This window comes from Globicephala melas, chromosome 20 (genome assembly GCF_963455315.2).
Source record: "Globicephala melas chromosome 20, mGloMel1.2, whole genome shotgun sequence".
Lineage (NCBI taxonomy): Eukaryota > Metazoa > Chordata > Mammalia > Artiodactyla > Delphinidae > Globicephala > Globicephala melas.
Genome location: NC_083333.1, coordinates 53,474,229 through 53,546,317, shown reverse-complemented (window position 1 = coordinate 53,546,317; position 72,089 = coordinate 53,474,229). Strand labels below are relative to the sequence as shown.

At 40.9% G+C, this 72,089-nt stretch overlaps 1 pseudogene; it reads left to right on the top strand.

The window, feature by feature from the left end:
* Positions 1–20,623: 20,623 nt before the first annotated feature.
* Positions 20,624–51,412, top strand: LOC115866307 (phosphatidylcholine transfer protein-like; annotated as a pseudogene).
* Positions 51,413–72,089: the final 20,677 nt, after the last annotated feature.

The following is a 72,089-nucleotide window of genomic DNA, read 5'->3' as shown; positions in this document are numbered from 1 at the left end:
TTCTCTGTTTCCAAACGAGAAACTGCAATTTGATACCAAAAAAAAGATTTAGGGTTTTTGTCTTATAGTCCTCAAAATAGTGGTCGCCCTTTTCATTTTCTCTTCTCCTATAAAAGAGTCATCTTTTTCCTTAAAACAAGCAAAAACTCTTTGTAAGTTGAGACTGAGTTCAGTCTCATTTTTCTTTTGTTTTGAAAGGTTCTCTAGGCATTATGTTACATCTGTTATCTGTTGGCACTATGGCACCCCTTAGGGTAAGCAGGGCTAGTTTCACCATCTTTATTATATAGATGGGGAAGGAAGCTTGGAAAACTTTGTGACACACCCTGATGTCTCAGGTCGTAAGTTGTGGGACCAGGACTAGAGCCTCCAAGTTCTGACTCTGCTTTCCAAGATCAGAGACCCGCAGAACGTTTCTATATAAACCTTTGCTGTTATTGTTCTTGCTGTGTTGTCTGTGTGTGCTGTGTATGTGTATGTGTCCTCCATACATACCAAGTATAGAGATCCACTATGCTGAGTCATAAAAAAAGTGAAACCCCAAACAATGAAACTGCTATTACCTAGAAATTTACCTTCTGGTTGGCCTGTAAGTGACACTACCCTGAACAGAGAGCAAAGTCATTGTAACAAAGTGCTGGGAAGACTGAGCAAACCAGTGTTAGAAGCTGCATGAGAGTCATCAGAGAAGATTTCTGGGAATAGATCAGGATCCACCTTTCTGTGAAATCCAGGGCCTTGGTTTTCCCAGCTGCTGACACAACCAGGGGTGGGGAGACTGTCCCCCTGAGTGGCCTGTGCTTTTAGGAAGTTCCCTTATTGAGTGCGACTCTGAGGGGCTTTTATGACCTGCCACTGCCTTGATCACAGGAGTGAACTAGATCTATTCATTGTCCTTAAAACATGGCAGGCCAGGACTGCTTACCCCTGTCCTACTCATGAGACTTGTAGGGGCTCCCTGTGGATGTAATATTTGAAAAGGGTTTCTAGGGACCTGGATCAAACTTCTCAGATTCCCCAGGAGTCAATTAGAGGAAACCGTAGTATAGAGAGAAACTGGTATCAAAAACCTAAAGACTGAATCATGTGTTGATCTTATGGGGCAAGACTAGGATAAAATAATAGCTAGGCCATGTGAGCTGGTGTCAGAGACAGGAGAATGAAAACAAGGATTGATGCATGCAGCAGCGGAAACCAGGTGGTTTAAGCAAACACTAAAACCTTAGATTTGTGTGTGTGTGTGCGTGCGTGCATGCGTGCGTGTGTATGTAGTTACAACAAGGCTGCCAGAGTTCAATCAGGGCAGGCTGGACAGTTTTTACCAAGTTTTTCACCTTTCTTTCCCTGCTATTCTTTACTACAGTTCCTAAATTTCCTGCAAGGCTTAGCTCTAATTATTTTCTCCTGCAAAGAATTATTCTGAGCCACCCAGATTATAGGGATCTTGCTCAGTTGTCATGTATTCCAAACAGCTCTGTATCTTCATTTTATTTGTTATATACAAAGTATTTTCTCCTAAAAGAATATAAGCTTATTAGAGTAGAGGTGTGAATGTGATGCCTTTTGAAAATCCCAAAGTCCTTAGTACCATAATCATTTTCATTATAGCAAACACACATTTGGGTCTTACATGTGCCATGGCCTCCTCTGAGCGCTTTTCACACATCTCATTTAGTCCTGATAACAACAACCTATGCAGTACTTCCTATCATTAACGTTTTATGCAAGCGGAAACTGAGTCCTAGAGAGTTTTAAGTGATATGCCCAAGGTCTCCTTGCTTAAACCAATGAGATGTTAGCTTCTGAGTTCTCCCCAGGTCCTGAACAATTTCTCCCAGGTGTTTTTGCCTCGCTCAGGTGCCAAGGAAGTAGCTGTAATGTGCAATCTGAATACAGCACCTGGATGGTGAGGGTTGCTTGTCTGATGATTCACACTTTTAAATAAAATAATAAAGCCCTTCTTCCCTGGTGGCGCAGTGGTTGAGAGTCCGCCTGCCGATGCAGGGGATGCGGGTTCATGCCCCGGTCCGGGAAGATTCCACATGCCGCGGAGCGGCTGGGCCCGTGAGCCATGGCCACTGGGCCTGCGCGTCCGGAGCCTGTGCTCCGCAACGGGAGAGACCACAGCAGTGAAAGGCCCATGTACCACAAAATAAAAAAAATAAATAAATAAAGCCCTTGCCTGGACAACTTCACTGCCCCAGTCAATCTGGGATGTGGCCACTGCAGTTCTACACTACACTTGGGTGAAACTCCAAGTTGAATAACATAATTTGCACATTCTTTGGGAAGTTCTGCATGGTAGCCTTGTGATCACAGTCCTTGTTCCGCACCTGCCAAAAGCTGGCTCCTGCTTTTGCTCCCTGTCCTGCTGCTCTTTGCTGGAAGCAGCATAGGGGAGGGTGGGATGCCTTCTCCTTTAGTTACAAATCTAAGCTAAAAAGAGACAAACTGGGTGGGTGGCCCAAACTGAAGGTTTGATTCAACCATTATTTACTGAGCACTTAGTATATATCAAACACTTCCCTGTATCTTATTACAGTGGATCATCCCAGGGGCCCTGTAGGGTGAGTGTCGTGATCCATGCTTTACAGATGGGTCAGTAGATTCAGATGTGCTAAGTACTTGTCAAAGTCATTCAGCTACTAGAATGGAAGGGATCCAATTCCAAGTTCCCTGCTCTTGCTGCTACATCAGGGTGCTTCTAGCTCACTTTTCAGTGAATGAAGTGACTTTTCAGTGAATAAAGTGAAGAGTGGAGGGGAAATATAACCAACATGATGATCATAATAACAAACATCACTGCTAACATTTATTGAGTTCTCACCATGTTCTGGGCACCATGGGAACACTTTACAAGCATCATTTCATTTCATCCTCACAACCATGTGAAGTAGGCTCCAGTACTTCCCTCATGTTACAAAGAAGGAAAACGATGCTCAGGGATGTTGTCATTAGACCAAGATAACAAACGATAGTGCCAAGATTTGAGTCCAGGCATTTTGTCACTATAGCTTGTTGTAACAGCTATACATAAACATACAATATGTGGATTCTGAATTGGATTCTTCCCCTGCCCTGGATCTTGAGGGTGAGCATCAAGAAAGGGGTGAGACAAGTAATTTCAGAAAATAGGTCAGACTGCCAACATTGCCAACAGAACCCATTCAACCAAAGTCACAATTCTCAACCCTTACCTCCATGTTCTAAGGCTGAGTTAGGAAAATTGCAGACAGACTCTGGAGCAGATGGTGGAGATATTGAGATGCAGCGTCACCTGGCCTGGAGGTCAGGATGCCCAGGCCAGTTACCTGTGTCAGGAAGTCCTTCTTATCCCATTTGATTGGGAGGCAACTGGGGAGGAAATGTGGGTACATGCCTCAGCCTTTGAAAATTCACATCCCTGTTATTGAGATATGAGAAGGACCCTTAGGTTAGTAGCGTTTTGACACCCCTTCTGGAAATGAACCAGTGGTGTGCCCTCTGCAGCCATGGGGATTGTCATTCTTCCCCAAGAGAGCAGTGAATTCTCCTTGCATAATGATTGACAATAGAGTCATGCCTAACAAGAGAAAAAGGGAAGAAAGAGGAATGGCAGATTGAGGATTAGTTTTATATTAGTTTTGTGTGAGTATATTATTTGTTACACATTTTCCTTTCCCTCCTCAATAAAAAAAAGGCATCATTTATACAATATTATAACATGATTAGAGGTTTAACAAAGAAACTACTCACATTCTACTTTCGTTCTTTATGTTCTTTGCTAGAATTTGCTCATATATTGTCCATTTTTATGTGTCTGTAGTCATAGACTAGAATGGGTGTTTTTCCATGCTGTCCCATATTCTTAAAGATATTTATTAGAAAATAACTCAATGTGTGGATTACCCAGACCTATTACTTCTGTCTTCTCTTCATTGATATCTTTTTTTCTTTTTTTTTTTTGGCGGTACGCGGGCCTCTCACTGTTGTGGCCTCTCCCGTTGCAGAGCACAGGCTCTGGACGCGCAGGCTCAGCGTCCATGGCTCACGGGCCCAGCCGCTCCGCAGCATGTGGGATCTTCCCGGACCGGGGCACGAACCCGTGTCCCCTGCATCAGCAGGCGGATTTTCAACCACTGCGCCACCAGGGAAGCCCTTCATTGACATCTTTGATGTCTGTGTCTCCATTCTAGAATGAGAGCTTATTCATATCCACTCCAGAGGCTGCAAAAAGCCTTAAAGTCAGGGGAAAAATGAATTTTTGTACTCTGTCATATAGTCATGACTCCCATTAAAAATAAGACAGCTGTTAGAAAGGAGAAGGGAGAAGTAAAAAAAAAAAAAAAAAAAGGTCAAAAGAGCTTTTCCTTTTTTTTTTAGGAGGGGGAGTATATATATTTTTTAAATTTTAAAAAGTTTTTTTTAATTTTATTTATTTTTTTATACAGCAGGTTCTTATTTGTCATCAATTTTATACACATCAGTGAATACATGTCAATCCCAATCGCCCAATTCATCACCCCCCCACCCCCACCCCCTGCCGCTTTACCCCCTTGGTGTCCATACGTTTGTTCTCTACATCTGTGTCTCAATTTCTGCCCTGCAATCCGGTTCATCTGTGCCATTTTTCTAGGTTCCACATATATGCGTTAATATACGATATTTGTTTTTCTCTTTCTGACTTACCTCACTCTGTATGACAGTCTCTAGATACAACCACGTCTCAACAAATGACCCAATTTCTTTCCCTTTTATGGCTGAGTAATATTCCATTGTATATATGTACCACATCTTCTGTATCCATTCGTCTTGTCAATGGGCATTTAGGTTGCTTCCATGACCTGTCTATTGTAAATAGTGCTGCAATGAACATTGGGGTGCATGTGCCTTTCTGAATTATGGTTTTCTCTGGGTATATGCCCCGTAGTGGGATTGCTGGATCATATGGTAATTCTATTTTTATTTTTTAGTTTTTTAAGGAACCTCCATACTATTCTCAATAATGGCTGTATCAATTTACATTCCCACCAACAGTGCAAGAGGGTTCCCTTTTCTCCACACCCTCTCGAGCATTTGTTGTTTGTAGATTTTCTGATAATGCCCATTCTAACTGGTGTGAGGTGATACCTCATTGTAGTTTTGATTTGCATTTCTCTAATAATTAGTGATGTGGAGCAGCTTTTCATGTGCTTCTTGGCCATCTGTATGTCTTCTTTGGAGAAGTGTCTATTTAAGTCTTCTGCCCATTTTTGTTTTTGTTTTTTTTGCGATACGCAAGCCTCTCACTGTTGTGGCCTCTCCCGTTGTGGAGCACAGGCTCCGGACGCACAGGCTCAGTGGCCATGGCTCATGGGCCCAGCCGCTCTGCAGCATGCGGGATCTTCCTGGACCGGGGCACAAATCCGTGTCCCCTGCATCGGCAGGTGGACTCTCAACCACTGCGCCACCAGGGAAGCCCTGCCCATTTTTGGATTGGTTTGTTTGTTTTTTTAATATTGAGCTGCATGAGCTGTTTATATATTTTGGAAATTAATTCTTTGTCCATAGATTCGTTCACAAATATTTTCTCCCATTCTGAGGGTGGTCTTTTTGTCTTCTTTATGGTTTCCTTTGCTGTGCAAAAGCTTTGACGTTTCATTAGGTCTCATTTGTTTATTTTTGTTTTTATTTCCATTACTCTGGGAGGTGGATCAAAGAGGATCTTGCTGTGATTTATGTCAAAGGGTTTTCTTCCTATGTTTTCCTCTAAGTGTTTTCTAGTGTCTGGTCTCACATTTAGGTCTCAAATCCATTTTGAGTTTATTTTTGTGTATGGTGTTGGGGAGTGTTCCAATTTCATTCTTTTACAAGAATTTTTCCATTTCTTCCAGGTTGTGCATTTTATTGGCGTAGAGTTGCCTGTAGTAGTCTCTCAGGATGCTTTGTATTTCTGTGGTGTCTGTTGTAACTGCTCCTTTTTCATTTCTAATTTTATTGATTTGTGTCTTCTCCCTCTTTTTCTTGATGAGTCTGGCTAATGGTTTATCAATTTTTTGTATCTTCTCAAAGAACCACCTTTTAGTTTTATTGATCTTTGCTATTGTGTTCTTTGTTTCTATTTCATTTATTTCTGTTCTGATCTTTATGATTTCTTTCCTTCTCCTAACTTTGGATTTTGTTTTTTTCTACTCTGTCATATAGTCATGACTTCCATTAAAAATAAGACAGCTGTTAGAAAGGAGAAGGGAGAAGTAAAACAATAAGGTAAAAAGAGCTTTTTAAGATGAACTTTCATTCAAGATATGAAAACCAAAGATGAAGAAACTCACCAACAATCTGAGGAGCAGCTCTGCACTCTGCAGCCTTGGAGTGGCCCAGCAGCTACTCCCAGGGGAGGGCACCTCTGCCTGTACCAGCAGCCTTGCCAAGGCTGGCCAAGGGGGAGGGAAAGAAATGCCTCACATTCCTTTGTCTGTGTTTAGTCACTGACTCGGGAAGTAGGTCTGTGTCACTCAGCTAGTAACATCATTACCTTTGTCTGGGAGTCCAAGAGTTCAGGTCCCATCCCAGAATCTTGGCAGTTTCCCGGAGGCAATACTTGCCTTGTCATGGAAGGTGGATGGAGGCATGCACTGGAAAAGGAAGCTTTTTCTCCTTGGTTCTTCCAGGGAAACAGGGATCAGTGGAGCAGGAGTGACACCACGTCACTCAGTTTAGTTTGACCCACGAACTCCAAAGAACTCCAGTATGAAACCTGCACAACTATAACCCAGTTGCAGGCACTTCCAAGAGGAGAGGAATGATTGGGTTCCCTGCCCCACCATCTCCTTAACTCAGCACTCAGCTCAGCCTTTCTTCCCACCACAAGAATGTAAGGACAAGAATAGCACAAAACGGTAGAGGGTCCTCATTGCAAGAGTGAAGAAGCAGAGGTCCACAGGTACAGAGTATACCAAACCTGGAACTCACGGTCACATTCGTGAAGTATAATCTCTTGATGAACTTTTTCTTTCAAATGCTTATACACAGCACTGCTTGACAGTTTAATATTACCCACAAAAGCAATTTATCACTTATAATATTTATAGTTAGTGTAAAAGTTTAAAAAGTGTTATCACATTTGAAATTACTTGGAATTGTTTATATCAAATACAGCTGTTAATTTTGCTTTTGACTAAATATTGGAAATTGGAGAACAAACAAAACTGGTGGCGAGAGGGTATATGTAGAAGGTGAAGATGGTGATGGATCTTTTTAAATAAAATAAGCCCACCCCAATAAAAAATAAATCCCTTAAGCATGCAATACAATTTCTTCTTCTTCCTAAAGAATTTCTATGACAGCCTACATGGCCCGAAATATAGGTTTTGGTTGTTTGTGTGGGGGGCAATATTTAGACATATAAGTTGCTTCAGCGCTAGTTCTTATTGATTTATTTTGTGGGCAGACCTGATTTCAGAGCCCTTTGCCCCAGGAGCATGGGAACCTGAGTGGGGGTGGGAATGGTGCTTTTCTGGAGAACTTGTCTTTAGGATGGATAGGCTAAGGTAACAGGAGACACCTCTCAGCTGAAGGAATTACCCTCCCTCCTTTAAAGAAGACACTGTACTTGCGACCAGCTGTCCAGGGGGTAGGACCTGCATTAGGAGCCCACCGACCCCGCCGAGAGTCTCAGGTCTGGTATTTCTGTACCCATGACATCCTTCACCATCTCCTCATGGGTTTCATCTCTAGTCAGTTATTAGAAGCTGTCTTCCTGCTCCTATAAGTCCCTCTTTCCCACCCTCCCAGACCTAAACATGTGCCGAGAGAGAGTGACAGCTCCAGATGAAAGGACAGCCCAAGCCGGAAGGACTCTGTGCTGTGTGGCTCTCCCTCAGCCCCTGTGGTACCTGACTTTAGTTCTTCCTGCTTCCAATTGTTAACATGTTTTCTCTCTTTGTGAGGGCCAGGTTTTATGTTTTCTTTAACAGCTTTATTGAGGTGTAATTCACATACCATGCAATTTGTCCATTTGAAGTGTACAGTTCAAGGGCTTCTAGTGCATCCACAGGGTTGTGTGACCCTCACCACAATCAGGTTTAAAACATTTTATTACCCCCCAGAGAAACCCCACATCCTTTAAACCAGCACTCCCCAGTTCCCCCATCCTCCCAGCTCTAGGAAACCACTGATCTAAGTTTTGCCTCTATGGATTTGCCTGTTCTGAACATTTCATAGAAATGGAATCAATGCTCATTTAAAACTCCCACTTTTCTTCCAGAGAACCTGGCAAAAGGCTTTGAACCCAGTAGATGTTTGATTAAGGTTAAATTAGTTACTTGTATTAGGTATATTAGATTACCTGGTTTTAGGATTACTATAACCCATGGTATGGGAACCTAGATAGTCTTAGTTAAAAAGCCTCAAATGCTGTACTCAGAGTGGGCTAATGGTCTGTATATCATTACAATGTAAGGACAGCCTAAGATTCATAGCTTCCCCTAGGTCAGCTCCCACAGACATGGCCTTCTGTGCTCCCAGCCTGTTCAGCTTTACAACAGAGACGCCATAAGCTCAGCAATTCAGAAATCGATTCCTTAGGAAACTGACGTTCTCTCATGAGCTGGCACACCGCTTTGCCTGTTAACAGGCAATAACACGAAAATGCACTAAAGACCATGTAATTTATTCCCAACATGTTGTTATTCTTTCCAAAACTTTAGCTTTGGAGCAGAATGTTTGCTAAATGTTGTCTGTGTTTCCAAAGCTTGGGGTAAAGATCATATGCAACCAATGACTGAGAAATAATTGGCCACTTTACAGTTTCCACCTCAGGTGAAGTCCCCCGTCTGAGTAAATTCCTCAGTTTACAGAATGTGAAAGCTTTAAGAAAGATGGAGCTTACAGACCACAGTATGGTCTGTTAGATAAATGACCAGGAGTAATCTTTCTTAAAACCACATCTTATAGACAGAGTTATCAGAAATACCAGAAAAGAAAAAAATACCCAGGGGTTCAGCATTCATGCTTAAATGATGATAGCATGTGTGCATTCAGCCCAAGATGTGCCCGGGCTTGGAGGGAAATTGGCGAGGACTAATACCAAGAGCCTTTTGGGGCTGTTAGGCATTGTCTTCCTGGGTTTGACCTCACAGCCTTCTCTTTGAAGAGAAAGCAAAAGGTGACTGCATTAAGGCTTTGCTCTCAGAGTTGTGATTAAAGAGTCCAGAAATCTCTTCACTTGCAGCTGGCTTCTTTTCACTGAGTTAGCATTGAGTCGGAAGCAAAATGATCATTTTGCTTAATAGCTGAAGACATGAACGTCTTGTGCTTTTTAACCTAAAGACGGTCTCTGGCACTGACTCTAGATCCCTGGATGTTGAGAAGTATCTAAGAACGTTAGGGTGTTCTTACCCTGAGTTTAATGTTAGACCCATGCTTTCTTCCTTTGGATCATCATCTTTCCTGAGATCTGCCTCATGGTGACCTGATGACATTGACTTGTGTTTTTCAGAGTGGATAGGTGATTTTACTGTTTTAAGTTCAGATTTCACAGACTTGAGCCCCATAGTTTAGGATTCAGATTCTGCACAGTGGAAGGAAACATGAAATGGTCCCAGCCCCTCATCTACCTGAATAGAGAGGTGGTTGAAATCACCTACCAGAAAGGGCATCTCTCAATAGGAGCTCATTTAAGATTAAATTAGGAATTCAAGAAACATCGGGCCTGGAACTATCCTGAGTCCTGGGAGATAGGGGAGAACTAACCATGGCTACTGCCTTCAAGGTGCTTATGATTTATTGGTGATTGATTGTGGGGGAGAAGGAGGAGAACATGAATGTGGAGAACATTATGACATAGGTGGTATGGGATATGATGGAGCACAGCCTGGGGTGAGTCAAAAACTTCCCAGGGGAAGTGATTCCTCTATTGGGTCTTGAAGTAGGAGTAGGAGTTGGACAGACATCTAGAAGTTCTCAGTTGAGTAGAAGAGACAGGCAGAGATACAAGCCTATGAAAAAGCACAGCAATAGAGATAGCCTGACATGATTCATTGTGTCTTGGGTGGATGGGGGTGTGTTTTTTGGAAGATGGGTTGGACAAGTTGGCAAAGATCAGAAAATAGAAGCCTTGTATTTGAAATGATACATAGTACTTTTCCTAGCTTCCTGGCTCCTCCAACATGGCAACTGTTGTCCTGAGTTCTATATTAGAAATTTTGACTCTACGCATGTCTCTCTCTTTTTCCCTAAACAGACAGATCTGTAATCAATGTGTGGCTGTGCCAACTACTATGTATGTAATCTTAGACAAATTAGCCACACAGAGCCTCTGTTTTCCTCTTCTGAAAAATGGGACCAGACTAGGAACAATATCATGGGACTATTGTATTATCAGACTCAAAAAACACAAATTCTGGCATTAAAAAGCTCACATAAATTATTTGTGGAATCAAAATGGGCATATGAGTTAAAAGGAAACTCTACTGCCTGGAAAACAGCCTTTAGCTTTCCAAACACCAGTAGCTGCCAAAGCAGCCTAGGACACCTGGAAAGAGATAGAAAGAGGATCTGAACACTGAAGAAGAGTGACAGGAAGCCAGGGATCCAGAAACAGGAGACAGTAGGCCAGAAAAACAGATCAAAGTGGGAGGGATGCAGCTTGCCAGAACAACAGGGCATCATTAGGTCAGGAGTGCAGACAGGAGGGAGGGGGTGGCAGGTACTTGCTCATAGGGCACTTCAGGGAATGGATGCACAGCAGCCCGTGGCTTCCTCTTTCCTGATGTCATCCTGATGTCCTACCAGGTTCTGGAAAGAAACCAAAAAAAGGGGAAAAAAGGGAAAAAGAAAACAGGGGCAAAACAGAACACCTGCATTTTTGTATTATATAATAACAATAAAATTCTTTCATGATAAATACACTCAACGAACTAGGAATGGAACTTCCTCAACCCTATAAAGACCATCCATGAACAGAAAACAGCTAACCTCATTCTTAATAATGGTAGATCCTTTTCCCCTAAGATCAAGAACCAGACAAGATTGTCTGCTATTGTCATTTCTGTTCAAAAATTGCACTGGGGGCTTCCCTGGTGGCGCAGTGGTTGAGAGTCCGCCTGCCAATGCAGGGGACACGGGTTCGTGCCCCAGTCTGGGAAGATCCCACATGCCGCGGAGCGGCTGGGCCCGTGAGCCATGGCCGCTGAGCCTGCGCGTCCGGAGCCTGTGCTCCGCAACGGGAGAGGCCACAACAGTGAGAGGCCCGCGTACGGCAAAAAAAAAAAAAAAAAAAAAAAATTGCACTGGAGTTTCTGACCAATTAGGCAAGAAAAAGAAAGAAAAGCCATCCAGATGGAAAAGAAGAAGTAAAACTATCTCTTTTTGCAGATGACATGACCTTCTATATAGAAAAACAATCTTGAAAAGAAGAAAAATTTTAGAAGACTCACAGCTTCCGATATCAAAACTTACTACAAATCAACATTGATCAGGACAGTGAGCTATTGGCATGAGGATAATCATAGATCAACGGATCAGAATTGAGTGTCAGAAATAAACCTTTTCAGTTAAAATCAGTTGATTTTCCAAATGTCCATAGAGACAAAGAGTAAACTAGTGGTTGCCTAGGACTGGGAGGTAATGCGGAGTGACTGTAGTGGGTATTCAGTTTCTTTTGGGGGTGATAAAATGCCCTTAAATTGATTGTTGTAATGATTGCACAACTCCTTGAACATACCAAAACCCACTGAAGTGTACATTTTAAATGTATAGGTTGTATGGTATGTAAATTATAGCTCAATAAAGCTGTCATAAAAAATAACAACAATACTCACAGCTGTCACTAACTGAGTACTTTCCAAATGCCATATGCCAGGAAGGTTTTTATTATATTTATTTACAATGAAAACACATACGTTCCAAAATGTTAAGGAACTTGCCCAAGGTCATAAAACCAGTAAGTACCATAATAGTTAGGAGTTAGGACTCTGACCCATTTTTGTCTCACTTTGAGTGTCAGGAGCTTATTAAAAGGTCTTAGGTGGATCGTGTGAGCCTTTCTGTGCTCCAAGTCCAGTGTTTACAATATGACCAACCACCAAAGAGCAGGAGTTAGTGAAACCTCTGCTTCCCAACTTTCCCACCAGGGAACAGTGGTGAGGTGTTGGGTCCCAGTTGCTGCTGGATACGGGGTGGAGAGGACTCTGTGCTCAGTTAGCTGTGTTCTCTGGTTTTCTTAGGACACATTTGTTGTAGAGACTCCCTTAACTCCCCCTCAGATGTGTTACAGCTGTAATTCTGGAAGTGAGACTCTCGACCCCCAGCATCTGATTTTACAGATTATGTCTGGTGTTTGAAACTGAGTCCTGTTCCTATTGGATCTGTCTGCTTCCACGTTCCAAGATATAAAACATGAGAAGGAAGGTGTTAGGCTCATGAAGACAAAGGCTTCAAATAGTTCTGACCAAGGAAAATTTGGATGAGTTTTGGGAAAATGACTCTGAAGCAGATGGATTACATTTTGTGTTTGTGCTCAGCAATTAAGGGGAAAAGGGGGACCTGAGCCAAATGTGCTTGGGATCTTGTCAAATTCCCAATGTTGGAAAACATTTCAGGATGTTTGACTGAGCTTGGCAAAATCAGTACCTTGACCTTGCCTCTTCCTTCTTAGATAAAGGTGACCGAACAACTTACAATGATCCAAGTCCAAGCAAAGCCACAGGCATGATAACCCTTTTGTGGGAAGTGGCACAATGGCACCTCCTGTCAATGGAAATTGCAATGGGGGTATTAACTATGAACACAGTTATGATAACAGGGTTTTTGAGAAAGAGAGTGAAAATCAACTGAAGTAACAGAATTTAAGTCCTAAAGGGAAGCAATGTATCCTTCCATTCCACTCTTTGTGATCAAGAGCAGAGGCTGGAAGGGGAATTGTCTTTCCATGACTGTCCCCAATCTCTTACTCTGTGGATTCTGGAGTATTCTCAGGAATTTTTATGGCTTCATCTCATCCTTTGATTTTCCCACTGGATTCTTTAGAATCAGAGCAGAACAAAATGGGATGCTCACGATCAGAGAGCCATCCTCTAGTTTTCAGTAAACCCAAACTCTCCATGATAGGTTGAATGGAAGGAAGGGGAAGGCAAGGATGATGTCATGGGAACAGCTGAGCCCTTGTTGAAACACTGAAATGGCTGTGAGGCTGTCCATTTGCAGATATGCTTTCAAGTTGGTTTCTCTCATTTATTCACAGTATTTACTGAGTGTTCACTACATTCTATGCATTAGAAAGACAGCAGTAAATAAAATAGACAAAATCCCCTGTCCTCCTGGACTTCACATTCCAATGGATAAAATAACATGTCATGGGCTTCCCTGGTGGCGCAGTGGTTGAGAGTCCACCTGCCGATGCAGGGGACACGGGTTCGTGCCCCAGTCTGGGAGGATCCCACATGCTGCGGAGCGGCTGGGCCTGTGAGCCATGGCCGCTGAGCCTGCGCATCCGGAGGCTGTGCTCCGCAACGGGAGAGGCCACAACAGTGAGAGGCCCGTGTACCACAAAAAAAAAAAAAAAAAAAAAAATGTCATTTGGGACATATAATATTAAATTACTAAAGTTTTTAAAATTCAGCTGCTGAGTTGGTCAAAGAGAGTTAGAACTTATTTTATTTCTCCTATAAGCAGCTCTAATACCCTGTTAGACTTTTTACCCTAGTACTACAAATATTTATTCTACTTCAGTGATAAATTTTAACTTTGACCCCCACTGTTACCTCAGATGGAACATGTTGTCTTTACCATTAACATAACATCTTATGCCCAAATTTAAACTTTTGAGAAAGAGAAGCAGCTAGATGCATCTCTTAAATTTTTTCCCAAATGACTAAAAAATGGAGATAGGGAAGTGGTTACAACAATTTGGAGCTAAAGCTTCCTCCGTGGATATGTCTTTCCTTGTCCTTGTCTTCTCATCATCAGATATTCTTTATTCACTGAGAAAGCAAAATTTGAAAGTAAATATATAAAAGAGAATCTTATGAAAGAAGTACCCAGGAGCCTTGTATTTTTGCTTCAACATGAAAGGATGGTTCCCAGTCTCCCCTTCCTTTCATTTCTGCATATCAATGCCATATATGAGTTCTTTTTGGTAGGGAAACTCATTTTTAGTGGATTTTGGTCCAGGCAGTTATTAAGAGAGCTCCTGTATGGTTACCGCTGTGGACACGTTAAAGTGTCCAACTTTTTCAATGCTAGATTAGCACCAGCTTTGCTTTCACTGCTTCTGAGTCCCCAGCTGCTCACAACTTCTTCTGCTGATGCTCCCCAGCTAGAGTCTCAATCCCTTCACCTACTCCAGATGGAGATGAATAATGCAGCAGGACTCCCATTCCAGGTTGATATTATATTATCCCAGACCCAAGATTCATGACCCCGGATGACTGAGGGGCTCCCACACTGCTTGCCACTACTTAGATCTGAGATCTTCTAGCAGGACTGGTTACCAGGAGGGATGGGTAAGACTTGGTTTGCAGCTCACTTCTACCTTCTTCCCCTACATTCACCCAGTCCACAGACTAGGGCTGCAATCTTGATGCCCTCTCCTTTGTCCAATTAGTTTATACTTCTAGTTCTCTAGTCCAGATTCTATTGTAGTGACCCAGTTACTAACTTGGATATTTTCGTTTTGCACAAGACTTTGGAGAGTGTGTCCACCTGGTCTGTTAGACTGGTCAGTGTCCACCAGTCTAATTCTAGCTCCACTGACTGGATGCAAGTTGTTGGTACCGACATTTCCAAAATGATGATGGAGACAGGTACAGCCCGAGCAGCACTGGGCATGACCTGAGTTCTAGTTCTCTGGAGCTGTCCCTTGTCTCCCAACTTAGTGTGCATGTTTCAAGCTAACTCCCTCTCCATCCCCCAGCTCACCTAACAATACTGTAGGAAGCAGGAGTATCCTGGAAGTTCTCTGGGACTAATCCAAGGCCCCATTAAACTCCCTCTTGGAACATCCTGGGATCCACAGTTCCAGATTCCTTGGTGTTCCCAGAGCATGGCATGGATTTCAGTCATCACCAACCCCTTTTAATGTTTCTACATTTTTCTTTCATCCCTACCCCAGTGAGTCCTTGAAAAATCCTGACTTTGGTTGTACAAATGAATTTGGGAGTGGGATGGAGGAATTTGGAAGAGAAAGTGCAGTTAAGAAGAAGCTTGTTTAGATAACCAGATGGCTCTTACCTTGGGAAAGTTGGCTACATTCACAACTATTCCAACTACCTTCCAACTACATTCCCAAATATTCCCAAGATATTTTTTAAAGTATCCTTTTTTCTTGCTTAAGAAAAATAACAATTTGGACAAGTATATGACTTGTTGTCAAGTACAGACGCTACTAGATGCTTATCTTTTCATCCAAGTCCAAACAGGGTTTAAGTCTGCTAATACAAACTCTGAGAGCCCGTTCCTTATAGCTTGAGGAATGGATATTCCCTTCTTTTAAAAATTCTGTGATTCTCCAAGTCAAGTGCAAAATAAGGATGAGACAAGCTCAAGGCTGCTTCTATTTTATGTTGAATAAATGCTTGTGTGACATAGAGAAGCAAAAGGAAAAAAACAAAGGTGAAATGGTTTGATGAGTTCCTAGAAAATTAATTGTTGGATGTTACTGTCATCTAGTGATGATTTAACACCTGGTTTCCAGGGGAAGGTGAAGAGTCATCTTTTGGCTACAAAGACAGTGGCATCGCCTTACAGTCTGTCAAAGCTTCACAGGCTCTGGAATGGAAGTGACATCTGGGCAAGCTACTAAAACCAGAGGAAGGTAGTTGGTGAAAAAGTCTACTCTTTACAACTCTGAGAGCACTGCATGGCCTTATATTAAATCTTAAACCTCTGTCTATTATATTTCTGCTTTTGTTTTTAAACCATCATTGGAAAAAACCCGGCTTCTTTAAATACGACTCCACCTTCCCTAACACATTTCTCGTGTCACCAGAGATCAAGTTCTATAGCACCCCTCCCTTTGTCTTTCCACAGCCTTGGCTCTTCCCAGAAGCATCATTAAATCTCTAATTCCAGGCACATTCCTCCTCTCTCTGTTGTACTCACATGGTACCTGGGTTGGGGGCAAAGAGGGAAGAAGGGAAATACTATGATTGTTTGCCTACCTTGTACGAGGTGCTTAACTGTCATGGTGACTTTCACTTTAACCTCATAAGGTGAGGTCATCTCATTGTGAAAGATAAGGAAATTGAGGTTCAAAAAGTTTAGGCAACTGGCCAGAAGTCACACAGTTAACTGCAGGGGCAGAGGTGGTGTCTGAACCCAGCATGTCTGGTCTCATATTCTGGGGAGCTTTTTGTGGCTTGGTAAGCACAGCGAAACAATACTGGGAAGGACCACTGCTAATTCACTAGGTGGTATCAGCCAAGCAGCCATCTCTCTGGGCATCAGTTTCCTTCCTCATCAATGAGAAAGTTGAACTGGGTCAGAATTTCCAAAAGCATGTTCCCTGGAACATTTTCTTTCAAGATACTTCTTACGAAAAATGGTTCTGTGGCCTTAAATAACTCAGAAAATGCTGTGTACCAAGCCTGCCTGTGGTGCATGTAATGGATTGTCTTATTCAATGTCTTCCCCAACAGTTGTCTAGTTTACTACCTAAATACTTGTATTTCCCAAATGGCTTTGCACTAGAGTCCAGACAGGATTTGGGCTGCCAATAAGATGCATTTGTGTATCAGGACCTGAGGTAAGTGGCCAGGGAGACATTCATTTAACAGGCATGGTATATGGTCATGGTGGCAACTTCCTGATTGTAGCTGGGTTCCCTTAGCAAGCCAGTTCTCTGCCGTGGTTCTGAAAGTTGAAGGAATAGAACAGAAAATATTGCTACCCTTACTTAGATTTATCAGTTGTTTACATTTTGTCACTTTTGCTTCTCTAAAATGTACACAATTTTTAGCTGAACGATTTGAGTGTAAATTGCAGGTATCATGCTACTTCACCTCTAAATTGAATGATTTATGCTATATTGCATGCATTACACATATATGTACATATATATATATGACTCATGCATATGCACACACACTTATATACACACATTTTAAACATTTAAAACTTTATTGCTGAGCAGTACTTCATGGATGGATATATCACAATTTGCTTTATCAGTTCATTCATTGAAGGATATTAAGTTGTTTCCAGTTTTTGGCTATTACAAAGTAAGATGCTATAAACATTTGTGCATACATGGACAGTGCTTTTTTTTTTTTTTTTTCAGTACGCGGGCCTCTCACTGTTGTGGCCTCTCCCGTTGCGGAGCACAGGCCCCGGACGCGCAGGCTCAGTGGCCATGGCTCACAGGCCCAGCCGCTCTGCAGCATGTGCGTTGCTCCCGGACCGGGGCACGAACCCATGTCCCCCGCATCGGCAGGCGGACCCTCAACCACTGCGCCACCAGGGAAGCCCGACATTGCTATTTTTTTGTCTCTTGGGTAAATACCTAGGAATGGAATGGCTAGATTGTATTGTAGGTGTATGTTTAACCTTTTAAGAAATCGTCAAAGTTTCCCAAAGTATTTCTACCACTTGCATTCCGACCAGCAGTGCATGAGAGTTCTATTTCCTCCACATCCTTGCCAAGACTTACTTTGGTCAATCAATTTAATTTTTACTAATTTCAGAGCATATCATATCCCACTGTGATTTTAATTTATGTTACCTTAATGGGTAAAGATACTGAGTATCTTTCATGTTTTTATTTACCACCAGTATATATTCTTTGGTGAAATTTCTGTTTAAATCTTTTGTGCATTTTTATTGGTTTGTTTGTTTTATTACTGCATTTTGAGAATTCATTCCATTAAATTTTAACATGCACAAGAGACTAAATTAATCAATATATCTTAACTACCTTCTACACAAAACTGTAACTTTGCCCTCCGCTGTTTTTGTTTTTTGCTGTTTAGAATTTTAGTTCCACTTTGTTTCCATATGTGCATTTGTCTATTCCCTCCTACCCATCCACCTTGCCTCCTAACCTCTCTGTTCTCTTCTTTGGAACTCCAGTCAGAAATGTTTTACCTTTTCAGTGTATCCTTCATGTCTCTTAATTAGTCCTTCACGTTTTCCATTTCTTTATACCTCTGAAGAATTTCCTCATAGCCACCTTCTTATTTCCTTCTTGAACTGTGGCAGGACAACTCTTTTACCTCCTCTTTCAACTTTCTAATTTTAGTGACTTACAGTTTTCACTTGTACAAGGTGGTTTTGTTCTTTTGGTTCTTTTTCAAATTCATTTATCTTTTTCTTGGTTTTCTCTTTTCTAGACCTTCTTTTACCTCTTATATTATCACAAATACATGTTGAATAATTACTCTCATATTGGTCTGTTATCTGTAATTCTTTGGTTCTGATGGTCCTGTTTGCACATCTGCTAACTCTCTGACATGGAGAGTTGTTCCCTCAGGTCTCTGTAACTCACTTTTTTGTACATGCACCTACTTGTGGGTCTTGTTTTCTCTTGGATAATTGCACGTGTCCTAGTTGTGAAAGTGTCACTGGTTTTGATTCTGGCAGGGTCCCAGGCGTTTCAATGGTCCTTTGTGTTAATTTATCTCCTTATGTCTCCCATTCAGTTGCAGGTAATGTAAATTTAAATTCCATCTCTGGCATAGGCTTGGGGTGTGGTTTCTTCCAGTTGCCTTTTTGTTTCTTTCTACCTAAGGCTTCGGGAAAAGCATGAGTTTCCTTGAGGGCTCCATGGTCTACAAGCTGGGGATTTTCTGGTTTCATTGGAATGGAAGGGGCAGCTTTTAGGGGATCCAGGCTCCTTGAAGAAGTCCCTGGTCCAGCTTCCCACCAGCTATGGCCCAGCACCAAATCTTTAGTCCATGTTTGAGTATTAGAACTCCAACCCAAGCCCATAGAACTTTTGTCTATTGGAATTTTAGGAAGCTCCAAATATATTATTCCTCTATTCACCACTTGCCATATTCTGCAAGTTCCTCTAGAGAGTTTTTCACAAAGGAAATAGGCTGGCCTATTATAATAGACAAGTCCTGAAGAACAGGTCTTTCTAGACCCCTTTCAAGCCCTTTTCCAGACTTTTGCCACAAAATAAAAATTATTTCCTAATATGATTCTTTCCTTCATTAGCTGTAATAAAATAATCATGGTTGTGAATCTCAACATACCTAAATATATACACATTTACCTTCTGAGTTTAGCATACTTTTAAACACGTGTAATAAATACAATATAAACTTCCTGCCTTATATCATATCTTTCATAATGCCATTTATACTCTCATGCTTGTCTTCATTAATCAACTGCTATAAGTGATAAAGGTGCAGCTTTATCAAAGCTCACCTTTAAAATGGGATTCCTTTACAATATTTGAAAATACTTCATAGCCGATGGTTTTTGATCAAATTGTTTTTTTAAGCAATTGAATTTTAAATACATTTTTATAAATAAGAGAGAAGCTAAAAGGCATTATAAAACTGTAGTCTCTAATCCCTGGTGCATTTAGTGTAGTGAACTACCCCATCCGTCCTCCCATCCTCATAAAACAGAACAGAACCAGCCTTGAATTGAATACAGCAGTAACTTATCTATGCTGCCAAGTCTGATCATTTTCTCTTCTTGGAAACTGGCGTAAATGCAGAGTTTGCCATCAACTTCAAGGCTTTCTTTCAAGTACAGAAGGAGAAACATTTCAGTATAGAAATGTAAAACAAGTGGACATTTTAATGAGCATTTACTTTGATAGGCACTGTGCAAACACTTTCTATGTTTATTTTCTGTAGTCACCTCCTCAGTTTTAAAGTTCTGCACAATTCTTATACCATTTTACGTGTTTGAAAACATGGGTTGCCAGAGTTTACTGGCACCATGTGATGTTACACTGATTAATGTTTAAACTGTCTATTTTACTCAAACCTAAGTACAATCTGTTGGTAAGAAATATAGTAACAGCCAAGGGACTTGAAGGAAAGAAAAATGTTTGAGGTGCAAAAGATCTAAATTATGCAAGCTGCAGATGGATACCATGATACCTTCTTAGATCATCTTTCACCCTCCAGGTGGCAAGTTACAATTATAGATTAGATTTCTTAATCCTTTTTGTACCACGGACCCCTTTGGCCTTCTGGGGAATCCCACGGACCTCTTCTCAGAATAGCGTTTTAAAGTGCATAATAGAAAGAACGGAATACTGTTTTAGCATCTGACCCTTGAGATTTTCAAGCATCTCGCCTCCCACTTCTTCCAAACCACTCAGAGACCTTCCCTAACCTTCCTCAGAGAAGGTAAAGGAGAGACATGCAAGCAGGTTTGGAGAGAATGGTGTTGGGGAAAAGATGCTTTTGAGATGACATTGGTGTCTTCCTTTTCCCTTCTTTCTAGAAGCCTCCCCATTTCTAGCACCTCCATCTTTCCCCAGATCAAGCCCCGTGTTCCTCTGGTTTTACTTCTTTTCCGTCCTCACTCATCTCTTGCTCAGCCCAGTCCACTTCTCTAGACCCACCCCTCGCTGCCTCCTCACACTAGCTCCTTCTCCCCGCTAAGTCCCGCCTTCTACCCTGTCTCTCTTTGTGTTTCTGCCAATCACGCCGGATCACCCTCTCGCCCACATCTCTAACACACACCAAGCCTGCCCCCGGACTCCCCTGCAGGCACAGTTGCTGTGGCAAATGAAGGATGGCCTCTGCTGCCTGCTGCTTCTCCGAGGAGCAGTTCAGGAATCTCTGCGCGGAGCTCCAGTCGCCCGGGGTAGGCGGGGCCCGCTGGGAGCTGCTGGTGAGGAGCAGGGGCGTCAGCATCTATTGGCAGCTGAACCAAGTAGTGGTTGGTGGGCTAAAACCGCGTGAGGCAGCAGCGTGCGGGAGGGGAAGGGGCCCTGCCCGCGGGGAGGGTAGGGCTGCAGCCCGGTCCGGATCCCGCGGGTCTTCTGGAGCTCGGAGGAGTGAGAGCTGGAGGTGCCTCCAGCTGGCTTTACCCTTTTCGGGTCTCAGGGAGTGGAGAGGTCATCAGAATTTAGGCTCAGGTCTGAGGCCCGACAGGGCAAGTCGTTTGTTACAACTTACTGATAGAGTTAAAAGGTGGGTCTGCTGATTCTTAGCTCCATGCACTTGCCGGCAAGGGACGTGGAGCCCCGCTCCCGGGTGGATGCCAGTGGTGTCTGTGTGGTGGGAAGTATTTTAGGATTGAATACAGGTAGAAAAAAGACTGGACTTTTCAGAGAGTGGATGTGCAGGGTGATACGTGTGGGGACAGGAGTGTTGCTGAGAAGGGACCTACTGTCATCTCTAGTCATTTTACTGACTTGCTCCGTTTGGATGCTCCCCACTTCCTTGTAAATTGGACTTATTAACTTGTCTGAAGCCTCCCGAGAGAAAGATTAAAAGGGTAGGAGGAATGGAGTTGGGGGCCTGCCTGGAGGCTTTTGGAGCCAGGTGGAATGATGGCCAGTCATCAGTTGCTCTGTGTGCGGGTAGCTGCATGGCAAGTAGCTTAAAAGTCACCTTTAGACAAGGTAAGTGAAGTTGAGGTTTCCTGGCAGATGATCAGAGTGTTAGAGAAGGGAGAAGCTCTGAATGTCTGTGAGTACCAGGGTCATTGGGTACAGCAGGATGAACACGAAACTCAGTAAAGAACAGGCAGAATTAATTTCCAACTGTCCACCAGCAGCTACCCTGGTGCAGAAAGAGACATATTTTCTGACCATTATCTTCTGACCATTCGTTTTCCGCATCAGCCATGCCCAGGCATTTGCCAAGTGTCATTTTATGCTCAGATGTATCTGATGTCTGACCTGTTTACCTTCCTTTTTTTTCCCTTTCCCTTTGCCACGTTGGGTGGCACCTCTCGCCTAGAATTACTGTGACTTCTTAACTAGCTTCTTGGCCTTCCACCTCTCTGATCCCTTCCATCCTATATGTTTACAGCCCAGTCAAGAACCTGAAAGAAAGGTTGTGATCTTATCACACCCCTTCCAGTGGCACTGTTGATTGCAGAATTAATAATAATAATAGCTACTGTAATAGCTAACATGCATTGCATGCTTTCTTAGGCTCCGGGCACGGTCTAAGTGCTTTGCACACACTGAGTTACTCAATCCTCACATCAGCCCTATATTGTAAGGTACTATGTATCATGTTGTAAGGTCCTGTGTGTGCATATGTAAGGTACTATGATTATCACCTTTTTACCATTTTGGAAATGGGTATGTAGAAAGGTTAAGTTGATTGCTGAAGACTCAAACTGGGATTGGAACTCAGCTGTCTAGGTCCAGACCTGTGCCACAAATACGTTCCTGCATTGACTCTTTGAAAGAGAGCAAGTGCTGGCCTGTGGGCTATGCATGCGGAACTAGGCTGGTCCAGCTTTACCTCCCATGACTCATCCATACCCCTCCTGTCCTCCAGTCACACCAATTGCTCCCCCCACTTCCCCCCCACAGGCTTTTTGCTCTTTTGCTTTTGTGCCTTTTATCCACAACGTCCACTGCCTGAGCTGAGACCAAGTGACTGGCTTTGTTTTGTATATTGTTTCCATTGTGTATTGTTATGTAGCAGGGCCCACCTTCCTCCTTTGGGGAGGATGTGAGTGGTATTCAGAATAGTTCATATTGCTACCAACCTTATTATAAGATATGTCTTATTTCCACCTGTTCTGGGCATGAGGGCAGTCATGGTACTTTGATATAAGCTACAAGTCTTCAGAGAGAACGTCCGTAAGTTGGAGGCCAGACGATTACCATAGGTGTTGACCTTGAGCCTCAGTAGCTAGGACGAGCTAGGACTGCCCACTTTGATCTCCATCTGTATTAAATGTCAAGAGGCCCTGCTGGGTCAGGGTACAAGCCCTTTCCTGGAACCTTTACTGGATTCTAGCATATTGAGCATTATTTGCTGCCAGACTCATTTTGCTAGAGCCTCATCTTCTTTCCAGGTTGACTCCCATCCTTTTTCTCCTTGAAGAAAATTTCCTCTCATCTCTAGTTAATAAATCTTGTCATCTGAATACCACTCTGCATCAAAAGTGAATTCAGCTTGTCCCACACTGCCTAGACCTGCACTTATCTCCCTTAAAGCCCTCTGCCCTTTTCTATCTTATGGGCCAGTATGATTTCATCCACCATGTATGTTGTTGCCATTATGCACCTCTTCTTTCTCTTCCACCCACTTCCCTGCTCATTTTACCTACGCATGTGCATGTGGCCTTGGGTCTCCAGGTCCCTGACTGGAGGTCAGACCAGAAAAGCCTGGCCCTTCTGGCAATCTCCAGGTCAGGTTTTTCATTGCAATCTTTTCCTTACTATCACATGTTTTGAAAAGACTGAAATAAGTGTAGAGGCACTTGAAAGAGTTTGCAATGTAACAAATAAATTCTATTTTACAATAAAAAAGATTGTGGCTTCATTTTAGTAGAACCAAATATTTCTGAATCTTGTTCTTGGACAAATGGCTACTTTTGATATACACATTTTGATACTTTTTCCCTTTCTCTTTTTCTATTAGATCACAGAATTTTATTATTTTTAATTAACTTTTATTGGAGTATAGTTGCTTTACAATGTTGTGTTAGTTTCTACTGTACAGCAAAGTGAATCAGCTATACGTATACATATGTCCCCTATTCTTGGATTTCCTTCCCATTTAGGTCACCACAGAACATCGAGTAGAGCTCCCTGTTATACAGTAGGTTCTTGTTAGTTATCTCTTTTATACATAGTATCAAGAGTATATATATGTCAATCCCAATCTCCCAATTCCTTCCACCCACCCCCTTCCCCACTGGTATCCATACATTTGTTCTCTACATCTGTGTCTCTACTTCTGCTTTGCAGATAAGATCATCTATACAGTTTTTCTAGATTTCACATATATGTGTTAATATATGATATTTCTTTTTCTCTTTCTGACTTACTTCACTCTGTGTGACACTCTCTAGGTCCATCCACGTCTCTACAAATGACCAATTTCTTTCCTTTTTATGGCTGAGTACTATTTCATTCTATATATGACCACATCTTCTTTATCCATTCATCGGCTGATGGACTGTTAGGATGCTTCCATGCCCTAGATTGTAAGTAGTGTTGCAATGAACATTGGGGTGCATGTGTCTTTCTGAACTGTAGTGTTCTCTGGGTATATGCCCAGTAATGGGATTGCTGGGTCATATGGTAGTTCTATTTTTAGTTTTCTAAGGAACCTCCATACTGTTCTCCATAGTAGCTATATCAATTTACATTCCCAGCAACAGTGCATGAGGGTTCCCTTTTATCCACACCCCCTCTAGCATTTATTGTTTGTAGATTTTTTTGATGATGGCCATTCTGACCCGTGTGAGGTGATACCTCACTGTAGTTTTGATTTACATTTCTCTAATAATTAGTGATGTTGAGCATCTTTTCATGTGTTTGTTGGCCATCTGTATGTCTTCTTTGGAGAAATGTCTATTTAGGTCTTCTGCCCATTTTTTAACTGGGTTGCTTTGTTTTTGTTGTTATGAGCTGCATGAGCTGTTTGTATATTTTGGAGATTAATCCTTTGTCAGTTGCTTCATTTGCAAATATAGTCTCCAATTCTGAAGGTTGTGTTTTTGTCTTGTTTATGGTTTCCTTTGCTCTGCAAAAGCTTATAAGTTTAATTAGGTCCCATTTGTTTAATTTTGTTTTTATTTTCATTACTCTAGGAGGTGGGTCAAAAAGGATCTTGCTGTGATTTATGTCAAAGAGTGTTCTGCCTGGGCTTCTCTGGTGGCACAGTGGTTGAGAATCTGCCTGCCAATGCAGGGGACAAGGGTCTGGGAAGATCCCACATGCCCCGGTCTGGGAAGATCCCACATGCCGCGGAGCAGCTGGGCCCATGCGCCATGGCTGCTGAGCTTGCGCATCCGGAGCCTGTGCTCCACAATGGGAGAGGCCACAACAGCAGTGAGAGGCCCACATACTGAGAAAAAAAACAATAAACAAAAAACATAGAGTGTTCTGCCTATGTTTTCCTCTAAGAGTTTTATAGTGCCTGGCTTTACATTTAGGTATTTAATCCATTTTGAGTTTATTTTTGTGTATGGTGTTAAAGAATGTTCTAATTTCATTCTTTTATATGTAGTTGTCCAGTTTTCCCAGCACCACTTATTGAAGAGGCTGTCTTTTCTCCATTGTATATTCTTGCCCCCTTTGTCATAGACTAGGTGTCCATAGGTGCATGGGTTTATCTGTAGGCTTTCTATCCTGTTCCATTGATTTATATTTCTGTTTTTGTGCCAGTACCATACTCTCTTGATTACTGTAGCTTTGTAATATAGTCTGAAGTCAAGGAGCCTGATTCCCCCAGCTCCATTTTTCTTTCTCAAGATTGCTTTGGCTATTCAGGGTCTTTTGTGATTCCATACAAATTGTAAAAATTTTTTGTCTAGTTCTTTGAAAAATGCCATTGGTAATTTGATAGGGGTTGCATTGAATTTGTAGATTGCTTGGGGTAGTATAGTCATTTTCACAATATTGATTCTTCCAATCCAAGAACATGGTATATCTCTCCATCTGTTGGTATCATCTTTAATTTCTTTCATCAGTGTCTTATAGTTTTCTGCATACAGGTCTTTTTTCTCCCTAGGTAGGTTTATTCCTAGGTATTTTATTCTTTTTGTTGCAATGGTAAATTGGAGTGTTTCCTTAATTTCTCTTTCAGATTTTTCATCATTAGTGTATAGTAATGCAAGAGATTTCTGTGTATTAAATTTCTATCCTGAAACTTTACCAAATTCATTGATTAGCTCTAGTAGTTTTCTGGTGGCATCTTTAGGATTCTCTATGTATAGTATCATGTCATTTGCAAACAGTGACAGTTTTACTTCTTCTTTTCCGATTTGTATTCCTTTTATTTCTTTTTCTTCTCTGATTGCCGTGGCTAGGACTTCCAAAACTATGTTGAATAATAGTAGTGAGAGTGGACATCCTTGTCTTGTTCCTGATCTTAGAGGAAATGCTTTCAGTTTTTCACCATTGAGAATGATGTTTGCTGTGGGTTTGTCATATATGGCCTTTATTATGTTGAGGTAGGATTGCTCTATGCCCACTTTCTGGAGAGTTTTTATCATAAATGGGTGCTGCATTTTGTCAAAAGCTTTTTCTGCATCTATTGAGATGATCATATGGTTTTTATTCAATTTTTTAATATAGTGTATCACATTGATTGATTTGCATATATTGAAGAATCCTTACATCCCTGGGATAAATACCACTTCGTCATGTTGTATGACCCTTTTAATATGTTGTTGGATTCTGTTGGCTAGTATTTTGTTAAGGATTTTTGCATGTATATTCATCAGTGATATTGGTCTGTAATTTTATTTTTTTGTAATATCGTTTTCTGGCTTTGGTATCAGAGTGATGGTGGCCTCATAGAATGAGTTTGAGAGTGTTTCTTCCTCTGCAATTTTTTGGAAGAGTTTGAGAAGGATGGATGTTAGCCCTTCTCTAAATGTTTGATAGAATTCACCTGTGAATCCATCTGGTCCTGGAATTTTGTTTGTTGGAAGATTTTTAGTCAGAGTTTCAATTTCATTACTTGTGATTGGTCTGTTCATATTTTCTATTTCTTCCTGGTTCAGTCTTGGAAGGTTATAACTTTCTAAGAATTTGTCCATTTCTTCCAGGTTGTCCATTTTATTGGCATAGAGTTGCTTGTAGTAGTCTCTTAGGATGCTTTGTATTTCTGTGGTGTCAGTTGTAACTTCTCCTTTTTCATTTCTAATTTTATTGATTTGAGTCTTCTCCCTCTTTTTCTTGATGAGTCTGGCTAATGGTTTATCAATTTCGTGTATCTTCTCAAAGAACCAGCTTTTAGTTTTATTGATCTTTACTATTGTTTTCTTTGTTTCTTTTTCATTTATTTCTGCTCTGATCTTCATGATTTCTTTCCTTCTGCTAACTTTGGGCTTTGTTTGTTCTTTCTCAAGATCCTTTAGGTGTAAGGTTAGATTGTTTATTAGATTTTTGTTGTTTCTAGAGGTAGGTTTGTATAGCTATAAACTTCCCTCTTAGAACTGCTTTTGCTGCATCCCATAGTTTTTGGATTGTTGTGTTATCATTGTTATTTGTCTCTAGGTATCTTTTGATTTCCTCTTTGATTTCTCCAATGATCTATTGGTTATTTAGTAACATATTGTTTAGCCTCCATATGTTTGTGTTTTTTATGTTTTTTTCCCCTGTAATTGATTTCTCATCTCATAGTGTTGCTGTCAGAAAAGATGCTTGATATGATTTCAACATTCTTAAATTTACTGAGGCTTTACTTTTGACCCAAGATGTTATCTATCCTAGAGAATGTTCTGTGCACACTTGAGAAGAAAGTGTAATCTGCTGATTTTTGATGGATTGTCCTATAAATATCAATTAAATCTATCTGGTCTATTGTGTCATTTAAAGCTTCTGTTTCCTTATTTATTTTCATTTTGGATGATCTGTCCATTGGTGTAAGTGAGCTGTTAAAGTCCCCCACTATTACTGTGTTACTGTCAATTTCCTCCTTTATAGCTGTTAGCAGTTGCCTTATGCATTGAGGTGCTCCTATGTTGGGTGCATATATATTTATAATTGTTATATCTTCTTCTTGGATTGAGGCCTTGATCATTATGTACTCTCCTTCCTTGTCTCTTGTAACATTCTTTATTTAAAGCCTATTTTATCTGATATGAGAATTGCTACTCCAGCTTTCTTTCGATTTCCATTTGCATGGAATATCTTTTTCTATCCCCTCACTATGTGTCCCTAGGTCTGAAGTGGGTCTCTTGTAGACAGCATATAGATGGGTCTTGTTTTTGTATCCATTCAGCAAGCCTGTGTCTTTTGGTTGGAGCATTTTATCCATTCACGTTTAAGGTAAGTATCAATATGTATGTTCCTATGACCATTTTCTTAATTGTTTTGGGTTATTTGTTTGTTTGTTTTAAAGAAGATGTTGGGGTTAGGAGTTTTATTAATTAATTAATTAATTTTTGCTATGTTGGGTCTTTGTTTCTGTGCAAGGGCTTTCTCTCGTTGTGACAAGGAGGGGCCACTCTTCATCGCTGTGCATGGGCCTCTCACTATTGTGGCCTCTCTTGTTGTGGAGCACAGGCTCCAGACGTGCAGGCTCAGTAATTGTGGCTCACGGGCCTAGTTGCTCTGCAGCATGTGGGATCCTCCCAGACCAGGGCTCATACCCATGTCCCCAGCATTAGCAGGCAGATTTTCAACCACTGTGCCACCAGGGAAGCCCCTGGGTTTGTTTTTGTAGGTCCTTTTCTTCTCTTGTGTTTCCCACTTAGAGAAGTTCCTTTAGCCTTTGTTGTAGACCTTTGTTCTCTTAGTTTTTGCTTGTCTGTAAAGCTTTTGATTTCTCCATCGAATCTGCATGAGATCCTTGCCAGGTAGAGTAGTCTTGGTTGTAGGCTCTTCCCTTTCATCACTTTAAGTATATTATGCCACTCCCTTCTGGCTTGTAGAGTTTCTGCTGAGAAATCAGCTGTTAACCTTATGGGAGTTCCCTTGTATGCTATTTGTCATTTTTCCCTTGCTGCTTTCAATAATTTTTCTTTGTCTTTAATTTTTGCCAATTTGATTACTATGTGTCTCAGCATGTTTCTCCTTGGGTTTATCCTGTATGGGACTCGCTGCACTTCCTGGACTTGGGTGTCTATTTCCTTTCACATGTTAGGGAAGTTTTCGACTATAATCTCTTCAAATATTTTCTCAGGTCCTTTCTCTCTCTCTTCTCCTTCTGGGACCCATATAATGTGAATGTTGTTGTGTAATGTTGTCCCAGAGTTCTCTTAGGCTGTCTTCATTTCTCTTCATTCTTTTTTCTTTATTCTATTCTGCAGCAGTGAATTCCACCATTCTGTCTTCCAGGTCACTTATCCATTTTTCTGCCTCAGTTATTCTGCTATTGATTCCTTCTAGTGTAGTTTTCATTTCAGTTATTGTATTGTTCATCTTTGTTTGTTTGTTCTTTAATTCTTCTAGGTCTTTGTTAAACATTTCTTTCATCTTCTCGATCTTTGCCTCCATTCTTTTTCTGAGGTCCTGGATCATCTTCACTATCATTATTCTGAATTATTTTTCTGGAAGGTTGCCTATCTCCACTTCATTTAGTTGTTTTTCTGGGGTTTTATCTTGTTCCTTCATCTGGTACATAGCCCTCTGCCTTTTCGTCTTGTCTAACTTTCTGTGAATGTGGTTTTTGTTCCACAGGCTGCAGGATTGTAGTTCTCCTTGCTTCTGCTCTCTGCCCTCTGGCGGATGAGGCTCTATATTTTAGTTTGAATCATATGTGGTTTACCATTTTAGCCCAGACCACCCTTCAAAGTAAATCTGCCAATCTTGAGCGTGTATAGAAGATAAATACCAAAAAAATCTTAAATAAATCAAACTCAGAAAACCAAAGAGAAAAAGAAAATCTTGAAAGAAGCTGCAGCAGGAAGGATGGGGGAGTGCTTTAACCACAGAGGAATACAGATGAGAATTACAGCAGACATCGCATCAGAAACCACCCTGCAAAAATAGGGTGGAGTGAAATACAAAATGTTTTGAAAGGATAAACCACTGACCTAGAATTCTATATCCAAAGATGTCTTCTTCAAAAGTGAAGAAGAAATAAAAACTTTTTCAAACAAATAAAAACTGAGGGAATTCATCAGCAGCAGACCTGTTCTGGAAGAAATGTTAAAAGAAGCTTTTCAGGGAGGAAAAAAATGGTATAGGTCAGGAACTCAGATCTTCATAGCATAAAAATTGCCTATTTTATTGTCTTAAAGCTTATGGAAGGCATGAACTTTGTCTTATTCTTCAGGCACCACCAGGGCTTACCAAAACACATGCACACAATAGGTCCTGAAAGTCTGCTTGAATGGGTACATGAATGAATATTCTGGAGTTTTATTCTTACTAGGGTATATTCAGAAAATCCAAAGGTACCTATGGAATGGTATGTTTCCTAAACTAAAAGGAAAGATAAGGTAGCTATCTATATCTGTAAAATTTTTTGTGTCTTAAAAACACATTAAAAGGGACGGAGTTTCAAGATGGCAGAAGAGTAAGACATGGAGATCACCTTTCTCCCCACAATACATCAGAAATACATCTACATGTGGAATAACTCCTACAGAACACCTACTGAATGCTGGCAGAAAACCGGAGACCCCCCAAAAGGCAAGAAAATCCCCACGTACCTGGGTAGGGCAAAAGAAAAAAGAAAAAACAGAGACAAAAGAATAGGGATGGGACGTGCACCAGTGGGAGGGAGCTGTGAAGGAGGAAAGCTTTCCACACAGTAGGAAGGTCCTTCACGGGCAGAGACTGTGGGGGGGCAGAGGGGGGAAACTTCGGAGCCATGGAGGAGACTTCAGCAACAGGGGTGCGGAGGGCAAAGCGAAGATTCCCACACAGAGGATCAGTGCCGGCCAGCACTCATCAGCCCACGAGGCTTGTCTGCTCACCCACCTGGGGCTGGCGGGGGCTGGGGGCTGAGGATCCGGCTTCGGAGATCCCAGGGCTAGGACTGGGGTTGTCTGCGTGAACACAGCCTGAAGGAGCTAGTGTGCCACAACTAGCAGGGAGGGAGTCCAGGAAAAAGTCTGGAGCTGCCGAAGAGGCAAGAGACTTTTTCTTGCCTCTTTGTTTCCTGATGCACAAGGAGAAGGGATTAAGAGCACTGCTTAAATGAGCTCCAGAGATGGGCACGAGCCGCGGCTATCAGTGTGGACCCCTGATATTGGCATGAGACGCAAAGGCTGCTGCTGCAGCCACCAAGAAGCTTGTGTGCAAGCATAGGTCACTATCCACACCTCCCCTCCCATGAGCCTGTGCAGCCCGCCACTGCCTGGGTCCCATGATCCAGGGACAACTTCCTCGGGAGAACACACGGCACACCTCAGGCTGGTGCAACGTCATGCTGGCCTCTGTCACCACAGGCTTGCTCCACACCCTGTACCCCTCCCTCCCCCTGGCCTGAGTGAGCCAGAGCCCCCGAATCAGCTGCTTCTATAACCCCATCCTGTCTGAGGGAAGAATAGACACCCTCAGGCAACCTATACACAGAGGCAAATCCAAATCCAAAGCTGAACCGCAGGAGCTGTGCAAACACAGAAGAGAAAGGGAAATTTCTCCCATGAGCCTCAAGAGCAGCGAATTAAATCTCCACATTCAACCTGATGTACCCTGCATCTGTGGAATACCTGAATAGACAACAAATCATCCCAAACTGACGAGGTGAACATTGGGTACAATGATACATATATATTTTTTTTTTCCCCCTTTTTCTCTTTTTGTGAGTGTGTATGTGTATTCTTCTGTGTGTGATGTTGTCTGTAGAGCTTTGCTTTTACCATTTGTCCTAGGGTTCTGTCTGTCCGTTTTTGTTTTTTTCTCTTTTTGTATAGTTTTTAGCACTTGTTATCATTGGTGGATTTGTTTTTTGGTTTGGCTGCTCTCTTCTTTATTTTTTTTAATTACTTAAAAAAATTAATAATTTTTTTATTTTAATAACTTTATTTTATCATCTTCTTTCTTTCTTTCTTTTCTCCCTTTTATTCTGAGCTGTGTAGATGACAGGCTCTTGGGGCTCCAGCCAGGCATCAGGGCTGTGCCTCTGAGGTGGAGAGCCAAGTTCAGAACACTAGCTCAGCTCCATATAATATCAAATGGCGAAAATCTCCCAGAGATCTCCATCTCAACACCAAGACCCAGCTCCACTCAGTGACCAGCAAGCTACAGTGCTGGACACCCTATACCAAACAACTAGCAAGACAAGAACACAACCCCATCTGTTACCAGAGAGGGTGCCTAAAATCATAATAAGGCCACAGACACCTCAAAACACACCACCAGACATGAACCAGCCCACCAGAAAGACAAGATCCAGGCTCATCCACCAGAGCACAGGCACTAGTCCCCTCAACCAGGAAACCTACACAACCCACTGAACTAACCTTAGCCACTGGGGACAGACACGAAAAACAACGGGCACTACGAACACACAGCTTCTGAAAAGGAGACCCCAAACACAGTAAGTCAAGCAAAATGAGAAGACAGAGAAACACACAACAGATGAAAGAACAAGGCAAAAACCAACCAGACCTGACAAATGAAGGGAAAATAGGTGGTCTATGTGAAAAAGAATTCAGAAAAATGATACTAAAGATGGTCCAAAATCTTGGAAATAGAATGAAGAAAATACAAGAAACGTTTAACAGGGAACTGGAAGAACTAAAGAGCAAACAAACAATGATGAACAACACAATAAATGATATTAAAATTTCTCTAGAAGGGATCAATAGCAGAATAACTGAGGGAGAAAAATGGATAAGTGACCTGCAAGATAAAATAGTGGAAATAACTACTGCAGAGCAGAATACAGAAAAACGAATGCAAAGAATTGAGGACAGTATCAGAGACTTTTGGGACAATATTAAATGCACCAGCATTCGAATTATAGGGGTCCCAGAAGAAGAAGAGAAAAAGAAAGTGACTGAGAACATATTTGAAGAGATTATAATTGAAAACTTCCCTAAGATGGGAAAGGAAATAGTTAATCAAGTCCAGGAAGCACAGAGAGGCCCATACAGGATGAATCTAAGGAGAAACACGCCAAGACACATATTAATCAAACTATCAAAAATTAAATACATAGAAAAAATATTAAAAGCAGCAAGGGAAAAAATACAAATAACTCACAAGAGAATCCCCATAAGGTTAACAGCTGATCTTAAAGCAGAAACTGTGCAACCCAGAAGGGAGTGGCAGGAAATACATAAAGTGATGAAGGAGAAAAACCTACAACCAAGATTACTCTATCCAGCAAGGATTTCATTCAGATTTGACAGAGAAATTAAAACCTTTACAGACAAGCAAAAGCTAAGAGAATTCAGAACCACCAAACCAGCTTTACAACAAATGCTAAAGGAACTTCTCTAGGCAAGAAACACAAGAGAAGGAAAAGACCTACAATAACAAACCCCAAACAATTAAGAAAATGGGAATAGGAACATACATATCGATAATTACCTTAAATGTAAATGGATTAAATGCTCCCAGCAAAAGACACAGACTGGCTGAATGGATACAAAAACAAGACCTGTGTATATGCTGTCTACAAGAGACCCACTTCAGACCTAGGGACACATACAGACTGAAAGTGAGGGGATGGAAAAAGATATTCCATGCAAGTGGAAATCAAAAGAAAACTGGAGTAGCAATTCTCATATCAGAGAAAATAGACTTTTATACAGAGACTATTACAAGAGACAAAGAAGGATACTACATAATGATGAAGGGATCAATCCAAGAAGAAGATATAACAATTGTAAATATTTATGCACCCAACATAGGGTCGCCTCAGTACATGAGGCCAATACTAACAGCCATAAAAGGGGAAATCGACAGTAACACAATCATAGTAGGGGACTTTGACACCCTGCTTTCGCCAATGTACAGATCATCCAAAACGAAAATAAATAAGGAAACACAAGCTTTAAACGATACATTAAACAAGATGGGCTTAATTGATCTTTATAGGACATTCCATCCAAAAACAAAAGAATATAAATTCTTCTCAAGTGATCATGGAACATTCTCCATGATAGATCATATCCCGGGTCACAAATCAAGCCTTGGTAAATTTAATAAAATTGAAATCGTATCAAGTACCTTTTCTGACCACAACACCATGAGACTAGATATCAATTACAGGAAGAAATATGTAAAATATTGAAACACATGGAGGCTAAACAATACACTACTTAATAACCAAGAGATCACTGCAGAAATCAAAGAGGAAATCAAAAAATACCTAGAAACAAATGACAATGGAAACACGATGACCCAATACCTATGGGATGCAGCAAAAGCAGTTCTAAGAGGGAAGTTTATAGCAATACAGTCCTACCTTAAGAAACAAGAAACACCTCAAATAAACAACCTAACCTTACATCTAAAGCAATTAGAGAAAGAAGAACAAAAAACCCCGAAGTTAGCAGAAGCAAAGAAATCATAAAGATCAGATGAGAAATACATGAAAAAAAACAAAGAAAACAAAAGCAAAGATCAATAAAACTAAAAGCTGGTTCTTTGAGAAGATAAATAAAATTGATAAACCATTAACCAGACTCATCAAGAAAAAAAGGGAGAAGACTCAAATCAATAGAATGAGAAATAAAAAAGGGGAAGTAACAATTGAAACTGCAGAAATACAAAGGATCATGAGAGATTACTACAAGCAACTATATGCCAAAAAAATGGACAGCTGGGAAGAAATGGACAAATTCTTAGAAAAGCACAACCTTCCGAGACTGAACCAGGAAGAAATAGAAAATATGAAAAGACAAATCTCAAGCACTGAAATTGAAACTGTGATGAAAAATCTTCCAACAAACAAAAGCCCAGGACCAGATGGCTTCACAGGCGAATTCTATCAAACATTTAGAGAAGCGCTAACACCTATCCTTTTCAAACTCTTCCAAAATATAGCCAAGGGAGGAACACTCCAAAACTCATTTGAAGAGGCCACCATCACCCTGATACCAAAACCAGACAAAGATGTCACAAAGAAAGAAAACTACAGGCCAATATCACTGCGGAACATAGATGCAAAAATCCTCAGCAAAATACTAGCAAACAGAATCCAACAACACATTAAAAGGATCATACACCATGATCAAGTAAGTGGGCTTTATTCCAAGAATGCAAGGATTCTTCCATATATGCAAATCAATCAATGTGATACACCATATTAACAAATTGAAGGAGAAAAAAACATATGATAATCTCGATAGATGCAGAAACAGCTTTCGACAAAATTCAACACCAATTTATGGTAAAAACCCTCCACAAAGTAGGCAAAGAGGGAACTTTCTGAAACAGTATAAAGGCCGTATATGACAAGCCCACAGCCAACATCGTCCTCAATGGTGAAAAACTAAAACCATTCCCCCTAAGATCAGGAGCAAGACATGGTTGCCCATTCCCACCACTATTATTTAACATAGTTTTGGAAGTTTTAGCAACAGCAATCACAGAAGAAAACAAATCGGAAACAAATCGGAAAAGAAGAAGTAAAGCTGTCACTGTTTGCAGATGACATGATAATATACATAGAGAATCCTAAAGAGGCTACCAGAAAACTACTAGAGCTAATCAATGAATTTGGTAAAGTAGCAGGATTCAAAATTAATGCACAAAAATCTCTTGCATTCCTATACACTAATGATGAAAAATCTGAAATGAAATTAAGAAAACACTCCCAGTAACCATTGCAGCAAAAAGAATAAAATATCTAGGAAAAAATCTACCTAAGGAGACAAAAGACCTGTATGCATAAAACTATAAGACACTCATGAAAGAAATTAAAGATGATACAAATAGATGGAGAGATATACCATGTCCTTGGATTTTAAGAATCAACAGTGTGAAAATGACTATACTACTCAAAGCAATCTACAGATTCAATGCATTCCCTACCAAACTACCACTGACATTTTTCACAGAACTAGAACAAAAAATTTCATAATTTGTATGGAAACACAAAGGACCCCAAATGCCAAAGCCATCTTGAGAAAGAAAAATGGAGCTGGAGGAATCAGGCTCCCTGACTTCAGACTCTACTACAAAGTTACAGTAATCAAGATACTGTGGTACTGCCACAGAAACAGAAATATAGATCAATGGAACAGGACAGAAAGCCCAGAGATGAACCCATGCACATATGTTCAGCTTATCTTTGATAAAGGAGGCAGGAATATACAATGGAGAAAAGACAGACTCTTCAATAAGTGGTGCTGGGAAAACTGGACAGCTACATGTAAAAGAATGAAATTAGAACACTCCCTAACACCATACACAAAAATAAACTCAAAATGGATTACAGACATAAATATAAGGCCAGACACTATAAAACTCTTAGAGGAAAACATAGGCAGAACACTCTATGACATAAATCACAGCAAGATCCTTTTTGACCCACCTCCCAGAGAATGGAAATAAAAACAGAAATAAACAAATGGGACCTAATGAAATTTAAAAGCTGTTGCACGGCAAAGGAAACCATAAACAAGACCAAAAGACAACCCTCAGAATGGGAGAAAATATTTGCAAATGAATCAACTGACAAAGGATTAATCTCCAAAATTTACAAGCAGCTCATGTAGCTCAATATCAAATAACAAACAGCCCAATCCAAAAATGGGCAGAAGACCTAAATAGACATTTCTCCAAAGAAGATATACAGACTGCCAACAAACACATGAAAGAATGCTCAACATCATTAATCATTAGAGAAATGCAAATCAAAACTACAATGAGATATCATCTCACACCGGTCACAATGGCCATCATCAAAAAATCTAGAAACAATAAATGCTGGAGAGGGTGTGGAGAAAAGGGAACCCTCTTGCACTGTTGGTGGGAATGTAAATTGATACAGCCACTATGGAGAACAGTATGGAGGTTCCATAAAAACTAAAAATAGAACTACCATAAGACCCAGCAATCCCACTACTGGGCATATAGCCTGAGAAAACCATAATTCAAAAAGAGTCATGTACCAAAATATTCATTGCAGGTCTATTTCCAATAGCCTGGACATGGTAGCAACCTAAGTGTCCATCATTGGATGAATGGATAAAGAAGATGTGGCACATATATACAATGGAATATTACTCAGCCATAAAAAGAAGGGAAATTGAGTTATTTGTAGTGAGGTGGATGGACCTAGAGTCTGTCATACATAGTGAAGTAAGTCAGAAAGAGAAAAACAAATACCGTATGCTAACACATATATATGGACTCTAAAACACTAAAAGCAAAAAATGGTCATGAAGAACCTAGGGGCAATACTAGACGCAGACCTACTAGAGAATGGACTTGAGGACACGGGGAGGGGGAAGGTAAGCTGGCACAAAGTGAAACAGTGGCATGGAGATATATACACTACCAAATGTAAAATAGATAGCTAGTGGGAAGCAGCTTCATAGCAAAGGGAGATGAGCTCGGTGCTTTGTGACCACTTAGAGGGGTGGGATAGGGAGGTTGGGAGGGAGGGAGACGCAAGAGGGAAGAGATATGGGGATATATGTATATGTATAACTGATTCACTTTGTTATAAAGCAGAAACTAACACACCATTGTAAAGCAATTATACTCCAATAAAGATATTTTAAAAATAAAAAGAAAAGAAAAAAAAATTAAAAGTCCCAGGCTGAAATTCAAACAGTGGTATTCACATGGATTCTCCCTTTCTTACAAAAGTATATTCATTTGCATAGTTTCCATGAAGGGTAAAATAGCCTCCCAAAATAGTGTCAGGGAGTGGTGAGCTTGTGTCTCCCACTGGAGAGCCTGCTAGAGCTCTCCTCCTGCCCTTAGGTGGTGGTTTTGATATTAAAGGCAGGGTGAAAGACCAGGCAAGAGCCATCCTCCATGTGGCCCAGTTCAGTCCCCGGCTCACGCAGGTATTGGTATGGTGTTATGTCTAAAGATCCAGAATGTCCAATTCCTTCATTCCTCGAAGTGAGTTTACCAATGGTCCCTATCTCATATTACCATTGGGTAGATGAAGTGGGATGACCCCTGTAAAGCACTCTGCCCAGGGCCTGGTATTTAGTAAGCACTCAATAAGCGTTAGCTATCAGTGTTATCTTACCTAGGTCTCTGTAGTCCTTCAGGATTAAACCTGCCATCTGATTTTGGAGAGACCTCAAATATTAAATCAGATTTAGTCAGCTGTCTTTCTTCATACAGTCTTGGTACACACAGCCCAGTGGCACCTGCATCTTTGACACCTGCCATTTGGAGTGATTCTCCTCAGTGAAAAATGCTTACTTTTCATACCATCTGAGCCTGTTACTTGCCACAGAGTGTGGGAGTTGGACAGCTTCCACAATCATAGACTGGGGAGGCTTCCTGGCCCCTGAGAAATGGAAATGACCTCCTCTATGAGAAGCAAAGAAAATTCAGTGCCCACTCGAGGTGCATTTACAGGATTAGAGAGATGTGATTCATCAAGGCTGTCTTGTAGTTAGTGACATAAATGCAGATAAACACTATAATTGAAGAGAAAGAGTACTGTTTTTCTTTTCTGCAATATTACAGGACTGAGGTCACTAAGGGCTGAAACTATATTCAGAGGGATGGGAACCAGGTCCAGGAAACTGTCTTAATTCATCCAGGTAACCAAAAGTAACTCATTTGAAGTTAGGGAGATCATTATCTTTATACATAATTATCCCTTTTTCTCAGTATGTGTAGAAAATGGGGACCCACTATTCCTGAACAGAAGCTAATTGTCTCTCTCCTAAGGCATTAAAATATGTGTGGGTGTAGATGTGTGGAGTGTACAATCCCTCACTCTCTCCCCATCTGTGAGCTTGAGGGGAGGAGACAGGAATGGAGGGAGTTGTTTCTCTTGAGTCCTGCCCTTCCTATGGGGCATCCATGGCACAGCACGTAAGGGGGTCACACCTACCAGCTTGTCATTTGCTGGTTGGAAACCCTTGGTATAAAGCCACATACTTTTAGAGCTGAAACATCTTTATGAATTCAGTTTCAATTTTACCTTCCATTTCCTGCCAGGTACTTTCATATACATCTGAGATTCCTAAACTGGGATATGCTTATCCCTGGGTTATGCCACCTGAGTCAGGAGACCCTTGAAGCCTCTGGATCTCTAGAAAGATGCCCCATGTCTAGCCAATAAGATTCTGTTAGCACATGGCAGTATGAGCACACCTAAAAGCTTCACTTTTGTTGGTTTTGTTTGCTTTTGTGCTGAAATTAATCTAAGAGTCATTGGTTTAGTCTTAACAGTAGAGCCTTTAAGCAAGGTGAGGGTCAGGAATTGTTAGCTGCCATTGTATGGAGAGTAAGGTGTGTAGTGTCACCACCTCAAGCCCAGAACCCTCACAGAATAAGGCTTAACATGAAAAGGGAAAATCTCTTGTACTTAGGAATCTAGAAAGTATATTTTTTCTGAGTAAAAGAGACTAGTATGATTTGAACCTGGTGTTTCTTCCTCCTTTCATTCTTTTGTATACAAGTTGTTTACAGAAAAAAGAAGCAGCTGGTGAAAACTTCTGTCTTGGAATTGGTAAAACGATGTGTTGGGTTTCATTATGCCCCATGTGTATCTAAAATAGTAGTCTGAACCCTGAATGCTAGCTGCCTAGATGACACCCCCACATGGATGTTTAATAAGCACCTGAGACTCAACTTGCCCAAGGTAGAACTCTTGGTTACCACACATCCCAAAAATGGATCTCCCATCTACCTTGTTGTTCAGGAAAGGTTCCTAGAGTTATCTTCAATTCTTCGCTTTCTGTCTCCCCACGCCAGTCTGTCAGCATTCCTTTTGACATTACTTCTAAAATGTGTCCCTAACTCACCGACTTCTCCCCATCACTGTTGTTACCTCCCTGTCCAATCACCATCATATCTTATCTGCACAATTGCCCTGGTCTTCTAACCCACCTCCTTGCTCCCTTATGATCTATTTTCTATAAAGCAGAAAGAATCACCTTTTAAAAAGTCATTCTCCTGTTTAAAGTCATTCATTGGTTTTCCATAGCAGTTAGAATAAATTTTTTACATCTTTATCCTGGCTTACAAAGCCCTTTGGGCATGGCCTCTACTACCTCTCTGACCTCAGCCCCTACCACCTCTCTGACCTCAGCCCCTACCACTCTCCCCCAACACAGTTCTCTGGACTCCCTGACTTTCTTTTCTGTGAATAAAGCCATCCATCTACTTTAGGACCCCCTCCCAACAAGGAATGGGCTTTCCTCATCTTCCCATGGCTGGATCCTTCTAATATTTAGACCAAACTGTTCTGATACATATTACCCCTCATAGAGGCCATTCCCGACCACCTGACAGTATTAAACCCCTGCCCTCCAAACCCAGGCACCATTTACCACATAACCCTCTTTTATCCTACTTGAATTACCTGGATAGTATTTAGTGCTGTCACCACCACCAAAGCCTAAGGCCAAATATAAGACCCATGAGAGCAGTAGTCTCATCTGTTTTTTCACCATTGTGTCACCAAAACCACAGAGGAGGTGCTCAATAGTGGTGCTGCGTGAACAGCTGTTTCTTCATATGCTGTGTAATCTCAGCTTGGGAATCAATGGATTGTTTCTGCCTGCTCTGTTTTTACAGCCAACTGGACATTATAAGGCCTTTGGTGTTCTGGATGATTTCCCACCGGATCTACTTGCAGATGTCTCTATGGACTTCAACTATAGAAAAGAGTGGGACGAATTTGTTAAAGGTGAGTGACACCTACAATTTTTAAAATCAGTTATAGAGTAGAATCTATTGGTATTTACTCTAGCCAATAGAAAGCAATAGGCTTAATTTCTACAGTGTTACATTTCATTTTAAATTTTGGCTTAAATATCTGGAGTTCTGGGCTGAAATGTGACTTGCTCCTTGCATATTCTTAGATTTACTCACCAGTTTGCTCTGAGGGCTACTTAGCTCTTACTGTAAGTTCATTGTCATCTCATGCACCTGGGTGGCCATGGAAGTCTTCTTGGAGGAGGTGGTGTCCAAACTTTGTTTTAGAAGTTGAATCAGAATTTTACAGACTTGACACATGTGGGGAGGTGAGAGGGTGAGGGGGTGAGTGGTATAAGGACATTCCAGACCCAGGGAACAATATGACTAAAGTGTGGAAGGCATGAAACAACATGGAATGTTAAAAAACTGTGATCAGGGGCTTCCCTGGTGGCGCAGTGGTTGAGAGTCCGCCTGCCGATGCAGGGGACACAGGTTCGTGCCCCGGTCTGGGATGATCCCACATGCCGCGGAGTGGCTAGGCCTGTAAGCCGTGGCCACTGAGCCTGTGCATCCGGAGCCTGTGCTCCGCAACGGGAGAGGCCACAATAGCGAGAGGCCCGCATACCGCAAAAAAAAAAAAACACAAAAAAACAAAAGAAACAAAAAAACTGTGATCAGTTTGGTGCTGTTGAGTTGCTGGGGTAGCAGAATCTGGAACTAGAGTGGGAGGAGGGTCCAGAGCCCCAAGGGCCTAGGCTGGCCACTCAGCTACACTTCTTAGATTTTCCCTAGAAGTGATGGAGCGTTATGAGAGGCATTAGATAGGGGCTCTTCCTGCCACTTAGAGTGGGGAGCGGACTCTGCCATCCCAGTCACAGTGGAATAGGTACGCAGCAGCTAGCCCAGGGACAGAGAAACTCTGACAGACGCTTGCTGTGGTCGGGACTCTTGGTTGCAAGTAACCAAGCACTAACAAATGCCAGTGTAAGAAAAGGAAAAAGTGTTTTTGGTTCATGACACTGAAAATCCATGGGTGTCTGGCTTCCAGGACAGCTGCATCCAATACTTCATTTCCAGCTTGACTCTGTTTTCTTCTGTGTTGACCTCATTCTCAGGCCTCATTCTCAGGCAGATTCTTGTGTCATGGCAGAGATGCCATGCAGGCATCTAACCATGTACATAACATATCTAACCGTGTACATAACCCCAGAGGAATAGGAACTTTCCTACTGATGCAGCCAGAGTCCCAAGGTTGGCTTTCGTAGCCTCAACATGGATCATATATTTACTTCCTGGGGACGTTTATCATGGTTTTGGGTCACTTAGTGTTTTCAAATACCCTTCCTATCTAGAGGGAATTGTGATGCCACCTATTCAAGGGAGAAGCCAGACATTCTCTGTCCACCTCCCTAGCAGCCAGGTTCAGGTCGTGTGCTGTAGACATTGGCAGAGCCTCTGATGTGTGGTACTTGGCATCAGCAGTCCACACTATGGAGTACGGTCCAGAGACAGCAGTAGTTTGGCTTCTCTGGAGCCATCCTGAGGTTCTAACCTAACTCTGGTCCTCCTAGATCTTCTGCAAGCTACCTGAGAGCCTTTACTAAACCACTTTTTGGGCTAAACTTGCTAGAGTGGCAAGCCAAGAGTGTCTACAAGTGCCTTCCCTAAACTAATCACTGTGGCCATGTCTGGCTCAATTTCCCAGCCCTGAAATTAATGCTGAGTCAGTCCTGCATAAACCACATAGTGGAGAAGTAGGCGAAGGGTGATGCCTTGGAGAAGAATGAGATGCTGGTCCAAGAAGGGGAGAGTCAAAGCTGAGCAGGAGAAAGCAACAGATGTCCACTCCTTCCCTTCCTTTCAAGGGCATCTTCAGCCTCTTGTACCAATGGGCTGGCAAGCTCTTTACCCCGTGGTCTGCTTCTAATAGACTTTTTTTTCAAAAGCTAAATTAATTAACACATTTCCACAGTCAGCATCTCCTTAAGGGGCTCTCTTGGTTACTTCAGCAGCCTTAGCTTGGCTCCTTCCCTAAATGGTTAGTTATAAGCTTCCCACACAGCTAGGGGGGCAGAGGCTGTGCACTTCTTAGAATTTCTTTGCTATCACCCTTTGAGAGCTAATGTTATTTGCATTCAGTAAGATGGTGGATATTAAGGAGATTTGGTCCCTATAGCTGTGATATAATGTAACATGGGAGAAAGGCAAGAAACTTAGGGTTAGCACGGTTAAGCCACTTTCTAGCTGTTTAGGAAGGACACTGCCTTCTCTGGAATATTTTTTTCCCAACTGAACACACTAGGCTGGGTGGCTCAGTCTCAGGACACCTGTAATATATAGAGAAGTCTAAAGAGGGGCATAAGGACACAACAGTGAAACTATTGGTACTCTAGTGACATCTGGTGGTTTCTCTGATTTTTAAACCTGAAAATTTATTTTTTAATGCCTAACTTTATTTCACTGCAGTTTACTTGAGAGTGTTGTTTGTGCTATATGATGAACAACTTTTGTTGTGTTCTTTTATTTTTACTGTGTTTTTATATCTGCTAGACACTGTCCCTGGGCAACAAGTTTTCAGTGGTGATGAATCTGTCTTTTTCTAGAATTCTGTGCCTTATAAGTCAGTGGTTTATCATTCTCTATGAGATCATATCAAAGCTTCTTGTTAATTGAAGCCACATAGGTTTCCAGATGCAGTAACTTCTTTTGTTCTCCTTAGAACTTTATGAAAGAGAATGCAGCAGAGAGGCAGTGGTCTACTGGGAAGTGGAGAGCCCTTCTCCCAAGTTCAACAGAGATGTATCCTTTCCAGAGAGGCACCATTACTCAGCTTTCAAAGTGTTTCTGTGCCCTGTGACCGTCACCCAATGGTGGTATGTCCAGCAGGTGTGGACAATATCGTCTTTGACTCTTGCAGAGGCATCTGCTAACAGCTGTTGCTTCCTGTGTGGCTTTCAGAGACCTCAGAGTGTGATTTCCACGTGCAGCATCTGTAATTGTGGTCATGGGAAGGCAGATAATACCTTCCTGAGAAATTTTCTAGGGATTGAAATTGTTGGGACACAGAACTGGGGACCTGAAAGCAACTTTTCATAAAGAGTATTCAATACACTCTCTCAATCTATAGTGGAGGAAGTAGGAACACAGAGATGCAATGTGACAGAGGCGCACACTCGGGTGGTTAGCAGCAGACTGGGGGCTGGGACTCAGGCTCCACGTTTCCAGCTCCCTCCACCTTCCCTCCTCCTCAAATATTGGATCTGGACACTGTGTGTATGTTTCTTCCCCTCAGTTCCCTTGATTACGATATGAAGCAGTTGAATGGATGTGAGGAGTCTTAGCTGACACTCCAAGGCTCTATGAGGCCCCCTTAGGGCCAGCCTGGGGATGTTTGATGGACATTTGCTGGGGGGGCAGATGGGGTAGAGTATAGGCAGGGACCGGTGAGATTTCCACTCCACTGTTCTCTTCAATCTTAGCGTCTGAATGTTCTACACACTGAATTTCCATAAAGGATCCTTTTAACAAAGGATCTGTGGAATTAAAAAAGAAAAGCTTGGAAACCACTGAACTGGATGATCACCGGAATCTTTTCTAGCTCTAATATTCTGTAAGCCTGTATGTTCCTAAATAATTGTTCTTTAGATAGAGAAGGGGCATGGGGGTGGTTTGTGGGTATTATTTCTGTGTGTTTTGTGTGTATGTGTCTACCCTGGCTCAGCTAGATTACAGACTCCATAAGGGATTATTTTTGGCCAAGTTCCCACAGACTGCTAGATACAGGTGGTAGGTAATTCAAGATTGTGGTAGATTTTATGTGGTTTTCTCTCCTCCTTCCAGCAACTGTGCAGGGTAGGAGCCATCATCCCCATCAGTCAGGGAAGGAAACTGAGGCAAAGGGAAGTTCAGAGCCCTGCTCAGGTTCTCATCAGGTTCTCACCACTAGTGGGCGGCAGAGGGAGGCCTGGGCCCAGGTCCAGCTGTGACCAGAGAAGGTGATCTGGACCAGGGCAACACCACTCTCTGACCTCACAGGGACACTCCTGGGGGGTGTTCTCAGTGGACACTTGGGTCTGCTTGAAGTCTATTTCATTGGCTTTCCAATGCCACACAATCCCATAATGAGTTTCTTAGTCTTTGTATATACACATATGTCACATATATGCACAATAGACTATCTGCAGTTCCTGGGGGAGGGGCAGCCCACCGTGGGTGCTGTAGAGGCTCCGAGCTGGCCTGGGGCTGTGGCTGCGGCTATTGTAGTAAGTGTAACTGTGTTAAACTTAGAGTGAGTTTTTGGATTATTTTAGGCTTTAATTCCTTCTATTGTGAAATCTAAAATTCTGCCATTGAAAAGTTTAATGAACACATTAAAGAGCTGAACCCTGTACAGCCGTGAAAGTCTCACCAGGTTTTGGAGCCTGATCTGAGTTCAAATTCAGGTTACATCACTTCAGCTGGGTTATGGGACCTTTGGCAAGTTTCTTTACTTCTCAGAGCCTCAATTTTGTCATCTGTAAGATGGAGATACTTAATGGAGGATTCACAGGGACTTTCTCAGGATCAATACTGACGCTGCATGTTAAGCACATGACGTATGTACATGGTAAGGGCTCAGTAAGTGGTGACTCCTGTTGTTTCTCAGGATCGAATTATCTTCCCTATTATAGTACCATAGACATAGTGGTCATTCTGTGAGTATTTATTGAGATGAAAAGGCTTTGTTATTCTTGGTGACCCAGAACAAGTGAGGATCTCTGCCTACTAAATATTCAGGTATTCATGTGTCTTCTTGTGATCTCCAGGTGTAAGTAACCTTGCCTGACCATCCTCTGTGCATAGAGGTCAGTGACTGGGGCTTAGGGGGAGGACAGAGAGAAATGGCCCCATTGGGGCAGTGTGACGCCCCCTTCCCTGGGTAAGGACTGAGTCCCAGAAGAGTTGAGTAACTTACCCAGGATCACACAGCTGATAAGTTACCAATCCTCTGAAATCTCATTGCCATCTTGGAGAAAGGAGAAGTGGGTTCCCCACATAACTAAAAGCAGCAAGGAACCATTCACAGTTGGGTAACACATGCTCTCAAATGAGAACACCAGGTGGGAGGAGCCACAGTTTTGCAGAGCAAGTAGGCAGACAGGGCAGGAAGTGAAGTAACAGTGCAAGGGAGCAAATGCCAAGAGGAGGAACAGAATCATTTCCCTTTGCTTCTGGCTTGTGGGCTTTCCTTCTGCCCATCTGAAATGCTGGCCTCAATGTCATGCCTTAACTGGCGGTGTGGTACGTTTATGTGCATCAGTGGCGGGAGCTGGACTTTAAGGGTAGAAGATCCATGTGATCCTGGCCCAGAGCACCTCCATGCCACAGTTTTCAGAGAAGTTGTGCGTGATCCAGGTGAGGCAGTTCAAACAGAGACTGGCGATCCAGAGCAATGGCAAGAGGGGGAGCAAAGGTAAAAAGGGAGCACGTGTTGGCGCACCAGCCAGGACCACCCATGTGAAGGCCAGGCTGACTGCAAGGCACATAAAATGCAGGATGCTTTATTCCCTGAGGTCAGGGACTGGGCACGGATGCAAAAAAGCAAGGGAGACTCAATTCACCCCAGAAGCTTGGCTACAATGCAAGGTGGATGTTTAAATCTATCAATTCATTCTTTACCGACTCTTGCATTGTTCAGATGAAATCAGAACATCCAAGTGAACTAGAAGGTTTAGAAACTCAGTTCAGGCTGGTCCTGTCCATGCACATGCTGGCCAAGGCGGGGCAGGAGGGCTGGTGGGACCATCTCTGAGGAGGCAGCTCCTGCTCAGCAAAAACCCAGGGACTCAGAACCTGCCTGCCTTGAGTTCCAGCCTCTGGAGAGAGGCTGGGAGGGGTCCATGTGGCCACCTGCTGAACTGGAATCAGTGTGGCCTTAAGGCTGCAGCAAAATCTGAACTTAGTGGTGATGTGTGTTAGATCTGCCACCTTGGGCATGTCACCCCACTCTTCTGAGTCTCCATTTTATCATTTATAAACTGGGGTTCAATTTCATCAACTCCTTAGGATTGAGATGATTAATGAGAGAAATAATTAAATGAGAGATATATCCAAGTGTCTAGTAATTGTCAGGCATTTAATAAATAGCAGTAGAATGTTCTTTGGCTGTTTTCCAAAATGTTTATATGTAAGTCTCCCATAAGGCAAGGCAGAGGGGCGAGTCCACTTGAATTCCGTGTTACCTCCCTCCTTACTTTCTGGGCCTGGATATAAAGATGGAAGGTTTGCAGTGTTTGTACTGTATCTTTCTAATATTTTTCTTCCTTCTGAATTGTCCTTCTTTTACCTCTCTAATTTTCATGTATTACCTTGATAACCTGGATTGCCCAGTTCCGAACTGGCTTTTTAAGTGGGCTGCCAAGGTGAGATCCCAGGAGGCAGGAGGGGAAGTGTGTTTGCCCAGTGTCGACTTAATCTGTGGGGCTGTCAGCCTGAAGAGATGCACTGTCTTAGGCTTCATGATGCTATTTTATGAAGCTACTCTGTTGAGTGACTATGGTTAGGACTGGGATTGCCAATACCCAGCACAGAGGTTGGGACAAAAGACAAATAATCTTTAGGAGGAATGCCAGCCCCTCCTTGCTTTGCCCCAAGACTCTACCAGGATCACTCTCTGGAACCTCCAGAGCAGTGGTACTCAGATCACTAGGGACTGCCAATGACCTGGAATCATGGCGACCATTCTGTCTGCTTTGTAAGGTCCTACTTACTGGCTGGAAGGCTCACCAATTCCCTGAGAGAGTGGAAAAGCACATAGGCTTTGAGTCAAACATCATATATTGAATTCTGGCCCTGCTTCTGACTGGGTAATCTAGGGAAGCCATCAATTTTTTCCCTTTTAAAAATGGAGATGGATATTCTCACCCTGTAGAGAAGGAGTAAATAGAACTATGTTTGGTGAAAGTCTTGGGCAATGTTCAATACTGATTAGAGGATGACATATCCTGCCCCTTGCCCCCAGTCCTTACCATTTTCTAAATCTGTAAAGCAAGTCCTTTCTCTCATTTCTTTGGAAGAATCCCACAGCCCAAGCCAATCTCATTTCCTGTTTTTAACTTTTTCTTTTCCAAAAATGGTGTCTTAAAAATATCTTAGATTTTTACTAGCAAAAACCAAAATATACAACAAGGTCTTATAACAGTGGCCCCTACCATCCAGCCTTACCTGTGCCCTGCATCTTACCTTTTGTCAATATCTATAGCAACATTCTGTTGAAATCTTGTCAGGGGCCCTATAGTCATATGTATTATTCCCAAAGCCATCTTCCTTTACCTTTGCCACATCCCAAAGAATCAGGAGTAATCACTGTGAGGACATAGAAGTGATAGTCTTCTTTCCTTTGCAGAAAGGAGTTCCTACCTACTTGAAAAACATGGTGAATACCTGTGATAACTATCCCAGGAGATCCTAAGAGAGAAAATTGGGAGCTCTGTGTCCATGGAATGATGTCTCCGGAAGTGCCACAACTACTGATGCTCAGCCTGCCTTTCCCTTTTCAGTCCTCAGAGGCCTGCTTCACACTCTCCATCACCTTAGCCCCAAGCATGTTTGCCTGACTCCTGCCTTCCTTTCCCACTCTCCCCACCCCAGGACCCACTGCCTTCTTCCAATGTTGAATGTGGCTCAAATTAGGGAAACTTTGCTTGTTTATTTTTAAAAAAGGGAGTCCTCAGTAGGGAAAAAAGTCATTTCATTGTGCCATTCTTGAGGGGTCATGTGTGGAGGACTGGCAACACCACCTAAGACTGACTGATCCCAGCAAGCTGGCTCCTTCCCACATGTGAGTTCTTATAACCCAGGAGGGTGATTCCTTGCTGAAGTTGCTTTGCCTTCAGAGCTGACTCTCAGTGCACCCAGACTTGGAAGACTCATATCCATTTGCCTTATGCTTTGCTGACTTGATTTGCATGATTTGAGATGATAATCCACTGTCTCTCCCCATTCCTATTTGTGGAGGATCATGAGTTGTTTTGATATGAAACTATTTTGAAAAACATTGCAGGCCTGACCAAGCACACAGTGTGATAACATTTTTTTCTCATTATCCATGTCTGGGTTTTTCTTTTTCCCATGTGCCACTGGGGAAGTCTGTGCGTACCCCACTAGCTCAGCATTTTACTGGACACTGAGGCATCAAGATAGCTCTGGCAGTTACCAGAAGCAAATAAAATATTACTTTTTATTCAAAAGATAACAACTGAGTTTTACTTCAGTAACAGGTATGCGTGGTTTTTTTTTTACTTGTTTAGTTCTCTCCTGTTAGAATCTTTGTCTACATAGGGTTTGGCAGTCATCATGGGCTTGTTCTAGGTTCTCCATTTTCAAATTATTGCTAATCATTCCTGGCTATTCTTACTCTAAAAAATGATTCAAGGAGGAAAATTGTTCACCAGTAGTCACCTCAGCTGACATGTTGATGCCTGTGCTCTCCTGTGGCTGCTTTGCTCCCACCAGCACCTGAGGTGGCCAAGTTTAGTGAGAGGCAGAGATGGGATTCAGCCCTAAACAGTGGAATCTCAAGGTCTTACTCATGGACATGAACATAAAAAGGAATCTCAGGCTCACTTACATGCAAGGCCAGGTGTAGAGTAGTCTCAGGTAGAGAATGGTACAGGTGCTTAACTTGACATTAGGAATCAGCTCTGTTCTTCTTCAAGTTATCTTTGATATTAGACTGTGTTTGATTGCAGGATGGCTGCTAAGAGAAGATAGTAGGCCTGCATCTTCCCAGGTTCATGCCAAGTCAAAAAAAGACAGCATTTCTTTCCAGTTGATCCCAAACTATCCCATGGTTCCCTCAAAACCATGTGGCAATCCCTGCCCCAGTCATTGTGATCACATGTATAGAATTATGCAAAAAAGTGAATACTTCATAAATTTACCATTAAAATATCACTATCAGTAATATAGCTGGAATTTTAGGTAAACTAAATCTAAATGTCTCATGTAATAAAGATCATGTTGACATTTTATATATAGAGTCATTGAAACACAAGCACTAGGATTACAGTCTTTGAGCAAAGAACCAACATAAAATAATGTCATGCAACCCATACCTTTAAACACTGTTTGATAATCTGCTAAGAACACTGAGAATACTAAGAATTCTGAGTTTTTAGCTAAGGCAGTTTACAAAGTCACGTAGCTTGCTATAATTAGTAGAGTTAAGACCCTTTCACATTCACGCTTGCTAATTTGGAGAAAATAGTCCTACACAGCATTGATATATGAGATTACCTGGGAAACTGAGAACCCATGAGTCAATAGTAAATGCCAGAGGCCCAAAAAACATAGAACTGTTACTTTGGAGGTTGTGCTGAATTCTTCAAGTTCTGCCTCTCCACAGGGGCTGAAAGTATCATTGGAATTTGAAAGGTATAAATATATTATCATTATTCTAGCACTTTGTTTCACTTATTTCCCCATGTCTGTCTCTGAATAGACAATAAGATCTTTGTGGATAGAAACCCTTCTTTCACTTTTATTACTGCCCCCTAAGGGAATGTATCTTAGGCACTCAAATGAGTGCCTTTAATGATTTGGAGAAGATTGACCAAATGACACACACCCAGAAGGCTCAACCCATCCAAATATAGAGGTTTGAATTCATTACATTAAATATTACTTTAATGTTTAATAACTTAATTCAGTCCAAATTATTTCCCCAAGTCATTTTAGGGGTTCCGGATTCCTCAGGTTCCCATTGGTCTTTCCATGAGAGCACCAGGTCCTTTGTTTGTTAAGGGGTGGCTTTGCTGGTGTGGCTATGGGTTATACTTTAATGTTATGGAAATGGCCCAATCTGGACTGAGTCCAGCTGAGATAAGTCAAGATTTCAGGATTTTCATAATGAAAGTAGCATTACTGTTAGTGCTAAATTTTTTCCACAGGCAAATTATTCACTCTGCATAACAGTTCAAAGTTAATGACCACCTTGGAACTGAGGAATTCCAGCAGAGGGTCACGTCCTTGAAAATGTTCCTATTTCACAGGGAGGGTCCTGGCCTGGCTCCCTGGCTGAGATTCCTCACCCAGAATCCCCACCTCTACTGTCTGCCCTTCAATCCTCCTGCTTCCCAGCTGGGTTTGAAAGAGAGAGAAAGCAGGCAGAGCCCATTTGGTTCTCATGTTTTTGGTAGCACCGCCCAGTCGGCTCAGAGAATTATCTTTAAAAGCTTTAAGATGTGTGTTCACGTCACAGATATTTCTTAATGATCTGGTGTCCATCTGGCAAGGGGACAGGTATGGCAGTTCCTGGGATGAGTGGGACAGGCTTGGGGTCTGCACTCAAGGAGCTTATCCAGTGAAGAAGACACAATGGACAAGCTGTTGAAAGGTGATGAGTTGTGAGAAAGGGCAAGTAGAGGGGGCTAGAATCTAAACCTGGGGGCACTAACCAAATTTGAGGGATCAGGGGAGTGCATGTTGGATTTGGCTGGATAAAGGTTGGAGAAGAAAACTTCCACATGGAAGCAACCATTTCCACAAAACCCCTCAGGCAGGAGAACCAGTCACATCTGAAGAACTACCAAAGGCCAGTAGGTCTGAGCAATGAAAATGAAGGAAGGCATCTCACATGTGGCTGAAGAAGGAGGCAGTGAGGCCGTGGGAGACCCTGAGAACTTCATACCCAGAAAACCAGTAAGCTTTGAAGGATTTTAGGCTGAACGGTGACCTGGTAAGACATATTCATTCCTAAAAGCAGCTCCTTTCCCCCATGGTTCTTCACCATCTCTAACATCCCTCCAACATGGCATGGGGGTGCTCTCCAAGGTGCTCTAAGCCTTGTCACTTTGAATCCTCCTCACTCTGAGGCAGCACTCTGAGTATCCCACACCCAAACCTAGTTTCCAAAGTGGAGCATCAGCCTCTGAAGTTTGACCAGAGATAAAGGGGAGCAGGGAACACCCATGGACACAGTCTCTGATGCTCCTGGCCCACACTATTGTCAACATGCCCTTCAGTGTGACTGCATCATGCACCCTGTACGAGCAGAGTCACTGCAGGAGCCAGAAGTGGCAGAGAGAAAGGAAGGGCATACAAAATGTAATCAGGTCTGCCTCCCCAAAGTTTATGTTTCTACACTTCTCCCCAACTACAAGGAAGAATATATATATATATATTTTTTTTTTTTTTCTTGAGAACACAGAAGCACATTGTTTTCTGAGGTTCTCAGAATTTAGAACCAACAAAATAAGAGGACTTCATAAAATTATTTATATTGGTAATCTATTTATATATATTTTTGTGTATGTCTGCTTGGATACATATGATATATGCTCCATTTCATAAGATATAATAATGGAACAGCAACTAGGCAGCATGTTATGTGAGTGACTTTGCAAGTTCTCTATATGATGTGCCAGGCTCAATGCTAGGCAGTGGAGTTCACAAAAGTGAACAAATTTTTCCCTTAGGGAATTAGCAGACTACAGAGGACATGGAATATGTGCCCAGTTTATAATGAAAGAATTAGATTACCACCTTATATATGGAAAATATGTAATATTTTAAGAGTCTCTGGCTAACTGCCCTTAAAAATAAGACCACAGGCCCCAGATGGAGTCACTTATGCTAAGCCCCACATCCAAAGCAAGACAGACTTACATACAGTTTCAGCTCTCCCAGAAATGGAATCTCAAACCAGTCAATCAGGAATTGTCTGATCAGCACTAGTTAATCTTCCTGATAGACCCCTGCCCTCTTCTAAAGGAAAGTAACTTTGCAATAACCAACCTACTTTTTTAAAATATAGCTTCCTGTTCTTGCTCCCTTCTGCCTATAAAGCTCTCTCATTTTGTACAGCACCCTGAAGCTCCTTTCTATCTGATAGGTTGTATGCTGCATGATTCAAATTGATTTTTAATATGTCTCAGTTTATCTTTTAACAGTTCTGGTGTCAGAAAAAGGAACTGAAGTAGGCCCTTGAAGACCCCCTGGAGCAAAAGGAACCAGACTTTTCTTTGACACTCCTCAATCTTGAGGAGAGCGGGTGCTGGTCAAGAAAAGGAATAATCGTTTGGGTAGAGGTTGATCATAAACTTGGCAGACAAGCTCAGTTTTAGTGGGACTTGGATTCAAGCCCCACTCCTGTTTCAACCTCCCTCAAATCTTTCAGGGAACAACAGGCCCACTGCTGTGGCTACTTCCTGCTGAAACGGGGCATAATCCTGCCTCAGTTTGGAGAATGGACACCAAATTGAAAATATTCTTGACTTCCAGGTCCTGGGATCTTGTATGATCAGGATCTCAACCCCTTGATCTGCCATTTTGGTGCAACAGGCCCAATAAGAAGTAGGAGGAGTGACAACCTGAACGTTAATGGACAAAATAGATCTCATTACCATATGAATTCAAGAGAATAAGCCTGAAACCCAGTCTGGATCTATCACTTCAAGGAGACTTTTAGCCAGGTATCCAGTTGTCTAATTTTATCTAAGTAGGTCCAAACTTCTGATGTGGTATTACACGTAACAGGAGCTATTGGCCACTACACATATATCTCTCTTTTTCTGCTGATCTAAAGCAATTATATTGTCTAAAATTTAATAGTTACAAGGGGAGACCTTGAAGTCATAAGGTTGCAGCTTCCATCTGCCAGCAGAAACTACCTTGAGAATGGCTAGTGGCATCCTGAATCTGTCACAGCTCAGAAAACTCTAAGTTCCCAGCAATATAGGAATATGTCTAAAATCACATCTGGGACTTCTCTGGCTGTCCAATGGTTAGGAATCTGCACTTCCACTGCAGGGGGCATGGGTTCGATCCTTGATTAGGGAACTAAGATGCCACATGCTGCGTGGCGCTGCCAAAAATTTTCTTTTAATAATTAATTTAAAAAATAACACTGGAACCAGCTCAACCACACCCAGGCCCCAGACACACTGAAATCCTGAGATAAGAAATATTATTTTTAGCCAATAAGTTCTGGCGTAATTTGGTACAGTGTTAGGTGACTCATCCTCTACCTCACTTTACTCAGGTCTCTGCTCAAATGTCTCCCGTTTCACCTCCAAAACTAAGCAAATCAACAAAAGTGATCACACATTATTCTCTATCCCCTTACCCCCATCTGCATTATTCCTTATGGAAATTATCACTACTTACATATATATTATGTATTTATTTATTAGCTAGCTTCCCTACTAGAATGAAAATTGAATGGAAATGATGTCTGTCATTTTGCTGGTAAATAAGATGAATATGTATTCGCCCTGACGGTGCTTAGGTCTATTTGACAAATACTTATTTTAGGGCTACTATATATCAGGTCCAGTGACCATGGGCTATTTCTTCCTGTTCCCTGGTGTCTGGGTTGTTTAATTTTAGTCTCTTGGATAATTTTTTTCCCTTGTTATCGTTGTTAAATTGCTCTGTTTTGATAATGCACCTTTCTATGCCTTTAACTGAGTATTTAATTAAAATACAAACATTTTGTCAAGGCTAGAGCTTGTATGTGCTCGCTTGAAGTCCCATGATGGATGATCATAATTATTTGAAAATTTCTTACTTCACACTGTACTGAAATCTAACTTCCTATTACTTTCATCTATTGACCTTTCCTTTACTTTCAGAAATAATAAAGAACATATCTATTCTGTTCCACCAACCTAGTTCTAATTATTGTACGAATATTAACTCTATTTCTTTGGGTATAAGGTCTGTTTATTGAATTTATTGTCTCTTTTTTATGCTATAGACTTTTCTTGGATGTTTGGTATTTCCTCATTTGGTGCTCACCTTTGCAATTGAGATTCCAATTCAACTTTCTGCTTCCTTAGAGGAGGTGTGGGAGCTACTCCTGAGGCTCACTGTCCCCCAGTTTCCACTGGGAGTGGGAGGGCCCATAGTGCCATTAGCCAGGCAAAAAACATTCAAGGTGGGAAAAGTCACATGAATCAAGGTACCAAAAGAAAATGTCACATTCCTTTATTTTTCCCAAGAAGTTTTTTTACCGTTTTGACCCCTTGCGTGAGTTCGAATGACAAATTCCAGGTCCTGTCAAGTGACTACAAGGTATTTCTCAGTCCCTCTCTTTATCCTCCCTCCTGTCCCTTCAGTGAAGTCCCTGGAGGGTAAACACTTTTATTAGTAATCTTACCACTAAAAACTGTGAAAAACCAATGTTTTCTGCTCTTTGGTTTTCAATCTTAATGACTCCTTACCCCACACAGACCACTCCTTGTGCTATTCACACTTTGCAGATGAAACCAAAGCCTTGATTCAACCGTAGTCAAAGAAAAGGAATTCTACACAATTCCACACACATACATACACTAACCCTCCACTTTCCACCAGCAACTGAAACTTAAAACTGAATGATCATGACATGAGATGTTTCTAAAGAGCTATCCCCTTTGTTTTCAATTTTATTAAAGGCACAAATGTGCAGTTGCGCTTAATGGTGTTTACTTGGAAGTGTGCATGTTTACCCTTGAAAACATATTATGCATCTTCTACGTTACAGTGAACAAATGGGCATTGTAATTTCATGTACTCTGACTGCTTACTTAAATTTAGGTCTGCACTCAAATGAGAAAATGCTTGAGTATCAGTCATCTTTGAATCCAAGGGACTTATTCATAGAGCATGTGGGGCTCTATTCATTAATGATTTATGTCTTTGCATAGAAGGGAGTGGGGGCTGTGTGTGTGTGTTGTTCAGGGAACCATTGACCACCTCTCCTGAGTAATTTATACAAGATCAATATTTATCAAACTGAGTCAAGAATTGTGCCACAACTCTCTGAAAGCCAAATACTTCATTTCAGTTCCTTCATCCATGGAAGGGAGCACAACAGATTGAAATGTTAGTGTAAAAACTACTTAGTAGTTTCTCAATTGGTTCCTGTTACTTTAGGTGCAGTGTGATGCTTTGCTTGAAAAGACAGATTTCTGTTATGTATGTGGCTCAATGAATAACACATAGTAGATATTCAAAACTGTATTTGTTGAATAAATGAGTAAAGAGAAATAAGCAAACACTGTTGACACTGTTCCTAAAGAAAAAAGAGGGTTGCCCATTGAATTTACTATTTTAACATATATTGATTGAGCACCTGCTAGGCATTTTGTGTTGAGTGAGGACACAGTTGTTAAAGGGAATGCTCTCCCAGACATATGTATAACTAATTAAAAAACATAATAATGAAAAGTGCTATGTTCACTATTAAAGATTTTAAAAGTGTTCTGGAGATCCAAGAAATGATCAACTAATTCTGCTCAGAGAAATTTAGGAAAGAATAAGACTATAGGAGTTAAACAGGCTTGTAATGAATAGGGAAGATAATTTTAGGAAAAGATTATGGCATGAACAAAGGAAACATAAATTATTCCTTTTTGACCCACCTCTTAGAGAAATGGAAATAAAAACAAAACAAACAAACAAAAAATGGGACCTAATGAAACTCAAAAGCTTTTGCACAACAAAGGAAACCATAAACAAGACCAAAAGACAACCCTCAGAATGGGAGAAAATATTTACAAATGAAGCAACTGACAAAGGTTTAATCTCCAAAATTTACAAGCAGCTCATGTAGCTCAATATCAAAAAAACAAACAACCCAATCCAAAAATGGGCAGAAGACCTAAATAGACATTTCTCCAAAGAAGATATTCAGATTGCCAACAAACACATGCAAGAATGCTCAACATCATTAATCATTAGAGAAATGCAAATCAAAACTACAATGAGATATCATCTCTCACCAGTCAGAATGGCCATCATCAAAAAATCTAGAAACAATAAATGCTGGAGAGGGTGTGGAGAAAAGGGAACCCTCTTGCACTGTTGGTGGGAATGTAAATTGATACAGCCACTATGGAGAACTGTATGGAGGTTCCTTAAAAAACAACAAATAGGACTACCATAAGACCCAGCAATCCCACTACTGGGCATATACCCTGAGAAAACCATAATTCAAAAAGAGTCATGTACCAAAATGTTCATTGCAGTTCTATTTACAATAGCCAGGACATGGAAGCAACCTAAATGTCCATTGACAGATGACTGGATAAAGAAGATGTGGCACATACATTACAATGGAATATACAATGGAATATTACTCAACCATAAAAAGAAGTGAAATTGAGTTATTTGTTAGTGAGGTGGATGGACCTAGAGTCTGTCATACAGACTGAAGTAAGTCAGAAAGAGAAAAACAAATACCATATGCTAACACATATATATGGAATGTAAAACAAACAAACAAAAAAATGGTCATGAAGGACCTAGGGGCAAGATGGCAATAAAGACACAGACCTACTAGAGAATGGACCTGAGGATACAGGGAGGGAGAAGGGTAAGCTGGGACAAAGTGAGAGAGTGGCATGTACATATGTACACTACCAAACGTAAAACAGATAGCTAGTATGAAGCAGCCACATAGCACAGGGAGATCAGCTCAGTGCTTCGTGACCACCTAGAAGGGTGGGATAGGGAGGGTGGGAAGGAGGGAGATGTAAGAGAGAAGAGATATGGGAACATATGTATATGTATAACTGATTTACTTTGTTATAAAGCAGAGACTAACACACCATTGTAAAGCAATTATACTCCAATAAAGATGTTAAAAAAAAAGAAACATAAATGACCTTCAGATTACAGAAATGGGATGTGTTTCCATGAAAGTGTAGAATACTTGTGTCAGTAACAAGTAAGTCTGAACTTTTCCATTAGAATTGGATTGTAAATGGCTTTATACACACAAACAGTGAGCTGTTACCTCTTTTATAAGCAAGAGGAGACCCTCATTGATTTTTTAAACATGGAAGTGGCATGATCAGTTCTCCCTTAGTGATGTATCTCTGGTGGCACTAGCTATATTAGCTACATACCATCTGTATGTATGAGAAAGATAGAAAGATGGTGACAAATGAGACTCCACTCTCTTATCAAGTCTACTAGTGTCTGTATGGAATGCTGCTTTGAGAAGGACTTCAGAACTGTACCTGGACTCAGCAGGAACGTATCCAATAATAAGGAAGTGATGCTTGTCATTAGGGTAAGAAGAGAAATAAGAGAGAGCGGCAGCAGGCAAAACTTAAGCTTTTGCCATCCCTGAATTAGCAGGATGTTGGGAAAATCTAGGTGGAAATCAAAATCCTAACTTAGGGCAATCTCAGTGTGTACGTGGTAGGTGAGGGGATCATATTTAAATATTTTATACTATATATACCAAATATGTTAAATATGCTATTATATCATATATCATATATACTCCTGCATATAGAGGACTTGATGAAACATGTGAGGTTTAATATAAAAGAGTAGAGAATGACTTTATAAAGTTTGTAGTTTAAGATAAGATCCTGGGGAAGCAACCATCATTAATTAAGACAGGAAATAGAAGAAGAAAGATATGTTGAGAGAATAAGGAGGTAGAAAGGAAGATGATGATTTCATTATTGGCCATATTGAGTTCTAGGAGCACAGAAGATATCCAGAGAGAGGTATTCCATGAAGTATTTGAAGTCTGGGGTTGAAGCCCTGATGAATGTTCTGGGATGGGTTTATAAACTTAAGATTCATCAGAATATGGGCAGCATTTCATGCCTTGTATGTATAGTACCACTCAAGGAGAAAAACTGAGGAACACCAACATTTAAATAATGGTCAGAAGAAAATGAAGATCCATGTGAATGATTTAAAACATCCACAAGAATATTTACAATTTGAGAAAAATGTGAAATTGTCTCTCAACCTGTCATTATCACACACATATAGAAAAACAGAAAGGATTTCCATTTCTGGCCATGATAGACTAGCTTGTTTCCACCAGCCATTCTTCAGGGAATAACTGGAAAAGGTAGATTAAATTTTTAAAAATCTGCTTGAAAGCATGGGAGAACTATAGAGAAAGTGGTGACTTAGGGGGGAAAAATCCAAGGAGAAGTATAGGTAGATGAACCTGATATTAAAGGTTTGCATATTCCCTGGTGTTCCACTAGTTAAGACTCCCGGCTTCCACTGCAGGGGGCATGGGTTCCATCCCTGATTGGGGAACTAAGATTCCGCATGCCCATGGCACAGCCACAGAAAAAAAAAGTTAAAAATAAAAAATCTTTATATTTCCTCTTGAGGTTTTTGCTTATTTATAAGTCAAGGCAAAGAATTTGAGAAGCTAAGCAGAGCTTAGGAAGTCTTAAGGCATCTGAGAAGATAAATCTGGAATTTAGAACATGTCAAGGAAAAAATGCTTGGTAAATACCACAGATTTTCAGTTCGTACCAAAGCCAGGACTAGGATGAAGCAAATTTGGTGCGTATTGTGCAAAATTTTAGGAGGTACCCACTTATTAAATCATGGGCTTTACTTGCCTCATTTGGCTCACGCTACTCCTGACTCTTTTAGGACACTTGAAGAGTTATCTACAAACAGTAAAATAAATCTGGAACTAGATCATCCTTCACAAATTCCAGCTTTAAAATAGATCAATTCAGAATTGTATTGTAACCTACCTCTACTATAGATAGAAGCAAAATTTTATCCTCTCTGGGGTAAAAGCATATCATCCAGAAACTCATATTATCACTACATCTTTTTCTGACAAAATACCTTTCAAACTAATTTACCAGCTATGCAAGGATATAAGACCTAATGACTGAAAAAGAAGAATAAAATCAGATAAGAGTAGAAGGTCTGTATGATATTCAGATCTTCTATTTATAAGACTTAGACTTTTTTTTTTAATGGGGGTTTGTATGTTCAAAATATTAGATGAGATGAAAAATTTTAGCTGAGAACTAGAATATTTTAAAAATCAAATAAAATCATGGAAATTAAAACTGAAATTAAGGACTCAATATAGGAACATAACAGCAGATTACACACAAGTAAGAGGAGAATTAAAGAATGTGAAAATATACAGAATCACTGAGATAACAGAAGAATGGGAAATACTGAATAGTCTAAGAAAGATATGGAACAAGAAGAAAACATCTAAAATACATGTAAGTGTGACACAATAAGGATGGAAAGAGATGGTAAGGCAGAGGCAATAGTTAAAGAGATAGTGGTGGAAAATCTTTTAAAATTGCTGAAGGACATCAAGTTATAGATTCAAAAAGTGTTACACACAGGAAAATAATACAAACAAAACCACATTTTAATTCATCACAGTATTAACTGATGAAATAAAATAAAGTATTAAAAGCTGTCAAAGGGAAAAAAGAAATACTTAACTGAAATTATGGAAGCCAGAGATAACTGATAGTCATTTTCAAAATATTATAAGAATAAAAATAAAAACCTGCCAATCTAGAACTTTGTACACTGAAAAATATTCTTCATAAATTTGTTATATTAAAAGCATTTTCAAAAGCACAATCCTAGGGAGTTCATCAAACTCATAGTAGATAGAATATTAAAAGGATAAATTTGCATAGAGGTAAAATGATTGCAAGTTAACAAAGGAAAATGCAGAAAAGAATGAACAGCAACAGAAAGATTAAATTTGTGTTTAAATCTCAGTGAATGTTGACTGGATAAATCAATAATGACAATGCCACATGGGATTTAAAATACGTGTATAATTAAAATAAATTATAAAACTAGCACAAAAGAGAGCAGGAGGTAAACTGTTTTAATTTTTTTGCATTGTCTTAAAGTGATAAAATGTTACATTTATATTAGACTAATAAATCAGGTATTCATGTTTTATTATAAAGGAAACACATTAAAGAATTTCTTAAAGAATGTATAATCAGTAAGATAATAGATGGTAGAATTGGAATAATAATGAGTGAAATGAAAAAATACATAGATAATTAGTTAATCACAGGTATGTGTATAATCACTTGAAATATACATGGATTAAATATTCAAACTAATACATAAAGATTTTCAGAGTAGAAAAATAAAAACTAACAATATGCTGCTTACAAGAAACACAGTTTAAATATAGAAAGGTTGAAAGTAAAAACCTAGATAGAGATGGCAAGGAATATCATACAAAATAGACCTTAAGGCAAAATCGCTAATTTTGATTTTTAAAAAACATTTCGTAGTGATAAAGGGGTCAATCCACCAGAAAGATAGCACAATCATAAATTTTCATGCACCCAGTAATATCACTTCAAAATTTATAACGAAAAAATTGACAGAAATAGAAGGAGACCTGGCATCATAGTGGGAAACTTTAATATACCTCTTTCAGGACGTGTAAAACAAGCAGACAGGGCCTCCCTGGTGGCGCAGTGGTTGAGAGTCTGCCTGCCAATGCAGGGGACGTAGGTTCGTGCCCCAGTCTGGGAGGATCCCACATGCCGCGGAGCGGCTGGGCCCGTGAGCCATGGCTACTGAGCCTGCGCGTCCGGAGCCTGTGCTCCGCAACGGGAGAGACCACAGCAGTGAGAGGCCCGCGTACCACAAAAAACAAACAAACAAAAAAAAAAAAACCAAGCAGACATGTTCAAGAATAATATAGGTCTGCGCTCTACAATCAGGAAATTTGTGTTCTTTTGGTACCAGGTTTGACTGTGTTTGATTTTGTTTTTGAGACAGCATAAGTCCAGGTGCATTTGTTGTTTCGTTCTCTCTCGGTGATTTTACAGAAATCTCTTTGGTCTTATTGGAGAGTAACACATCTGGAAGAATGAAAACATTTTTATTCTCCTCTAAATAAAGGCAAGCAGGCTACAGTGTTTCTAGGCAAGGGGTTCTCCTTTTCATTCTAGAAGGATAAATAAGAAACCAAGGCTTGGATTCTTTTTCAAAGTGCCATTAACTTCTTTAAAATGGACCACTGAGTCCTATTATTAGAAAATAGAAGGACAAAGAGAGATTTTGCATACAGAAAGCCAAGTGAGAAAGGAGAAATAAGGGACTGGAACTCAAACATCTGGATACCTGGATGCCGTACCTGAGAGGGACCCCCTAAGGAGAGTGCAGAGGTTGTACACCAGGATTATCACAGGATTATGCTGGAGCTACTGGTTCATTCTGGCTCCCAAGAGCCTTTTGTGTGCATCTCTTCCCAACTCTAAGTTCAGTAACATCACATTAGTAGGTTAAAATCACCTGTGGTAGGATTATTCACACCACAGAAACTGGCAAATGTTACAAATCAGGACTTTTTTGAGGGAAGCTATTTTATAGATACCACTATACCACTACCTGAAGAATACTGTCTGATGCCCAGGGACTACACAGGATCAGGAAAAGAACTCCATCCTCTCAGTCACATGACTGTTTGCCAAGGTAGATTGCCTATTGGAGACACAACCCACTGGGGAACCTGACTCCATTACTGGAATTCAGCCACTATTTTATTCAGTCATTGTGTAATTGGAAACATCATTCTACCTGTGCCCACAGTGGACCCCGATCTATTATTCTGTTCTGCAATAAGGTAGGAAGCAACACCCAACCCTATGGAGATAACTCCCTTTAGTACTTGAAAATTCTCTCATGTCTCAGGAGGATCACTGTACACCTACTGAGGGCAGTGGGGAATAAGAAAGCAAGGCGCCTACCTAAGCCTGAGGACAGACAGGAACCTGTGAAGATACTCTGAGGTTTATTTTTTTGTTTGTTTTTTGATGGGTGGGCAAATTCTCTAGAGCAGCTTCTTTCACACTTTTTTTTTAAAGATTTTTTTTTTTGATGTGGACCGTTTTAAAAGTCTTTACTGAATTTGTTACAATATTGCTACTGTTTTATGTTTTGGTTTTTTGACCATGAGGTATGCAGGATCTTAGTACCCTGACCAGGGATCAAACCCTCATTGCCTGCATTGGAAGGCGAAGTCTTAACCACTGGCCCTCCAGGGAAGTCCCAATACTCTAAGTTTTGGATGGCAGTGTTAATATTCCGCTACAACGTTTTTGTTTGTAGAAATAATATAAATATATATATTTATATAAATAATACGAATAGTCCCTTTCATTTTGTATATTTTAAGGAACATGAAAATATTTTCATCTTCATCATAAAAAAATAGGTTTGTGGAAGAGACAGGGATTCCCAAGTTGAGTCCCAGAAGTAGTGACATTTGCAGAACGTATATTCTTACGTTCCACACAGGTCAGGGATGAATGTTACTCTGTTAATGACTCAGGAGGCATTTGGTACACTTTTCTCTGTGTTTAAAATTAAATTTACATACATGTATAGGAAAAGAAGATATATCAGAACATGTGAAGAACAGCCATGAGGGGGAGAGTGATTTTGATGATGGTAGTCTTTCATTCTTTTCCAGAAATTCCCTTTGATGTTGGAGTTAGGCCATAATGGAGTCTACAACAATGAGCTGTGAACAATAATCAAAGCTTTAGGACAATAAAATCATGCTGATGGGTTATGGTGATTTTTTTAATCATCAGTATCATCAACACCATGACTGTTACTTGGAAACCACTAGGTTTACAGTAGCTGTGTTCATGAAGGGCTGAGCTTTCACATGTTCATAGAACTAATACAACTCAGAGATTTCTACTGGAAGAAACTAGTCATCAGCATTCTGGGGTGTCCTAGTCTTTCTATTCTTTTCTCACTTGGAGCCTGGAAGGACTGACATAAGTATCAGAACTGTATCTACAATTTTGGTTGAAGATGGACTCTCTTCTTTTCCTTCCCATCTCCTCTGGACACAAAGAAAATCCTTGGATACTTATGACTTTTATCCCTATTTGTAAGTTTAAGAAAACCCTGTCTTGTATAAGATAGTAAATCTCCTCCTGCTACCCCATCCATGTTGATAAAGTGCACTGTAGGAGATTGAACTAAGCTTCTGCATGAAGCCAGTGATTAACTGAGCAATAAGTATACAGCTGAACTTTATAAAGACAAATATTATGGCCTGGAGAGATTGGTGAAATGTCTTTGTTTTTTCACTTGAAATCATCTTTCAGCATTCTCAGGAGTTAAGACCCTGGAAGAGATGATTTTCAAGAAATTTGTGAAATGCACAATTACCTTAAATTCAATTTATTCCATTTAAAAATATATTTTTCAACTCAGAGTAAAATAAATGTCAACACTTTTAAGCTATTTATAACTATTTTTTTGGCAAGAATCATTCTCATATCCATTATCTTATTGCAAACTCTTAAAATGCTAATAGTAAATAAAGTAGATATTAGTGATAATGATACATACATTGTTGGTGAGAGTAATGGATTTATAATGATGATCCTGATAATGCTTCCTGGGTTCTAGGTTTTGTGATAGTTTCTTGACATATACTACATTATTTAATCCTTCCAACAGCCTTACGAGGTGGAGAACTACAACTTAGACATGATCATGTCAGTTTTGTTTTTTCTTTTGTTGATGTGGTGTATCACATTGATTGACTTGGATATGTTGGACCATTCTTGCGACACTTGATCCAATCCAGCTTGGTCATGGTGTATGAACTTTTTAATGTATGGTTTGATTCAGTTTCCTAATATTTTGTTGAGAATTTCTGCATCTATATTCATCAAAGATATTGGCCTGTCATTTTCTTTTATGATAGTGTCTTTGTCTGGTTTTGGTATCAGGGTGATAGTGGCTTCATAGAATGTCTTTGGGAGTGTTCCCTTATCTTCAGTCTTTTGAAAGAGTTTGAGAAGAATTGGTATAAGTTCTTCTTTGTATGTTTGGTAGAATTCCCAAGTGAAGCCATCTAGTCCTGGACTTTCATTTGTAGGGACTATTATTATTCTTTTTTATTACAGATCCTATTTCACTTCTAGTGATCTGTCTATTCAAATTATCTCTTTATGCTTGATTCAGTTTTGGTGGGGTGTATGCTTCTAGAAACTTGTCCATTTCTTCTAGGTTGTCCAATTTGTTGGCATATAATTGTTCATAGTATTGTTTTATGGTTTTTATCTTTCTGCAGTATTGGTTATTATTTCTCTTCTCTTGTTTCTTATTTTGTTTATTTGGGTCCTCTCTCTCTTCTTCCTGGTGAGCCTGGTCAGATCTTTGTCAATTTTTTTACCCCTTCAAAGAACAAGCTCTTGGTTTTATTAATTTTTCTATTGTTTTAAAATCTCTATTTTATTAATTTCCTCTCTAATCCTTATTATTTCTTTCCTTCTGCTGACTGTAGGTTTTGTTTGTCATTTTTTTTCTAATTCTTTTAGGTGTTAGGTTAGGTTCTTTATTTGAGATTTTTCTTGACTTTTGAGGAAGGCCTGTGTCTCCATGAACTTCCCTCTAAGAACTGCTTTTTTGCATCCCACAGATTTTGTATGTTTTCATTGCCATTTGTTTCAAAGTATTTTCTTAATTTCCTCTCTGATTTCATCACTGACCCATTGGTATTTTAGCAGCATGTTGTTTAGTCTCCATGTAATCATTTTTTTCTCATTTCTCTTTCAGTTGTTGATTTCTAGTTTCATGTCCTTGTGGTCAGAAAAGATGCTTAAAATAATTTTTATACTCTTAAATTTGTTGAGGCTTATTTTGTATCCTAGTATGTGGTCAATCTTAGAGAATGTTCCATGTGTACTTCAAAAGAATGTGTATTCTGTTTTTTCTTGTTTTTTTGTATTTTTTGGATATACTATCCTGAAAATATCAACTAAACCTAACTGTTCTATTGCTTCATTTAGGATCTCTTTTGCCTTATTGATTTTCTTTCTGGAAAACCTGCCTGTTGATGTCAGTGTGGTGTTAAAATCTCTTACTATTATTGTATTCCCACCAATGTCTCCCTTTATGTCTCTTAGTGTTTGTTTTATGTATTTGGATGCTCCTATATTGGGTGCATATATGTTAACAAGTGTAATATCCTCTTCTTGTATTGATCCTTTTCTCATTATATAGTGCTCTTCTTTATCTTTCTTTATGGACTTTGTTTTAAAGTTTATTTTGTTTGATATGAGTATTGCTACCCTCACTTTCTTGTCATTTGCATTTGCATGAAATATCTTTTTCCATCCCTTTTCAATCTATGGATGTCCTTCACCCTAACGTGAGTCTCTTGTAGAAGGAATATTGTAGGCTCTTGGTTTATTATCCAATCTGTCACTCTATGTTTTTTCATTGGAGCATTTAATCCACTGACGTTTAAAGTAATTATTGACAGATACGTATTTATTGCCATTTTAAAGCTTGCTTTCCAATTGATTTTTTTATTTCTTCTTTGTTACTTTCTTTTTCTTTGTCCTTTTGTGGTTTTCTTTTGTATTATGCTATGTTCTCTTTTTTTTTGTTTTTTGTGAATCTATTGTATGTTTTTGATTTGTAGTTACACTTTTTCCAGTATATTAACTCCTTACTATATCTACTTGTTTTTGACTGGTGGTCATATAGGTTCAAACACATTCTAAAAAAAAAAAAAAAAAAAATCTACATTTTCTTACTCTCCTCCCCCATACTTTATGATTTTGATGTTGTCTTTTACATCTTCATGTTTATCACTTTGCTATTCATGTGGTTATCACTGCTTTCATGGAATTTTTTTTTATTTTTAAAAAATCTGTGTACTGGCATATCTAAATGATTTAATTTCCAATTTTGATTTTCTCTTTCTCATAGATTCTTATTTCTTTTCTACTTAGAGAAGACCCTTTAATTTTCTTTTAGGATAGATTTAGTATTGCTGTATTCTTTTAGTTTTTGCTTGTCTGAAAAATTCTTTATCTCTCTTTTTAATCTAAATGATAATCTTGCTAGGTAAAGTATCCTAGTTTGCAGGTTTTTCCCTTTCAAGCATTTGAATATATCTTGCCACTCCCTTCTGGCCTGCAACGTTTCTGTAGAGAAATTAGCTGAGAGCCTTATGGGGGTTCCCTTGTAATTAACCCCCTTTTTTTTTTTCTCTTGCTGCCTTTAGAATCCTCTCTCTATCTTAACTTTTGATATTTTAATTATAATATGTCTTGGTGTAGGTCTGTTTGGGTTCTTGTTTGGGACTCTCTGAGAATCCTGTACCTGGATGTCTATTTCCTTTTTTAGGTTTGGTAAATTTTCAACCATAATTTTTTCAATTACACTTTCTGTCCCCTTTTCTCTTTCTTCTCCTTCTAGGATCTCTATTATGTATAGATTGGCACACTTAATATTATCCCATAGGTTTCTTACATTGCTTTCATTTTCTTTCCATTTGGTCTTCTGTCTGCTGTTCTGATCGGGTGATGTCCATTATTCTAACTTCTAGATCCCTTATTCATTCTTCTGCATTATTCAATTTGCTAGTTATTGGCTTCAGCTCAGTTTTCATACTGACAAGTGAGTTTTCTAATTTTAATTGGCTCCACTTTATAGTTTCTAGTTACTTTTTATAGTAATTTGCATTTCTATCAATAGCTTTTCTTAATTCCTTCAGTATTTACATTACTTCCTTTATGAACTCAGTGTCTATTAGACTGAAGAGGTCTGTTTCATTGTTTGTTCTTTCAGGGGAATTCTATTGATCTTTTAATTGGGAGTGGTTACTCTGCTTCTTCATTTTACTTATATTTCTCTTATTTCATGTGTTTAGGAGAAACAGTTGTCTACTGTGGACGTGGAGGGTTATTTTTATGTGGGGACATCCCTGTCTAGCCTGTGTGAGTATAATATTTTTGGTGCGAGGACTGATTTTAGTATAGATGCCTGCCACATCTTTCCTCATTATTCTGGTCATTATTCCTTTGATGGGGATGTGACTGGTGTGTGGTGACCAAAGACTGCACTGGATATTGAGCCGGGTCTCCTCTTTGCTCTGTGGTTGCCACAGCCCTGTCTGGGGCAGGATCTGCTCCTCAGTTGTTGGAGTAGAAGCCCCCAGATCTGTTTCTGAGCTGCGTTGTGAGTTAGGTTGTATTGGAGCACTCCCACTGGGAGAGGAGCCACTGAATATTCCTCTGCCAGAGTTGTCTACAGGAGAGTGAGCTCTGTGGTGTGACCTGTCGCTCATTGTGGGGGCTCACAAAGTACTCTATTGTTGGCTTCACAGTCGGCCCTGCCTTAACTGTGGGAATGCAGGCAAACAGCTCTGGTGTCCCTCAGGTGCTGTGCTCACAAAGCCACCAGCACAGATCAGCCAGCGCAGATCCACTGAAGTCAGGTACCAGGACCACAATAGTCATGGACCTTCACCTGCTGTGGGAACTATGGAAAGAGCCCAGACTCTGTCCCATCCTCCATATGTGCATGCCCACACAGCCCACGGCTGCTAAGGCTGGACCCATCCCAGCCATGGGAGCACTTGCAGTCCACTCTGATGTCCCACAGGCACTGAGTTTATAAAGTCAGCAGCAGATTGCACTGCCATGGGGAAAGGGCTCAGATTTCATTCCTGTTTCCGAAGTGGCATGGCCCCTGGGGATCAGCTCTATTTTCAGCCCCACCTCAGCATGTGAGCAGCGTGCTGGTTCTTGTGCACTCCCAGATATTGTGACGTCATGCTGGGCCAGCTGAGAGCACACTGAGAAAGAGGCTGCTATGGCAGGCCCTGCCCCTCTGTTCACACCCTCTGTAATGATGGCACTTTACTTCTCTGGCAGGCCCAGGCTACTTCTTCTTCCCATCCCCCACCCCTACCCACCACCCAGCTGCAGTCGCACCACACTCCAGCCCCTTCAAGCTGTCTCCTCACGGCCAACCCCAGTCCTCTCTCCAGATTTGTCCTCCAGAGCCTGAGTTTCAGCACTCAGCCTCCATGTGCACCAGCAGACATTCATCTCAGGCTGAGGAGTGCTGGGCTGTGGCGCGGACAGTCTGTGCAGGCCCCTCTCTGTTCTGCCTGCCACAAAACATCTGCTGCACTCTTCTCCAAGCCTCTGAAGCTCTCTTTCCATCTTGGTTGATCTCCCAGCTGGTGAGGGGGCTTCCCAGGGTGCAGGAGTATTTTCTCTTTCACAGCTCCCTCCCAGAGTCACAGGTTCCATCCCAATTCCCCCTGCCTTTTTTCTTTTGTCCTACCCAGTTATGTGGAGATCTTACCTGCAAATTTGGGTGTCTGAGATATTCTGCCAACGTTCAGTAAGTATTCTGTGAGAATTGTTCCACATGTAGATGTATTTGTGACATATTTGTGGAAGGAGGTGAGCTTCACATCCTCCTTTTCTGCCATCTTTATTGGAGCCCCCTTTAATGAGCTTTTATTACCACTACTGTCTTGATCACAGGAGTGAATTAGACCTATTCATTGTCCTTAAAACATGAGAGGGCCTAGGACAGTTTACCCCCATCTTGCTCATGAGACTTGTAGGGGCTCCCTGTGGATGTGATGTTGAAAAAGTGTTCTACTGGCCTGGATCAAACTTCTGGGATGCTTCCCCAAGAGTCAACTAGAGGAAACCATACTCTGGAGGGAAACTGGGATCAAAAACTTAAAGACGGAACTATGTGTTGATCTCATGGGGCAACTAGGACAAAATGATAGATATGCCAGGAGAACTGGTGGCCAAGAGGTCAGGAGAATGAAAACAAGTTCTGATTCATGAAGCAGAGGAAACCAGGTGGTTTAAGCAAACACTGAAAATCTTGGATGTGTGTGTGTGTGTGTGTGTGTGTGTGTGTGTGTGTGTGTGTATGTGTGTAGTTGCAAAAAATTGGCCAGAATTCATCAGGGCAGCCTGGACATTTTTACCAAGTTATTCACCTTTCTTTCCCTCCTATGCTTTACTACAGTTTTTAAATTTCCTGCAAGGGTTCGTTCTAATCATTTTCTTCTGCAGACAATTATTCCCAGCCATGCAGACTATAGGAAACTTGCTCAGTTGTCATGTATTTTAAAAGGCTCTGTATCTTCATTTCATTTGTTATGTACAAAGTCTTTTCTCCGAAAAGAATATAAAATTACTAAAGTAGAGGTAAGAATGTGATGCCTTTTGAAAGCCCCAAAGGCCTTAGTACAGTAATCATTTTCATTATAGCAAAACACATTTCATTACATGTGCCATGCTCTCCTCAAGCACTTTTCACACATCTCATTTGGTCATGATAACAACAACCTATGTAGTATTTCCTATTATCTTCCTATTTTATGCACGAGGAAACTGAGTCCTAGAGTGTTTAAGTGATAATCCCAGGGTCTCCTTGATTAAAACACTGAGATGTTAACCCCTGATATCTCCCCAGGCCCAGAACAATTTTTCCTAAATGCTTTTGCCTTGCTTAGGTGTCAAGGAAGTAGATGTTAAGTGCAATCTGAATACAGCACCTGGATGGAGAATGTTGCTTGTCTGATGATTCACACTTTTAAATAAAATAATAAAAATCCTTGTCTGGACAGCTTCACTGCCCCAATCAAGCTGGGATGTGGCCACTGCAGTTCTAAAATATACTTGGGTGATACTCCAGCTTGAATAGCATAATTTGCACATTCTTTGGGAAGTTCTGCATGGTGGCCTTGTGATCACAGTCCTTGTTCCACACCTGCCAAAAGCTGGCTCCTGATTTGGCTCCCTGTCCTGCTGCTCTTTGCTGGAAGGAGCATAGTGGACGGTGGGGTGACTTCTCCTTTAGCTGCAAATCTGAGCTAAAAAGAGACAAGCTGTGTGGGTGGCCCAAACCTATGTCCTGATTTAACCATTATTTACTGAGCACTTGGTATATATCAAGCATTTCTCTGCATCTTGGTACAGTGGATCTTCCCAGGGACCCAATGAGGTGAGCATTACTATCCATGTTTTACAGATGGGGCAGTAGATTCAGATGTGCTAAGTACTTCTCAAAGTCATTCAGCTACTAGAACAGAAGGGATCCAATTCCAGGTTCCCTGCTCTTGTTGTCATATCAAAATTCTTCTAGCTCACTTTGTGATGATTAAAGTGAAGAATGGAGGGGAAATATAATAAAATTGATGATCAAAATAACAAACATCACTACTAACATTTTTGAGTTCTCACCATGTTCTGGGCACTATGGGAACACGTTACAAGCATCATTTCATTTCATCCTCACAACATCCATGTGAAGTAGGCACCAGTACTTCCTTCATGTTACAAAGAAGGGAAAAGATGCTCAGAGATGTTAAGTCATTAGTCCAAGATAACAGATGATAGCACCAAGATATGAGCCCAGGCATTTTGTCAGTATAGCTTGTTATAACAGCTATACATAAACATACAATGTGTCCATTCTGGATTCGATTCAGAACCACGCCCTGGATCTTCAGGGTGAGAACCAAGAGGAAGAGGGAGACAGGCCTTTGAAATATAGGTCCGACTGCCAACATTGCCAACAGAACTCAACCAATCAAAGTCACAATTCTCAACCTTTACCTCCATGTTCTAACACTGACTTAGGAAAACTGCCAACAGACTCCGGGGCAGATGATGGATCTACTGAGATGCAGATTCACCTGGTGTAGAGGTCAGGATGTCCAGACCAGTTACCTCTGTCAGAAAGACCATCTTATCCCATCTGATTGTGAGTCAACTGGAGTGGAAATGTGGGTGCCTTGCCAAGCCTTTGAAAATCCACAACCCTGTCACTGAGATATGAGAAGGACCCTTAAGTTAGTAGCGTTATGACACCACTTCTGGAAGAGAATCACTCACATGTCTCTGCAGCCATGGGGATTGTCACTCCCCCTGGTGAAGGCAGTGGAAGCTCTTTGCAGAGTGATTGAGAACAGAGTCATTCCTGGCAAGGGAGAAGGGGAAAAAGAAAAGGAAAGTCAGATTGAAGATTAATGTTATATCTAGTTATTAATATAGCAAACCTAAAAGGAGCAGGGCTGTTTTGTGTCAGTGCATTATTTGTTACACACTTTCCTTTTCCTCTTCATTAAAAAAAGACATAAGTTAAACAATACCATAGCAACATTAGAAAAAATTAAAGAAAATATTCACATTCTGCTTTGGTTCTTTATGATCCTTGTTAGTCTTTGCTCATATATTGTCCACTTTTACATGACTGTGATTATAGACTACAGTCAGTGTTTTTCCATGTTGTCTCATATTCTTAAAAACAGTTCTTATCAGAAGATAACTTAATGTGTGGATTACCCAGACCTATTACTTTTTCCTGTCTTCTCTTCATTAATATCTTTGATATCTGTATCTCCATTCTATTTTTTTTTTCCCTGCGGTACACGGGCCTCTCACTGTTGTGGCCTCTCCCGTTGCGGAGCACAGGCTCCGGACACACAGGCTCAGAGGCCATGGCTCATGGGCCCAGCCGCTCCATGGCATGTGGGATCCTCCCGGACCGGGGCACGAACCCGTGTCCCCTGCATCAGCAGGCAGACTCTCAACCACTGCGCCACCAGGGAAGCCCTGTATCTGCATTCTAGAGTGTAAGCTTAGTCATATCCATCCCAGAGGGTGCAGAAGGCCTGAAAATCCAGGGAAATGTAAATTTGGTTATTATGTCATGTATTCATGATTCCCATTAAAAATAAGACAGCTGTTAGAAAGGAGAAGGGAAAAAAGGGTCAAAACAGGTTTTTAAGATGTACTTTCATTTTAGTTATTTTCAAGTTAGGAAAACCAAAGGTGAAGAAACTCACCAACAAGCTGAGGAGCAGCTCTGCACTCTGCAGCCTTGGAAGTGGCCCAGCAGCTACTCCCAGGGGAGGGCACCTCTGGCTGCACCAGCAGACATGCCAAGGCTAGCCAAGGGGAGGGAAAGAAATGCCTCACATTCCTTTGGCTGTGTTTAGTCACTGACTCAGGAAGTATGTCTGTGTCACTCAGCTGGTAGCATCATTACTTTTGTCTGGGAGGCCAAGGGTTCAGGTCCCACCCCAGAATCTTGGCAGCTTCCCAAAGACAATGCTTGTCTTGTCATGGAAGGTGGATGGAGGCAGGCACTGGAAAAGGAAGCTCTTTCTCCTTGGTTCTTCCAGGGAAACAGGAATCAGAGGAGCAAGAGTGACAACACATCACATTAGTTTGACCCA